The sequence below is a fragment of the Narcine bancroftii genome, chromosome 14, assembly GCF_036971445.1.
Source record: "Narcine bancroftii isolate sNarBan1 chromosome 14, sNarBan1.hap1, whole genome shotgun sequence".
In the NCBI taxonomy this organism is placed as follows: Eukaryota; Metazoa; Chordata; class Chondrichthyes; order Torpediniformes; family Narcinidae; genus Narcine; species Narcine bancroftii.
In genome coordinates, this window is record NC_091482.1 from 45,660,842 (window position 1) to 45,732,930 (window position 72,089).

A 72,089-nucleotide genomic window follows, 5' to 3' on the forward strand; every position below is an offset into this window, starting at 1 on the left:
ATTACTGCACTGTCTTCCTCATTAAACTTTGAAGCAGACGGAATAATAACAAGATTGAAAGTTTGGAACGCCCCCTTTTACCTCACTGCCCTCTTGGATCTTTTCACCGCCCACGGGAGGGGGGGTGGAGGGCAGCAGCACCCACTTTGGGAATCACTAGATTAATGCAATATAATTTCCTACACCAATTATATTTCACACCACAGAAGTTGCATAAATCAAAATCTGAAATATCGGAGATGTGTTTTAGGTGTGGGATAGAAATAGGAGCATTCTTACATGCTACATGGTCATGTGTGAAGGTAAGAGCTTTCTGGCAGGATATTACTGAAATACTAACAAAGATAATAGGGGTGGCCTTCATGGGCGACCGGGAGCTTTACCCTTTGAGCAACGACATTGAAATAAGTAATAAACTAACTAAATTCCAAATTTTATTTGTTAAAATAACCTTAGCAGTGGCTAAGAAATGTATTACGATTACTTGGAAATTCAACTCTCCTCTACATACAGTGCGATGGACTGCTGAGATGAATATCTATAGAAAAAATTACATACAACGTAAAGAACAAATATGACATATTTATTAAGATATTTGGATCATATAGGGCCCCAATTGTAGTTATACATACAATAATAAAAGCTGCTACAGTATAAATGCAAGTGACTTCCCCATATAGAATATTTGATGGTCAACATAATTGTGAGCCCTGATGGTGTGTGGATTTATACTGTGAAAGGCGGGGTGAGGGGAGGTTGGTTGTGGTTTTTAGTAAAGAAAAAGTTAGATATATAAATATATATTTATTATTGGAGACTTTTTCTATGTATATTTATGGAAAAAATATTTAAAGAAAACATGCTAAATTCAATAAAAGTTTATTTAATGTTTCTCCATCTTGCGACGTAATACATCAAATCTGAATTTATCTTTGTTCAGCTTGAAGTTGTCTATCATAATCCCCAATTTTTCTCAGAAAGCAAACCTTATGAAAAAAAAATTGTTGTCCAGTGTTATTTGCTTTTCAGCTCCAGCTCAAATTCTTCATCACCATTCTTATCAGTCTGCAGCAGTTGACGACGTACTTAATTAGTGGTATGGGGACTTCAATACCCCTGAGCGTCAAGCCCTGCAAAAGACAGTGGACACAGTCCAGGACATGACAGGCAAAACCCTCCCCACCATTGAGAACATCTACAGGGAACGCTGCTATCGGAGGGCAGCAGCAATCATCAAAGACCCAACCAGTACACACTCTATTCTCACTGCTGCCATCAGGAGAGAGGTATCGGTGCCACAAGACTCGCACCACCAGGTTCAGGAACAGCTGCTACCCCTCCACCGTCAGACTCCTCAATGACAAACTCATTTATGGATTCTTACTTGTGCACTTTATTGTTTTTTCCCCTCGCACAGTCATTTGTTTACAGTTCTTTATTTGTTTAAATGTGTATGTTGAGTCAGGGGTTTTTTTTTGCATTACCAATAAATGATAATTCTGCCTCACCTGCAGGAAAGAAATCTCAGGGTTGTATGTGATGTCATGTATGTACTCTACAATAAATTGGAAATCTGATCTGAAACACAAGAGACTGAAGATGCTGGAATTTGGAGCAAGGAAAAAAACTGGGCAGGGCACCGTCTTATTGGACAACTGTTGTTTCAGGATCAGACCCTTTACCTGGATGAAAAACATTGAGGGGTGATAGCCAATGCAAAGAGTTGATGGGGTGGGGGTTAGGAGATGAAGCAAGGCTGGTTCCAATTGAGGAGGGGCTGTTGGAAGGAAGGGTAGAGATGGCGACAAAGGCTGCAAAGTGACGAGGTACCAAACAAGGGCGGCCACGATAGCAAAGTAAAAAGTGGTGCAAGATAAGGGAGGGATTGTGGGTAGCTGGGAACAGTGGGGAAAGTTGGCCCAGCAGGAAAATAGATGGCTGAGGGAGCTGAACGAAACTGGCACCAGGGGTCTGGGGAAATCTACCAATTGAGATTAGTTATTAACCATTAGCTAATTTTTGTTTATAGTCTTTGTCTCTTTACCTCTGTAAATTATTTCAAGCTTCTTGTTTACCATTTAAAAAATATATCATATGTTTGCACCCATGGCAAAAGTCTGCATCTTCAATCTAAAAGACAGATTTGTTCAAATGATGGGCTTATTACCCTCTTCTCTCAAATTCTTCAGTACATGACTCGCACCACATCCATTTTTCATCCGTTTCTTGAATTGGACTAACTCAATAAATTCTCATCAGTGAATTAGACAGGATACAAATGAAGGGAGTGTTCTGTTCACAACAGAAGTATGGGAAACCTATCCAATTAAAGCATAAGTGCCCATTCCATTGGTTGCATTTAACATCTTTAGGATGCTCGTTAATTGCAAGAGGAAATCATTCTGTTTCCTTCCACTGCCTCTCTCTGCAGATGTCCGCTGTGGTGAATGAAAGAACTCTTAGCCTCAGCACCTCCTTCTTCGCTCTGCGCAGAAAGGGTGTGTGGGCCGTGCAGTTGGACAGGAGCCCAAGCGATTCTGATGCCATCTGGCAATTGCAATTGGTTGTAAAAATTCCTCCTCCTTGAGAGAAAGTCAGCGTGTTGAACATAACTTGTGTGAACAACAAGAGGCCCTTTCAAACTGCCATGTAAAATGGAGTTAACCGGGCAATTTGCATGGTTAGCACCCCAGCTACTCGGCAGTTTGAAAGGGTCTGACCCAGTCAACCCTGTCAGAATACAACCAAATCCCTGATCTACCTCAGAGGTAGTCAGGGAACCCCCTTTAACCCAGTTAAATGTCCACAGGCAATCTGAACAGGAAAATGGCTGACCCGCTTATTCCAGGAACGTCAGTGCTTGTATGCATGTGTCACTGGGCAGCCGCCATCTGAGCATCTGGCAGTACTTCCAATGAGTGCGTGGCACATCATTGTGGGGGTGGGATCCCCCTTAAATCGCCAGGTTGGTGATTTAATGGGTAGCTCCCCCTGCAATTTAAAAGGTGCTTCCAGCACCTTTGCCGCAGTAGTCGCACCCGGGACCCAGGATGGCCACCCAGGTGCTGTAGTTTTAAAGAGCTAATCAGTGAGTTAAAATAAGAACACAATGCCAGGAAATGCCAGGAAAACTCCGCATGTCTAACAGTACATTTATGTAACATAAAGTTACATAACCAATATTTCGGGCCTGAGCCCCTCATCAAGGTATGAGCAAAATGTAGACAGGCATCTGAATAAAAGGGTGGGGTAGAGGCGGGGGGTGGAGCACAGTCCTACAGGAGGGGGGCGCAGAATTGGTCACTGGGAAATCCCTGTCATTGATGCAGACAGAGTGAAGGTGATCAGCAAAGCGTTCTCCCAATCTGCGTCCAGTCTCTCCGATGTAGAGGAGGCCACAACGGGAGCACTGGATGCAGTAGATCACTCCTGCAAAGTCACAAGTGAAACGTTGTTTCACTTGGAAGGACTCTTTGGGGCCCCAAATGGTGGTGTGGAATGAGATGTGGGCACAAGTGTGGCATTTCATCCGGCTGCAGGGGAAAGTGCTAACTGGGTGATTAGAGAGAAAGGATGAGCGGATGAAAGAGTCATGGAGGGAGCGGTCTCTACAGAAGGCAGAAAGGAGAAGATATGTCTGGTAGTGGGATCATATCGTAGGTGATGGAAATTGCAGAGGATAATGTGTAGGATGCAAAGGCTGGTGGGATGGTAGGTGAGGACAAGGGGAATCCTGTTTATGTTATATCTAGGGGCAGAGGGGGCCAGGGCAGATGAGCAGGAAATGGAGATGTGGGTAAGGCCAGATCACGGGTGCATGAGGCAGCATCAATGCAGTTGTCAATGTAATGGAAGAAGAGTCTTGCTTGAGTAGGCTTGTTGGAAAAAAAATTCTGCGCCACACTCCCGTGCTAGCTGCTGAAGATCCAGCTGCGCTGGATGGGTCACGTCTCCAGAATGGAGGACCATCGCCTTCCCAAGATCGTGTTATATGGCGAGCTCTCCACTGGCCACCGTGACAGAGGTGCACCAAAGAAAAGGTACAAGGACTGCCTAAAGAAATCTCTTGGTGCCTGCCACATTGACCACCGCCAGTGGGCTGATAACGCCTCAAACCGTGCATCTTGGCGCCTCACAGTTTAGCAGGCAGCAACCTCCTTTGAAGAAGACCGCAGAGCCCACCTCACTGACAAAAGGCAAAGGAGGAAAAACCCAACACCCAACCCCAACCAACCAATTTTCCCCTGCAACCGCTGCAACCGTGTCTGCCTGTCCCGCATCGGACTTGTCAGCCACAAACGAGCCTGCAGCTGACGTGGACTTTTTACCCCCTCCATAAATCTTCGTCCGCGAAGCCAAGCCAAAGAAGAAACACGGCCAAGCCAAGGCCACCTGTAAATTGGAGGAGCAACACCTAATATCCTACCTAGGTCCTCTCCAACTGAATGGCTTTAACACTGACTTGTCCTAGACCACTCCCCATTCTCCCCCTCCTCACCATCCCTCTGTCTCCCTTCCTCCAGCTCTCCCCCCTCCCCATTTGCTGGTGTGCCCTCCCTCCCTTATCCACCTACAACCTCCTGCCCCTTCCCTATACCATTTTATTCAGGAGCTTGCCAACATTTGCTGCTGACCACCGAAAGCTCAACCGTTGAGGTCATCAAGTTCCTCGGAATGCACCTGCTGGAGAATCTCACCTGGTCCCTTCAAACCAGCTCCATAGCCAAGAAAGCCCAGAAATGCCTCTACTTCCTGAGAAGGCTGAGGAAAGTTCATCTCGCTCCCTCCATCTCGCTGCATTCGACAGAGGATTTATTGAGACCTTCCTGTGTAACTGCATCACTGCCTGGTTTAAAAGCTGTACCACCTCAGACCACAAGACCCTGCAGAGGATAGTGAAGGGAGTGAGTGACAGAGTATATAGATATGTTTTTTGGAAAAGGTTTGCTAGATCTTATTTAAAATACTGGAGCTCTGCCCCATGCTCGACATATTGGCTTCACTGCTTTTGCAAGAGCTTTGAAGAGTGCTCAAGAGACTTCACTAATGTATTGTTGTTTACAAAAGGCAACAGATGTAAGATCTTGTTGGAGCTGCAGATTGTCTGGAGATGTTCTAAGAGGGTCATTTGGTTTTGGAAGCAGACAGTCAAACAGGCTTTCTCTCTCACACACACACACACACACACACACACACACACACACACACACACCGCAAGTTTCGTCAGCAAGACACTGGAGTGACTGATTAAAAAGGAATCAGTTGTGGATGTCCTGGAACAGCAAATCTCTCTCTGAAAACTGACAAGAACCTTCCTGAGTGGAAACCATTTACCTTTCAAGCACCAAAGCCTGGTGAACTTCATAAATGTTAAATTCTGTGCACAGAATAAGAATTGACTGTAACTAGTAAACTTGGAGGAATGAAAAGTGAGATTGGACTGTGAATCAAAGAACTTCTCTGAACTTACACACACATTACATACACATGCGCTTAGAATTAGAAGGGTGTTAAGTTAGGTTAGTTAAGTTAAAGTGTTATTCTGTTTTCATGTTTACAGATAATTAAAAGCAACTTTTGTTTTAAGTAAGCATTTATCTTGGTGAATATCGATTGCTGCTGGGTTTATGGGTCCTTTGGGCTCGGTACAAGTGGAAACAAGTGGAAACAAGGCTCTCTTCTTAATATGAAGGGTATCTACAACATCGATGCAGATGAAAGGCAATAAACACTGTGAAGGATTCCACACACCCCTCATGTAAACTTTTTCTCCCATCTTGTAGCAGATACCTTAACACTCTGGCCCTTATGTCCAAATTGGGCAACAGTTCTTTCCCCCCTAAGCCATCAGGCTCCTGAACTCCCAGAATATTTGTGTATAGGTATTGAGGACTGTTACTGTATGTCTTAATATTTTAATGTGTTTAACTTTTATTCTATATTTATGTAAATATGCCTCTGTGGTCCTGGAGAAACGCTATGTCTTTACCGTGTGAGCATGGTATGAACGATAAACAAAGGTGATTTGACTTTGTTTAGACCTTGATGAAGGACTCAAACCGGAAATGTTTTTTTATGCATCTTTACCTTTCACTGTTTAACAATGTCCAGTGATGGAAATGTATGGATATGACACTAATGGTTGGAACAAGCTCTGAATGGGTTTTCTTTTTTTAAATAATTTATTGTGAATAAAATCTACTTTTGGTTAAAATTGCACCTTTATCTTTACCATATTTGACCTGCTGAGTTTCCCCAACATTGCGTTTTTATTTCAACCACAATGCCTGCAGATTTTTGTGGTTTTTCTTTTATTTAATTGCCTCTGAAAGGACACATATGCTTCATTCTCCCATTTAACTCTGGGCTGGGCGTGTTGACTGACCCTGGGTGGTGCTCCATGTGCCAGGGTAATGCCCCTCCTGTGACAGATATTATATATTGTATATAGATATGTTTTTGAAGGAGATAGATTGTGGGAATAGTGAAGGTCACAAATAAACACTTCACATAACAGATCTCATTTAAAATGTCAGAGCTCTTCTCAGCCAGACAGTCCAAGCTCCGAGTGCCTTTGCAAAAACTTTGAAGAATGCCTATAGAGACTCGAAAAGTATGTGTTAATTGGATACACTGTGATTTGTTTTGAAAGCAACAGATGCATGGACTCAGAAGATTGGGTCCAGTGCCGCATCTGTCTGAATCCAGCTCACTGTTCTAAGATGGTCATGTGGTTTTGCAAGCAGAGAGAGAGAGAGAGAGAGAGAGAGAGAGAGAGAGAGAGAGAGAGAGAGAGAGAGAGCGAGACCAAACAGGCTTTCTCTCAGAGAGAGAGTGAACTGGTTTCTGCAGCATGGCAAGCTGGCAGCTTGTTTAAAACCCTTGTGCGCCATACAAGAGGAAATGGCTGGCTAGAGTGTTTCACCTGAAACAAGGAATTCTGTGGTGACTTGCAGAAAAAGAGGTTGTCAATTGGAAAACCCTGATGGAGCAAGTATCTTCGGTAAATACTGAAGTGACTGATGGAAGTACATCAATTGGTGGGTGTCCCAATGAGCAAAACCAACAAGAACCTTCCTGAGCAGTAACCATTTAACTTTCAAGCACAAACACCTGGTGAACTTTATAAATGTTAAATACTGTGCACAGTCTAAGAATTGCCTGATAGGGGGGGCGTGGCAAGATGGCATAAGGAACAGACGTGCCTTCCAGTCCTCTCCTGACTCTGAGTTATTGTTTTGTTTATAAGTGCCCGTTAAAATTCTTTAAAATGTCTATAAATAGTAAGAGGTGCTGAATTAAAATCTAATGGTACATTTGCTAAAAAAAAGTAAAAGAAAACGCCAACAGATCGTTAAAAAATTACATTTCCCGAAATTATCTGAGCCTACCTGTTTACAAGAAGCCAGGACTCAGCATGGAATGGATCCAGGAGAAGAAGTGCAGGATTCGGCATTGGAACTTCGTTCTGTACCGGTAGGGCTCTTTAAAGATGACGCCCGGCAGCCTTTGGAACAAAGGGCTGGCTGGGTGCGTGTATTTCAAACAACGCCCGCTGTGAGCGCTGTCACTGAGAGTTTGACAGCTGAATCAGCTGGGACGTCACCAGCTGGAGAGTTAAAGAGCCGACCTCCGATTGAAATAGCGGTGGTGCTGCGAAATGCACCACCAGTTATGACGGTTTTCCCAGGTTTAGATATAATGAAGGCTTTTGATGAGATATGGCTTAAAGATAACCCTGACTATCAGCCTCCTGATATTGCTGAGGGGGCTGTGGCAAGGGTTTCTACACGGAGCCATACTGCAAGAAAAGCTGCAATAAGGGACAGAAGATCCTTTGGTCTCTCAGAAACAGCAGGATCCTACTATGTCTGAATCTACTTTTGCTGATATGCTTATCAAGAATCTTGAATTTAAGTTATATTCTTCAATGAAACAGCTAGGTAATTCTATGACCCAGGTCTATTCCAAGCTTAATACATTGGTGGATATTAACACTCAACAGATGGCTGACTATGGAGCTTTTAAACTTGAAACTAATGAAAGACCTGATATGTGTGATCAAAGTTTAGTCAACGTACAAGATCAATTGCAAGATGTAAACAAAACAATTGAAACATTGCAGATTCAGAATAAAAATTTAGCAAAAAAGGTTGATTATTTGGAGAATCAATCTAGACGGAACAACGTAAAAATTGTTGGTTTGCCAGAAGACATAGAAGGGCCAGATCCAAGAAAATATTTTACTGAATGGATTCCACAAGTGTTAGGACAAGACAAGTTCCCCGAAGGTTTAATATTGGAACTTGCTCATAGAGCTTTGAGAAGGAAACCTTTTTCAGGACAGAATCCAAGACCTGTTCTGGTCCGTTGTTTAAACTACTGTGATAGAGAGACAATTTTATGTGTGGCTATTAGAAACGCACAGCAAAATAGATCTCCTTTGATGGTTCAAAACAATCGTGTTTTTTTTTTATCCGGATCTGAGTCAAGAAATTATGTTTCAACGACGTGAATTTAATTCTGTGAAAGAGTTGTTGTGGAAAAAAGGATATAAGGCAACATTTAGGTATCCTGCGGTATTGAAGATTTTTCAGGATGGATATCAGCCAAAGTTTTTTGATAATCCTAAAGAAGCTATGGACTTTGCTCAATCTTTACCGATTATGCAATTTCAGGAACGACGTAGTCCTCCACGGTCTCCAAAGAGAGTGGAGATACAAGATGGGAATCAGATTTCAAGAAGAAATGGAAGCAACGGTGGTCGAAGTGGCAAAGTTGATTAAAAAAAAAACAAATCTTTTACTTTTTTTTTGAGAAGATTTCAGATAATGATGATAGTTTAATACGAAATGGGAGTTGGGAGAGGGAACTGGGTGGGCACTATTTTCCAGAAGTCATCAGCTCACACCCAGTACTCTGTGGGAGTTACCGCATTGTGCAGTTTAAACAGGAGGAGGTAGTTGACCTCTTGCCTGTTTTTTTTTCCTTAATTTTTGGGTTAAGGAGTGAAGGTTTTTTTTCTATTACTTTTTTTTAAATATTTTTTTCTTATATATAATATTGTTCACTTTATTAACTCTTCACTCTTTATTTTGGGGGGGGGTTAGACTAATTTTAAGTTAGGTTATTAATGTTGTGTAATAATTATTGGGGGGGGTTAGTTTATTTAGTTTACCGATGTGATACTGTAATTTTATTATCTTACTTTTATTCTTTTTAAATGTAATCTTTTATTTTATTCATGTTATAAAATCTTAAATAAAGTTTTAAAAAAAATAAGAATTGCCTGATACAGGTGAACTTGGAGGAGTGAGAAGTGAGATTGGACAGTGAATTAAAGAACTTTCCTGAACTGAGACATATTACATGCGCTAAGAGTTAACAGTAACGTTAAAGTTTGATCCTGTTTTTATGTTTAAAGATAATTAAAAGCAACTTTTGTTAAAGTAACCACTTGTCTTGGTGAATTCCTGTGGCTGCTGGGCTTTGGGGTCCTCTGGGCCCGTCACACTCCCCTCACTGCGCAGTCCCAGCCCGACCTACTCCTCCTGTCTCGCTCCGCGTCCTGGAGGCCGCCATTGCCGGGCCCCGCGCCCAGTGCGCAGCCGCGCTGCCCCTGGCCCTGGGACAATAAAGTTGGGTGTGTTGATGGCCGCGCGCTGCTCGGGGGCGCCCGGCTCGGCCTGATGTTGGGCTCGGGGAACGATGTCGAGTGGGCCGTGGGACCGGCAGGGCAGCGTCGGGGACTTGCACAGCAGGCCCAAGGCCGAGCTGCTGGAGCTGCTGAGGCGTCAGGTTAAAATGCAAACCAACTCGTAAGTTGTCGGGCCTGGAAAGGGAAGGAGCCCCCAGGGGAGGGGGTAGGAGGGAGGGGAGAGTGGAGAAGAGGGGGGACAGGGGAGAAGAGGGGAGGGGGGAGAAGGGGGGAGGGGAGGGGGGGAGAAGGGGGGAGGGGAGGGGGGGAGAAGGGGGGGAGAAGGGGGGAGGGGAGGGGGGGAGAAGGGGGGGAGGGGGGGGGAGAAGGGGGGGAGGGGAGGGGAAGAGGGGAGAAGGGGGGAGGGGAGGGGGGGAGAAGGGGGGGAGGGGGGGGGAGAAGGGGGGGAGGGGAGGGGAAGAGGGGAGAAGAGGGGAGGGGGGGAGAAGGGGGGAGGGGAGGGGGAGAAGGGGGGAGGGGAGGTGGGGAGAAGGGGGGAGGGGAGGGGGAGAAGGGGGGGAGGGGAGGGGGGAGAAGGGGGGGAGGGGAAGAGGGGAGAAGGGGAAGAGGGGAGGGGAGAAGAAGAGGGAGGGAAGATTGAAGTTGAGGGGAGAAATGAGGTGAATTGAAGAGTGAATGGGGATTGGATGAAGAGCTGGTGGGGAGGGGTGATAGGGTAATTTCTTGTATATTTTTGCTAGGGGAAGTTTCTGGAAGCTGAGCAATTCATGAAGGAGATTAGTGATATTTTGAACCTTAATGGTTTTACAAAAGAGGAGGTTTTCAAATACATAAAAATATGTATCCCTGGGGCCTGAACAAGTGTACCCAAGGGCATTGTGGGAAGCTGCGGAACTAGCTGGTGCCCTAGCAGAGATGTTTCAGAATCAGGATTTATTGTCCTGAACAAGTCATGAAATTCAGTGTTTTGCGGCAGCGTCATAGAGTAAACAGACACATTATAACCATCTTACGACATTACTATAAAAAATAAATTAATAATAATAATAATGCTTGAAAGGTAAGGCACTGTCTTTGGTTCATTGATTATTCAAGAATCTGATGGCAGCAGGGAAGAAGCTGTCCTTGTGCCGCTGAGTGCTCGTCTTTAGGCTCTTGTACCTTTTCCCCAATAGTAGCAGAGTGAAAAGTGCATGGCTTGGGAGGTTGGTCTTTGAGGATAGAGGCTTTTTTTTTTAAGACATCACCTCATGTAGATGTCCTTGATGGAGTGAAATCTGGTGCCTGTGATGTCACAAGCCTTTAACAACCCTCTGACATTTATTCTTGTCCTGAGAGTTGGTGTCTCCATGCCAGGCAGTGATGCAACCAGCCAGAATGCTCTCCACAGTACCCCTGTAGAAGTTTATGAGCTTCTTTGTGATTGCATCAACGTGGAGGCTCCAGGACAGATCTTCAGAGAAGTTGACACCCAGGAATTTGAAGTTCTTGACCCTCTCCACTACTGAGCCCTTGATGAGGATTAGGTCATGTTCCCCTGACTTCTTCCTGAAGTCCATTAGCTATGGGTGAGGTACTGGAAGGCAGGAGGGTGGCGAATGTTGTGCCTTCATTTAAGAAAGGCTGTAAGGATAAACCAGGGAACCTTGGGCCTATGAATTAACTATCAATGGTGAGAGAGTTACTGGAGGGGATTCTGAGAGTCAGGATCTCCTTGCATTTGGAAGAGTGATTAGAGAGAGTCAGCATGGTTTTGAGCATGAGAAATCATGCCTTATGAATTTGCCTGAGTGTTTTTGTGAGAGGTAGATGAGGGCAGGCAGGTGGATATTGTATACATGTACCTTTGGGAAGGTCTTTGCCAAGGTCACACGGCTGACTGATCTGCAAGGTCAGATCAAATGAGCTAGCCAATTGTATACAAAATTCTATTAGAATGACATAAATGTTAAAATTCCATAACATCCTAATAGAATTCAAATGTGTTAGGGGATTTTAAGATTAACCAAGGGAGATTGCTGGGCCTTTTGAAGTGATGGATGATTGGCTCGCTTCTGATAGGATGATTCCAAGTCATAAAAAGTAGCAAGTGAGGAGATTGCTGGAACCTTGACAAAGATCTTTTCTTTGTATGTAGCAGGTGAGGTTCTGGAGTACGCAGTGTTACCTTTGTCTAAGAACAGGAATGGGGAAAATCTAGGATTTTATAGGCCAGTAAGCCTCATATCAGTTGCATGGGAACTTTTGGGGAGGACTCTCAAGGATCTGGGCATACTTGGAAAAGCACGGTGTTTGGAGGAGGTGACAAAGGTAATGCTTAGAAAGGCATTTGGTAAGTTCCTCAAGGGTCCTTGCTCCAGAAGATATGGCTCCATCACGAACTGATAGTTTGGATTCCATATTGGCTCTCCCACAGAAGATAGAGAGTGGTGGAAGGGTGTTATTCTTGCTGGAGGCTTGTGACCAGTGGTGTTGCACAGGGGTCAGAATTGGGACCCCTGCTCTTTGCGATTAAGGGTAAATGACAGATGAAAAAGTAGGTTATAACTTTGTACGTGTCACTAAGATTGGTGGAGCTGTGGACAGTGAATACAGATCAATTTTAGATGTGAACAGGACAGATGGAATTTAATCCAGCCATGTGTGAGGTGTTGTACTTTGGGAGGTCAACTGTAAGGGGAATGCATAGTTAAGGGTGGGACGTTTATATATATATATATATATATATATATATATATATATATATTAAAAAAAATTTGATCTGGGAATTGATCATAAATCCTTGAATGTGACCTCCAAGTAGACAGGGTAAAGAAAGTTTTTTTGGTTGCTTGCCTTAATTGGTAAAAATAAGCAAGTTATGTTCCAGAAATATGAAACTTTGGGCTGCAGTTGGAATAATGTTGCCCTGTTGCAGGAAGGATGCCGAGGCTTTGGAAAGGACACAGAAGAGACTTAGCAGGATGTTGCCGAGAGTCTTAGTTATAAGGAGAGCTCCTCCTCCCTCCTAATCATCCCTCCCACCACCTTTTTATTCAGGCGCCTGCCTATTTTTGCTTGTACCTGATGAAGGGCCCAGGCCTGAAATATTGGTTACCCATTAACTTCTGTGGATACTGCATGACCTGCTGAGTTTCTCCAGCCCATTTGTACATTGGCTTCCTGAGATGTCTTCCTTTTTGCTTAACCGTGGCTTTCGTTCTCCCCATCACTGACTGAGCTCTCGACTACACCTCAACCCTTCTTTCTGAGGGACAAGGTTGGGGTTCCTTCTATTCAACCATCATTTTCACCTAACTCCACATCCAGCTAATTATTTGTGCTGCCTTTAACACCTTGGGGCAGCTCTTTCCCCCTCCTCCCATTTCAGGGTTCAGAAGTGGTCACTTCTTCCCTAGCACCCTGTTCACTCATCCATTCCCAACCGCCACTCGCATTCTCACTGCAATCTCCCGTGCTTTTGCCACGGATACAATGCACGTCTTTTTTGCTTTCACCCTGCCCAGCGACCAAGGATCTCATTTTGCCATTCCAGGTGAACTTTTTTGCACTAATTCCCATTTAATGCTCACAAGACATCACCTGCAAACTGGGAAACTTGGGAACAGAGTGTGTGCATCTGTAAGAATTTGGAGCAAAAAACAAACTGCTGCAAGAACTCAGTAGGTCAGCAGTGTCGATGTCAAAGCGAGTTTATTGACATGCACATATAAACCAAAATTCTTACCTGCTGCAGCCACACAGGTACGCAAGATGCTCTCATGGTGAAAACTGTGGAGACAGAGTTAATGTTTCCGGTTGAGGGTAGAGAGGAGAGAGCCAGTATAAGGAGGTGAGAGTTCACATTCCTCTTTTGCAGCCTCTTGTCTCCACATCACCTTCTAGTTTCTGTCTCCACTCTCCATTTCTGTGATCTGAGTCCATCTGTCGGTTTCTCTACATGTATCATCCACCAACTGCTGTCTCCAAAATCCACCCCTCTGCCTCATGTACTTGGTTCTATCTGCCCATCATCCATCTCCTCACCTGATTCCACCTATCCCCTGCCTTGCCCCTCACTCTTCACCTAGCCATCTCCCCTCTACACTATCATTCCTGCTGCAGGGTCTCGAGCCATTTCTTTGCCTCCACAGACACTGCCTGACTCATTGAGTTCCTCCAGTCGTTTGCCTTTTTACTCCACTTTGCGTGTTGTCGTGTGAAGACCCTCTTCATTCATCTGTCACTTTAATTCTCCATCCCACTTCTGCTTATCTACCTTTTGACATCCTACACTGCCAGTGGAATCCCAGGCCAGTCTGAAGAACAACACCCCATCTTGGCAGCCTTCAGACCCCCATACCGAATTCATCAAATTCAGATAAACAATAATGGCCTGCAAGGCCATACACCCATAATGATGCTCATATCAACTGGATATTCCAGTACAGATAGGCCCCGACTTACAGTGTTCTGTCAAAGTTCCGATGATCAGAATCCGTACTTTTGATTTTGAGTTCCGAAGTTTATCCGCACTTGAGATGTGCAGCACACTACTCTCGTTCGATTTTGGGTGATGGAAGCATTGCGTGAGAGTAACGTGCAGCGTATTATCTCGCGATACTGACTCAACCACTCTACTCTCATGCTCTTCACCTCGGCCGCCCGAGCATACAACGCTTAATGACAAAATATGGGTATTTTTTGGACATGATATTTTCCACTTGCGGTGAGAGTCCCGGAACCGAACCCCATTTTAAGTCGGGGTCTACCTGTATTGTCTATTACACTGGACAACAAATATTTTTCAAAAGGTTTGCTTCCTGAAAATAAATTGGAGATTATGATAGACAACTTCAAGCTGAACCCAAAGATAATTTCAGATTTGCTGCATCACGAAGCAAGATGGAGAAGCATTAAATTAACTTTTATTGAATTTAGTATGTTTAATTGCATCAAGATGCTAACATATTGCATTAGTTCAACTGAACTAAAAATGTTTTGCCACTGATTTTCAGCATCCGATGCCTCGTGTCAGTGTCCAACAATAGTCAGCTGGCATTGAGAGATTCCAATTGCCCTGATACCGCTTTCCACGGTCGCAATGTCGTGGTGAAACCTTTCACCGTGTTTGTCACTGACTGCACCAAGATCAGCAGGGTAGGAGTCCAAGAGCGAACGCAGAACATGAATTTTCATTGACATGCTGCATTTCTTGGTGTGATGTGATGTGCCTCAGGGATCTGTGTTGGGACCATTGTTATTTGTTGTATATATCAATGATCTGGATGATAATGTGGTGCATTGGATCAGGAAGTTTGCAGATGACACAAAGACAGGAAGCGCTGTAGACAACGAGGAAGATTTTTCAAAGCTTACAGAGGGATCTGAACCAATTGTGAGAATAGTACAAAAAATGGCAGATGGAATTTAATGCAGACAAGTGTAAGGTGATGCATTTTGGGAGGGCAAACCAAGGTAGGACATGTGCAGTAAATGGAAGGGCACTGAGGAGCAAAGAGATCTGGGAATACAAATACATTAATCCCTGAAGGTGGCATTGCACCTGGACAGGGTTGTAAAGAAAGTTTTTGGTATATAAATCAAAATATTGAGTATAGGAGTTGGAATGTTATGTTGAAGTTGTTTAAGTCATTGGTGAGACCAAATTTGGGATTATTTGTGTGCAGTTCTGGTCGGCAAACGACAAGAAGGATTGAAGGAGTGCAGAGAAGATGTACTAGGATGTTGCTGGGTCTTCAGAAGTTGAGTTACAGGAAAAGATTAAACAGGTTAGGAGTTTATTCCTTGGAACGAAGAAGAATGAGGGGAGTTTTGATGGATGTTTACAAGATTATGAGAGGCATAGACAGAGTAGATGTGAATAGGCTTTTCCCCACTTAGATTAGGAGAGATAAATACTAGAGGTCATAGTTTTAAGCTGAAGGGGGAAAGATTAGGGGAAGTCCTTCACTCAGAATGGCGGGAGTGATGAATGATCTGCCATCTGATGTGGTGAATGTGGGGTCGATTGTGTGTTTTAAGAATAAATTGGATAGGTACATGGATGCAAGAGGCCTGGAGGGTTCTGGAATGGGAGCAAGTCAGTAGGACTAAGGAGATGGTCAGCACAACTAGAGGGGCTGAGTGGCCTGTTTTCTCTGCTGTAGCATTCGATGGTTTTGAATGTTTGAAGTAGACTTAAAATAGGACAGGAAATCTTAAAAATAGGTTATATCTTAAAAGTGATAGGAAAATGTTAAGGTGATTTTTGTGACCAGCAGCCCAAAATCCATAAAATGCATCCAAAGAGTTCAGGAAGCAAAATCTTCATTGTCCAGTATTATTTTAGATTTCCATCATGCTTTCTCTTTTACTCCGCTCATTCATCTTCCTCCATTTAAATTCTTCCAGACAAATCAGCTGTAATTTATTTGTTTTCATTTCCCTCTCTCGGTCGGGAACTTTGATTTCTGTCTATCAAAGACACTCTGGTCTTCACATTCTGAATTTCACAAGCCAAATGTTGAAAATTCTTTTTATTCGACTTGAGTTCCACCAGATAACTGTCGGTGGATCCAAAGCAGGGAAATACGGAAATCTCGGATGGAAAGGATGGCTACTAATGCTTCAAGCTTGAGCCCTTTGGAAGTGAACAAGCTCATTGAAGTTGGGGGGGGGGTGTGGAATACAGGAATTACTTGCAAATTTTATGATCATCAATCCTGAGAACTTGAAATAAGATATTTACTGAAACTCAGATGAGTTTCTGCGGCAAGGATTGGCAAGATTTTGAGAAAATGAAAGCCATTGGCTAACCTGGGCAGCAAATTTGTAACTGCTGGATGAGAATCCAAGAGTCATCTACTTTAGTTTCTGCTGTCACATGTGTGATGAATACTGCAGGGTGAGATGTGTTAATCCCCTACCACAAATAAAACCAAATCCCAGTCAAGGCCAGGGATATTGGACACTAACTCTTACTTTGGGAAAAATCCCATTTGAAAGGATTGCTAATAACTGGCATTAAGCCATAAATGTTGTACATTGGATATCTTGGCACAAGAATGAGAGGGATTAGTGCAGCGGGTATGGATGCCTAGAGCGGGAAATTAATCAGATCTGATCGGTCTAGAGTTTAAATGGGGACAGGGGGGAAATACAGCATGCTCTTAAGGATGTTTCAGTCGTGGGAGAGGGATGCATGTATTCTCTTACAGGCCCACATCTTTTTCTGCTATGCATTCCAACGAACAAATCTAGAAACGTCTCAAATTTGCAAAGGGCTGAGCCTGTTGCCTTGCTGAAGTGTATGGGTTATAAAGCGGTACATCAACAGACAGTCATTGAAGCATGGAAAAGCATCCCCAAAAATATCAGCAGTCCTTATGGTGGACCCCACTCTGGGAAAGTTCCGTGACAAATCTACCGTATATGGTGGCGTACAAGTCGACTTGTGTATTTCCACCTAATGTGTAGGTTTTGAGCTAGACTCACTGTATAATACTCCCCTATGAGTGTCACTTATTGCTGGCCAGTGGAGTGATGTTACTAAGCACGTTTAATTTACTAATTCACAATATTTTAAAAGCAAATTACCCAGTAATAGTTTACATTTTATTAGCATATTTTAAATAAACCCCCATCAGCTCCTTTAACAGCCGTTTAAACCTGTACGGACTAGGCAGATGGACCCCGTGGCAGAGCGCTGAGACTTCACTCTCAGGATTCATATTTTATACCTGGTGTGTGTGTGTGGGGGGGCGGGGGGTGCGGGGTGCTGAGTCTTCGCTGTTAAGGTTCGGATTTTGTACTCGGCGTATAAGACGACCCTGGTTTTGAGGTGACATTTTTAACGATCAAGGACTGTATTATACAAAGGTATATATGGAAATGGAATATTGACAGTAAACCTGAGGGTGGTTCAGTCAGATTAATGAATATCTAGACATATCCTCATTAAAATGTGTCATGTTCCTGAGCAACAGGTTGATAATCTAACTCTCTTTTCGTTTAAGGAAATTGGTCCGGAGTTTGCCGGACAAGGGTAAACGAATCGATGAGTTTGTACAGAAACTCAAAGCTGCAATTGCTTACCAGGAGAAAGTGGAACAGACGGCAGAGTTGCTCTCAGGAGTTAAATTGGAGCTCCAAGCGAAGCAGGTGGAGATGACTTCTGACAAGGGAGACACCTTAACCAGAGAGGGTGTAACTTCAACTCCAACAGCAGGGCAGGTCGTAACAAACAGATTGCTTTGGAATGAAGCTGAGAAAGATCAGTACGCTCTGCCAAAGATTGATGAGGGGGATGCAAAGGAAGGGAATTCTAGGGAATGCATTGAGGATCAGGAATCAAATGGCGAGAGACCCACAGAAATGGAAATTGAGCAAATGACCGCACCAAGTCACACAGCTAAGGATTCCACGGTGGAAAACAGATGTATCGTGGGTGTAAAGCAGGAAGAAAACAATTGTCGCAATCTGCATAACACCACAAATGCGACAGAAACTGATTTTGACAGAACAGCTAATTTGCTCAATGATAAATTTTGCAAAGTCTCTTTGGCGGAAAATGAGCACAGGAAGGTGAATAAGAAAATGCCAAAGGATCCAATCGGCGATGTGAAATTCAATCCCTTTCAGACTTTGCACTGCCCGGTGAAGAAAGCACTTCATTATGTTGATGTCCTTCAGCATCGAGCAATGAATCCTGTGGTAAAAAAAGCACATTTTAAAACTAACCAGTAAGTATCACTTTGAGTTTGGAGAATGCCACATGGTTACCTTTGAATTTTAAATATTTAGTTCTTAAAATCTTAATACAGCATTTAATTTCAAAATATTCTATACAAAAAAAATTATGCAATTATGTGCCTGGGATGCAGACCTGAAAGAGGATGCCTACACTACCATTGTGCCTGTACTGGAAAAACAAGCAGTGCTTGTCCTCTTGTGTGGATGTGAGAGCAGATTTCATTCTGCAGAATTAGAAGTGGCAATGATGGTGGTCGGGAAGATCGTTCCCAGGTGGAGCCAGCGGTCGGAAAGATCATTCCCGAGCCTGCTCCAATTTTTGGGAATGCGAGAAGCTGCACAGTGCTTTACCTCATCGGTGATTCTTGGGAAGTCATCTGTTTCTCCCTCTTCCTTGGCAGTCTCCTCAAAGCTAACCATTTTGGAGTCTTGAAGTTGACTGCAATTTGGGTGATCCAATGAAAGTACCTGGTGTCTGGCACCTATGGGGATGTGTATTTTCTCGTTGCTTACAATACCTAACTAATATACCTCCATGAAGAATAAACAGTTTAAAAGTCAGAAATACGATACTGTACTTACACTGAACAAACTTCACTTGCATGAATATATAAATCTTAAAGGCATTTTACTTTATTTTCAGTCACACTCTTTGAAAACATTTAAACCATCGCTGCATCTGCAGAGGCTCTTTCCTCTGCACGGAGCCACTGGAAAGACGAACAATAGCATTAATTAGCCCCCCCCAACTTCCCCCGAGTTTACATCTAAAGCCTCTGACCAGAATGACTTAAGCAGGGATAAGGAGATACTTTAAGAGAGTCACATCAACCAGCTCTTCGTCCCGGGTGACGCCATTTTACTCAAATGGAACTTTATTCAAACAGCTGGTACGAGCAAATCCCGACCAAGGCCCTCTGCTGGCTGGGTATTTGCTCCCATCTTTACCAAAGTTTTATAATTTGCTTCAGAGAACATTTACAACTTTAAACTTGAGTATTTTTTACCTATTATTTTTAAATTTATTTTCCTTGATCTTTTTTGCTTGTGGCTGAATTCTGGATATGAGGTGTTTCACTGTATTTGTTTTCCATCTTAGTTTGAGCATAAATCTTTTAAAGTTACTTATAGCTGTCAGGAGTGATCGCATCCTATGGTTAGATGTTTCATAGGTTTTTAGCAGTCATTCAATGATTGGATATGTCCATTTTGATTACCTAAATCTTCACAGTGATATAGTTTACTTGATCACATGGTGCAGTAAATAATGACGTGGTTGCAGTTTCACTGCTTAGAATTAACAATGAATGTGAAATTCATGTTTATGTACTCCTCTGCCAGTGCTGTTCATGAGGTCATAGAGCTCATATGAATTACTCTGACATCTTTCGGCTGTGATCTGTAAAATGTTGTGCAAATGTTGATTTTTATGGGTTCGATGGACTTTCATTGTAAATGTTTACTTTGTTTTACATCAGGCCAATATCTGAATCCCCTGGTTCATCTCCAGATCAATCGCCTGGCAGATCTGAGCAGAAACTTTCTTTTGTGGAACGTAGACGGAGAAACCAGAAGCACCTCGATGAGATCACGGCTGCTAGACTTCCCCCACTTTACCATTCCCCTGCTCAACTACTGTCTGTGGAGGAATCTTCACAGTTACAAATTGGACAGAGGCAAAAGTATGAGGTGAGAGTTGTGAGCAGAATGTATAATAACCTTCAAGATATTTCTACAAATTATCGTCAACTTTTGTATAGTGTTTTTGTATCCCCAGTCTTAAGGTACTGGTTCTGAAATGATGTAAATATCTTTTGTGTGCTTAAAAAATGACTAGGGTAGAGGATAATCCTGCTCATGAAACACATGCAGCTTACATGGGACTAAATAATGAAAAGCTGAACTCTTACTTTCATTACTTCATTGAAGGCAGAACAAATTGTCTCTGATAGATCTCTTAATCTGCATTCATGGAAATAAAATTTGTTTTAATAATTCACAAATGTAATTCTTGTTCATGTTTTGAGACTGGATGTGTGGAATCTGTTTAGTTTCACACTCTAGTGGAGTGGCTCTCATCCTTCCCCTCCCCCTCATACCACCTGAAGTAATCCCTCGCTAACCACAAAGCATCTATGCCATAGGTGCTCAGTGGTTAGTAAGGGATTATCTAAGGTGGTATGAGGGGGGAGGGGAAGGATGAGAGCCACTGCACTAGTGAAAGGAATAGTGATCCGAACACTGAATGTTGTAATGGAACTTACTTCTACCAACTTCCAGTTACCAGTATTCAGTAGGCCTATGTTGCCATGTAAATATTTGCTTCACATGTAGTGCAACCTGCAAGAATTCCACTTCTGTAATTGACAGAAGCTGTGCAATGTTTTGCTTTGATCTTCAAATTAATACATATTTTGTTTTACAGTCCATACAGGCCAAGCTAGCTGCAGAGAAACTATCTGAAAAAATGAACATTAAAATGGTGAACTTGGATCTGGGACATGAAGTTGCTACAGCATATCAAGGATATAGAGATCAAGGACATAGCAGTTCTTCAGAAGATGATTATTAAACTTGACAGTAAGGGAAGACTGAGAGTTGTGTTTTGTTCCTAGCTTATTTCCTCTGTCAAGATAACAGCTCTATGCAAATGCTCATATTGTAGCATTAATTATTGTTATAATGCCTATTGTTACTGATGCAAGAACTGGCTCTTTATTTTAATATTTTAAATAAATTTCCAATTGTGTTCAATTTGGACATTAGCTTCTTGCATCATAAAGTAAAAGTTCCATTATTGTCACATAATGCTACATTTAGAATGTAACCTGCATGTAATTCCCTCAGGCAGACAGAGAGTCGCCACTTGGTCCAGCACCCTCCAAGTACTGACCAGGCCTGAGCCTGCTTAGCTTCCCAGATTTTCAGGCTATTAAGTGCTGGCATGCTCATCTTGGCAGAACTGTCAAAACCTTTTAGATTTTGCAATAGGCTAAAGTTATAAATACATTGACTTTAAAAAAAATTCTTTTAATATTAAAATGTGAAGGAAGTTGTGAAATTTGGGACAACTATTTCTATCACTGAACATTGATACTAAATTTTAACAGAAGTACTTTGAGATTTAATTTTGTAAGAAGGACCTAGTAGGTGGATTTACTAACAATTTTGAATTGATTTTACATTTATGTAATGTAGCCAAAATTGGCTACAAAAAATCTCAGACTTTAAACACCTTTATGTTCAGAGCTTGTACCCTTGATTATTTATGTTCATTTTAAGAACATCATGCAGAAAATAACCATTCTTTCCTTCCAAAACACTCGCACACAAACCCACTGTGAATTAATCTCGGAGAGTTTCTATTTAATTGTGGGTACAGGGGGAATAATTTTCACCTAAATCAGTAATTGCAGCCAATGCAGGAACTATCCAATTACCTTATGATAACAATTCAATCATTTATAGTTGTTTGCAGCTGCCACATTTATATTACTTCAGGAGTCAGTTGATGTCCTAGTCTGGACATTGTGTGATCACAGCAGCAGCATATTTTGTTTTTGTCATGTTTAGAACGACTCCGTTAAGAGGGTACTGCTGGGAGTGGAGAAAATCAGAGGAAGGAGCCCCTTTAAGTAGGAGACTGGTAATTTCTGTAACCTGTAGCAGGATTCGAACTGCCTCCACCAAAGGTCTGCAACTTTGCCATGTTGTCAACGTGCCACTCTGGAGGGAATGACGGTGCATTCAGGTGGTGGCTCCCTCAAAGTCCAGTATCACAATTTTCCATTCAATTTACTATCCACAGAAGGACCCATGAGCGGCATGGTTAGCACAACGTCTTTATGGCGCCAGCCATCAGGACTGAGGTTCGAATCCCGTGCTGACTGTAAGGAGTTTGTACGTTCTCCCTGTGTCTCCGGTTTCGTCCCACCCTTCAAAACTTACCAGGAGTGAAAGTTAATTGGGTGTAAATTGGGTGGCATGGACTTGTGGGCTGAAATGGCCTGTTACCGTGCTGTATGTCTGAATTTAAAATTTATGTTTTAAAATTGAAGTGCAATGAGTTACCATAATAGAGTTGGCTCTGTTCACCTTTATCTTTTCATTTCAAGATTATTCTGTACAGAATTCTTCTTTCCCTGTGCCATTAATTAGGAACAAGAAATTCAGTTGAATGGAATGGTTTATTATGATATAGCGTTGTCGTCAATGAAAATGGATGTGGGAGAAGGGAGAAGGCCATTCAGCCCATGCCATCATCAATGTAGTCATGGCTGATCACAGGTCCTCGGTACCTGTTCCTTTTGTTTCCAACTCACATCCAACTCCCTGTTCAATCCCTGTAATTAACTGGCCTCAACTGTGCACAGGAGTTCCTCAGAGTCACAAATTGCATAAGATTATCACAATCCAAACTATTAGATCCAAATGACACGGTTATTTTGTAGTGTTAAGATTAATGTTAACATTTATTATTGTAGTGCTCAGCTTGTTGATGTAAAGTGTCTCATACTTATTTTAGTGAGGCTGATGCATTTTTACAAGGCTGCAGAGGAAAATTATTCACTGAAAATATTGAACTAAAAGATATTCATTGTGAAGAAAGAGAACATCCCAACCAGTGAGTGCAAATTTAAAAATAAATGGTGTTGGGAATCTGAAGCAGAAAATGCTGGATACCCTCAGCAGGTCAGGTCTTATCTGTGGAAAGAGACCTGTTGATAGGATGAGAACTTGCTGCAATGTTCTGTTATTATATAATCCGAATTGGTTCCTTTTTCACCTTTGGAATTGTGTAAAGCATGCTGATTGGAAAGGACTTGGTCAAAAGGATCTGTTTTGAGAGGATAAAATCCCAGCAAGCTCATATACTATGTCAAGAATTTTTTATTTGCTTATTTGATACTAGGAAGGAAATGGAGACTTGGGTTCTTGAGGGAGGATTAAAAAGTGGAGACCTCAAATCCCTTTGGTTTTCCCCATGGAACACAGGATAGATGTTCCTTTCGTGGATGCATGTATATATTTCACAGCCAGCTACATAATGAGAAATATTGTGGTCCGTTTACGTTGGGATTTTGGGACTTTAAAGGTGAGAAGGTAATATGCATGTCGTGGATTTTATTTCTATGTTCTGGTGCCCATTAAGAGATATGTGACAAGCTGAGCCTTGAGTAGCCCTCACCCTTAGATGCTTGTAGCCTGGGATTTCTGAAGACTGTTCCTATGGGCTTCTTGATGCTTGCAAAGCTGAGAATGGAGTTGACACTGTGGAGGGCAGCAGTCCTTGCAGTTTGGAAGCGTTTCTTGGTTATGAAGAGAGAAATCCATGGGTTATTAGTCAGATCCAAATGAGAGCTCCCAGTGTGGTTCACTTGTTCCTTCCATTATTCTATACAGAGGTTGCTAAACTCTTTATATTCTATCTTGGAGACTCCAACCATTAGCATCAATCTCTAATTTCAGTTAACCCCCTTCCCTGGTCTCTCTCTCTGTTCCTCATCCTCTATCTCCTTCCTTCTAGCTCTCCATGCCCTTCCCTTCCTTCTCAGTGCTACTTGTTGACTTCTTCCTCCTATTTTAAAAAATTTTAGACATACAGCACAGTAACAGGCCATTTCATCGAACAAATCTGCGCCACCCTATTTACACCCAATTAACCTACAGACCCCAGAACATTTTGAAGAGTGGGAGGCAACCGGAGCCCCAGAGAAAACCGACGCAGACATGGGGAGAACGTCCTCCTTTCTACCTCCTCTCAATTCTACCTCCTCTCAATTCTACCTCCTCTCAATTCTACCTCCTCTCAATTCTACCTCCTCTCAATTCTACCTCCTCTCAATTCTGCCTCCCCTCAATTCTGCCTCCCCTCAATTCTGCCTCCCCTCAATTCTACCTCCCCTCAATTCTACCTCCCCTCAATTCTACCTCCCCTCCTTTCCTTTCCTCGTCAACCCCCCCCACCGTTTTAATTTTGACCCATTTTCCCAGATTCCTGATGGAGGGCTCAAGCCCAAAACGTTGATTGTTGCAAGGTACCAGGACACTGAAGGTGAGTTAATGTCTCTAATGTTCCTTTATTTAACCAGGGATAAGCCAGAGATTCTAGTGTCAATGATCAGGACATTATTGGAGCAAATTCTAAGGGATAGGATTTATTTTTATTTGAAAACATAAGGATTGATTCGGTTGGGTCGATGTGTGGGTAAATCCTGCTCACACATTTGATCGAATTTTGAGGAGGTAAGCCAAGAAGATTGAAATCAGGGTGGTGGACGTTGTCTACATGGACTTCACTAAGGTATGTGACAAAGTGGTAGGCAAAATGTTAAGGCATGGCATCCAAGGTGATCTGGCTAATTGGATCCAAATTTGGCTTGGCAGCAAGATTCAGAGGGTAGTGGTAGAAATCTTAGCTAACCACAGAAAATGCTGGAAATCCTTCTCTTATAGATGCTGCATGACCTGCTAGTTTCTCTAGCACGTTGTAATTGACAACAAATACTTGGTGCTGTTAGCATAGTTCTATTGACCTTTGATTTGCAACATGGTGAAAAATTGAGCAAAATTGAATTCTTACACATTTAAACCAGAGTTAAAACAGTAAATCTTAATTCTAATATTTTTAAGGTGATGTAATTTGAGTTCTCGCAGTCAATAATCATATTGTATTGCAGACTAAGTCCTATCGAGGGAGGTGCGTCACAAAGTCTGGGATGTGTTTCACTGCATCTTGGAAACCTTTCCCTTCTGTTTTCACCAAGATTCCAGGGAAAGTTTATACAGAATGTAACTTGCTTTGACAGATATATCCCTGATGCAATAATAGGAATTGTTTTGATGTTTCAAAAATGTTTTCATAAAATAGAAATTATTCTTTGCAATCTATGTTGGTTCGCCAACATGAAATCCCATCTGTGCATGCGCAGCCATTACATCCGTTGACTTGCAAAGAGCAGCACAGATTTTTGGTGTGGGAGGAAAAGCGTGGAATCCGTGGGGAATCGCAGTTGAGTGATCCCAAAAAAAGAGCTAAATTAGTGGCCCCGCAGGTGCACAGCCCTGAGGGAGATCGCAGTAGTGGTGTGATCCACAAAATGAAATCAAGCCCCCAAATGAGCCCTCTGGAGAAGGAGGGGAGCAGAAAAATTTCCGGGACTGCCGGTGGGAGGTTCCTGGATCCTGATGAGGGAAAGTCCCAATGTAGCCCTTTGGAGGCGGAGGTGTACCGGAAAAGGTCCGGGACAACTGGCGGGAGGTTCCTGGGTCCCGATGAGGGGCTGGGGCAGAGGCAGGGCGACAAGGGCCTGAGGAAGAAGAGCCCCTGTAGTGATTCGTTAGCGCCAAAAATCTAGCAGGCCTGTTGGGGTGCAGTGTCCCAGCTGAGGAGCAGCAAGGCTGTTCTACCTCCGTTAGAGGTGGGATCAGGCAGCAGTAGCCTACCTTTTTTGAAGGTGGAGCCCGAGGGTGGCTGCACTGACCTAGCTTTGTTTGAAGTTGGGGTTTGCAAATGATAGCAGCGATGCCGACCGACCTCTGCTGGGGGTGAGATCAGGCGACAGAGCTCTACCCTCGCTTAAGACGGGATCCAAGTCTGGCTGCATCAAACTGGCTTCCTGGAAGCCTGGCCCTCAAAAAAGCAAGCAGTGATGCCATTATTGCCACTGCATGAGGTGAGCTGCATGAGACGATAGAACCTCAGTATATCGAGTGGCAGCGAGGGGAAGTAACCTGCACAAGAGTAGGTAGGACCTGAGCCAAATTTAACGTGGCATGTAGCGAAGCCGCCTGTTCGACGGGCGAGAATAACCAGAAAAAGCCCGAGGCATCGGGCACCTGCCCGATTAGGACCTGAGAGCAAGGCCTGCCAGAGAGCAGAGGCCTCGACCAGTGACAAAATTGTAAGTCATCTGGACAAATTGGAGGAACTGGTGATGGCCATGGTGAATAAATTTCCAGCACCAATCAGAGCAGGGGGAAGGACGTTAATGATTGACGACGATGAAGGGCTGGTAATAGAGGCCGAGTCACCCAAATCCCCACACACTGCTCAGGACAGCCAGGAGGAGAATATACCGGTGATTACTGCAAAGTTTGCAGTCCCGAAGGGTATCGGCCAGCTACTGGAGGATGATATTGCAGGGTCTATAACATGTATGGTGATGAATGCTTTTTAGGAGAGGGTACTCGAAGAATCCGCCAAGAAGTACCCCTGCCCTGTTAACTGGCCTCTGTAAGGTAAACCCCACGATATGGGACAATTTGAAGGTCTCCTCAAGGCCAAAAGACATAAAGTTGCAAAGACTACAGGGGTCACTGGTTAAAGGTATCACTGCATTCGCACAAACGCTCTCACACAATTTGTCGGAGACCCAACAAGATGCTCCGGGGCTGTTACCCCATGCAAACTATGAACTGAATGCCTTCAGGAAGGAGCTGTGATCAAGCCCGACCTAAATGTAAGATGTGCTAATTTGTTCAGACCATCCTGTAACGATGGTCAGAGGTTTGAGACCACAGGCAAGAGAACCTGTGATGTTTCACCCTCATCGCAGGTATGGGGGGGAATTTAAGTGAGTTATCCGAGGCGTTTTCCCACTCCAAACGGCAACAGCTAGCAGGTCTTTTTTAGGGAACGCCCTCCGTGGAGACAGCAGCAGCAGAATTTTCCCACTCAAAGTGCTTCGCAGAGATGGGCCTATAATGGACGAGGTGGGTCGAGGAAGTGAATGCTGCGCATTTACAGTTGAGGACTCTTGATGGTTACAAGGCTTTAATGGTTGGCAATCAATTAATGCTATTCTATGATAGCTGGCATCATATTACCACTGATGCTTCTATTCGGCAGATGGTGAAGGGGTATAAAATCAAATTTGACCCACAGAAATCCCCTCTGATAAGGAGGAAGGGTCTGTATACATCTATGCACAGACCGCAACTGACAGAGGCTGTACATGCGAGATCATGGCATTAAATAGGAAATATTTTATTGAATGTTGTAACCGTGAAAAGCAAGAGTTTGTATCGAACATCTTCAGGCGACCCAAAAGAAGTGGTGGCAGTGGAGTGACACTGGATCTATCGGATCTTAACGAATGTCTTGTACGAGCATTTTAAAATGGATAACGTATATTTTATGATGCTGCTGTTACATAAGGGTTATTACATGGCCTCATTAGATTTGCAAGACATTATTCAGTCATGAGTTGTCCACAGCACAGGAAGTTCTTAAAATCTTCCTGAAAGGCAGAGCTATGGCGGCTTTGTCGAATGGGCTGAGCTCAGCTCCCAGGGCATTTATCAGGTTACTGAAGCCGCTGCTTGCCAAGCTCAGGAAAGTTGGGCACATGGTAATGGGTCACTTAGATGATACTCTTATCATGGGCAGATCGCTCGAAGAAACAAAAAGAGCAGTAGCAGCCACCTTGAGGTTATTAAGCCTTGTGGGGTTTCTTACACATCCCGAGAAATCAGTGTTGGTGCCTACCAAGAGGTTAAAATTCCTTGGCTTCATTATTAATACAGAAGACATGAGACTTGCCTTGCCAGAGGATAAAGTGGCAGAGATTAGGACAGCCTGCAGAGGGCTCATCCCTCCATAAGAAAGGTGGCCAGATTGATTGGGAAGCAAGTGGTGGCTTTTCCAGCGGTACAACATGAGCCGCTATATTATAGGTTCCTGGAAAGGGACAAAATATCTGCTCTTAAGGCAGCCAGGAGACACTTTGACAAGCCCATGAGGCTAACTAGTGAGGCCAGATCCAACCAGGTATGGTGGATCGACCATTTCTTGCTGGCTAAGGCGAGGATCGAGCTCAGAAAGGTGGACCTGGAGATCAGATCAGACGCTAGTGGTGAAGGTTGGTGATACACGAATCTAAAGGTCTCTACTGGGGGCGGATGGACGGACATTGAGCTCAAGGAGGCCTCTAAATCAGGCATTAATTATTTGGAAATGCTAGCGGGGTTTCTAGCACTAAAGTCTTTCTGTGCGAGAGAAGCTGATATTCATGTACTGCTGAGGTTAGATAACACTTCAGCTTTGGCCTACCTCAATAATATGGGAGGTCTCAAATCTGCCTCCTGTAACAAGTTAGCCATTGAGACTTGGCACTGGTGTATTCAGAGGAGCATTTGGGTTACTGCTGCCTGCCTGCCGGGTCGAATCAACGTTCAGGTGGACCTGATGACCAGGAAATTCAATGATAGCACTGAGTGGACTCTGGATAAGAAATACTTTAAATTGCTAGCAGACACCTTTGGCATGAAGAGGGATCGATTTGTTTGTATCCAGGCTTAATGCCCAGGTTCCGAGGTTCGTGTCCTGGCTGCCGGATCCCCAAGTGAAGGCCATTGACGCCTTTAATCTAGACTTTTATGCGTTTTTCCCCCTTTGGCCTTGGTGCCGAAGAACCTGAATAAGATACAGGAAGGAGGTGCCTCGGATTGCTGGTAGTGTCTAATTGGCTTTCCCATTGTTGGTTCCCTGTACTCAGGCTTATGGAGGGAACTCTATTAATATTCCTGAAAAGCAGAGGTCTGCTAATCCAACCAGTGTCAAAGATATCTATGATCTCCCTTAAGTCTGTTAGGTTGCATGATCGGAGAACAAGGATCAACTTAAATGCTCTGCAGCCTAGAACTGGACATCCTACAGGCATCTTAGAGAAATCTACTCAGAAAAAGAATGCCTCCTATGTGGGGAAATGGAAAAAGTACTGTGCACAAATCGGACTGAATGAACAGTCAGGCTCCATCGGAGACGTACTAAGTTTTATAATCGATATGTTCTATGTGCAGGGGGCCAGCTACAGCGTGGTGAATACAACAAAGAGGGTGTTGGCTGCTTTCCTAACGTTCCAGGACTCTGAGCATGAGATGATGAACCACCCCCTGATCAAACGATTTATGAAAGGAGTGTTCCACTTGCATTCTCTGCTACCCTGATATAAGGATATTTGGGATGTAAAGATTGTTTTGGACTATCTAAGGCTACTGTCACCAACTTCCAGTTTGGATTTACATAGCCTGTCCCATAAGCTGATAATGGTAGTGGCCTTAACATTGGCCCAGAGGGTACAAACTTTGTCTCACATTCATATGGACTCTATCTGTAGGTAGGAGGACTGTGTAAGCATTCAAGTTACAGATATTTGGAAACATAACAGGCAAGGGAGAATTAGGACAGGATTTTCATTGTATGCATACAGGGAAGATGAAAGATTGTGTGTTGGATTGTTTAAAAAGATACATTGCATGTACAAAACATATTAGACTAAATGAGAAATACCTCTTTATACGCTACAAGAAACCGCATCAGTGGGCTACCTCCCAGACGTTGGCCAGATGGCTGCGGGAGTTCATGAGAGTGACTGGAGTGGATATTTCTCATTTTGGGTCCCATTCAATTAGAGCGGCAGTGACTTCGGCAGGCAGTAAGACTGAGGTCCCTATGTGGGATATCCTCCAAAAGGCGGGATGGCGTAATAAGAGTACCTTTACTAGGTTCTACAATAAACCTTTAAACTCAAAGGGGCTGAGTTTCACGGCTTCCATCCTACACATGGCAGATTGAACAAGACTGTGGGAAGGGGACCCTTTGAAGTGATTACGGTCTGTTGGACCACCCGAAGGGGATAAGCCACTGAGCTACAAACTCTCATGTTGGCAAAGAATAATGAGTTAAACAAGCACTTAACTGTGCAAAGTTTGATGATTATTATCCAAGCAATGGGAGTCAACGTGCCCACCTCTCCCTCCCCTCTTCTTGTTTATGGATAAAGATGTTTTGGTTGCAATAAACATGGTCAGTCACAGGTTTGTGTTCTGGTTGGTTTGTCTAGTTTAACTCATTTAGGTTCAGTGGCTTCTCCCCTCCGGACTGTAAAGGAACGGCTGCACAGGCGCTGATGGGATCTCGCATTGACTCACAAACGCCCACTGCTCGAATAATAATCAAACTTCGCACAGGTAAGTGCTCGTTTAACTCCTCATCTTATTTTGCATTTCTTATTCTGTTTATTTTAATGTAACTTTCATTGAATTTGTAATATAGGGCAAATCAATAATTCTGACAATAAGGTGTTGAATTGAACCATTGTATAATATATATTTTTATATTTTATCAAATGAAAAGCATTGAAAGTAAAAGCTTGATTGGCAACTATAGAAGTTTACTTTGGCTGTTTAGTCGACATATAAACACGTACTTCAACAAGATACAACAAGCAAGCCTTATGTTTTCCATCTGTACAGTAAATATAAAGTCTTCATTAAATGAGAGGTATCAACCCCTAGTGACAACTAGATTTTGTTCTCTTATGCTGAATGCATTTCATGTCTTGAGATTTTATTTTGTGCATGGAAAGTAAATGCTTAACTGACACTGTTAAAACCATTTATCTTTGCTTAAAATACCTTAAAGATGTTGCCCAGCATCTGTTGTACAATGAAAAAATATGTGAGAATTGTTTGAGCAGTTGGGTGCACGATGACTTGATTTTGTGCTACTTGCCATGTGGTTGGTTACAAGTGAATCTTCGAGTCCTGTTGGACAAGACTCATGTTGACCATGAAAATAGCGCACAAAAGAAAGGGTTGTTTGTTGTCAGTAGTTGGTAAAATAAAACATTGTGTCTAAAATTTACTTGCTTGAAGTCACAGTTGAGCACCTCCTGGCCATAGTTAATTGACATTATAACACATGGTCACTCTAATGCAAGAATGTAGTTGCGGGTGCAGAGATTAAGCCAGGAACAAATGGCTGACCTCAAGCCACAAGAGTTTTTCTGCCCTTCAAATTGGTCATCAGAAAAGCAACTTTACTTTTTCGTTCAGTTAATATGCAAAAGTTCTGAAGATACTCAGCAGGTCAAGATGAATGGCTCAGGCCTGACACATTGGTCATGTATCTTTGCCTCCTCTGGACACTGCAGGACCTGCTGAGTTTTCCCAGCATTTCTGTGTATTAACTCCTTGGATGTAGCTGTATCTCTGGTGAAAGTTCACTAATACACAGAAATTCACCAGTTTCTAACAATTTGTAAGATTGAGAGCAGATCCTTTGTAAATGCTGCCTGGTACAGTTTCCCTGCTTTGGGAGTGTTCAATGTGACTGTGTGGAGCCATCTTGACATCAGGCTGTGCACAGTCTCATATCTCCTGTGCCTGTACGTACCTGTGTTGCAGCGACTGTTTCAGCTCTTTTCCTGGTGAACTTGATAACTTGTCTCTGGTTTTAGTATCAGGAGCTGTGAGGGGTCCTCTTCAAAAAAATTCTTGTGATGAAGAAAGCAAGTCAAGATAAAAGCAATTCATTGGTTAATGCTAATAACTGATTTCTGGTGTTTTTACATCTACAACTGTACTTCAATTTATTAGCCAGGTTATCCCTCACCCCAGTCATCGAAAACACAAGACAGGAGCAGAAGTTGACCACTAGGACCCTCCACTCAGTAAGGTCTATCCTAGGCCTCGTCTGCACCAGCTCCACAATGCCCTCAATTCCCCAGACTTTAGCTCTTGTTAAATGTTTTGGTGCAACTCACTTTTTGAACAAGACCACCATGTTTCTAGCACTTCAATATGCTGGAACTTTTCCAGTATGTTTAGAATGCTTGGATTCAGGCCACTGGGACCTTGTGACTTCAGCCTCATTAGTTTTCCCAAAACTTAATCCCTCGTAATTGGAAGTGCTACAAGCTGTTCCCTTTGACTGAAGCCAGTATATCTGTTATCTTTTGGGTATTTGCAGTGACTTCCTCTGTGAAGAATGATGCAATATATTGGTTTAAGTTTTATATATAACATTTAAATATGTGTACGTCCACAGAAATTACTGTTTTGTGGTGTGTCTCGAGGTTATAGCTCAGAAAATAAGACACACACAAGGAGTGCAGTTGGCATTAATTTAATGAACTGGCTGATCCTGGCTGCCACGTCACCGACAGGCGTGACCCATGTTCTTTCAGGCTCTGGTGCTTTCACGATCCTTTACCAGCGATTGGCTGGCTGAGCCCATGTTTTAGTGCCTGATGGCAACAAGCTGCTGATGCCTCATGCTGCCCACTCGATTGCAGTGTTCAAATGGCCCCCCCTGCACCCCAGAACCGGTGAACGGAGAGGTATTGTACCTTTGGAAGGCCTTTCTCCGTGCTGAGGGTCTGGGACTGTGATTGGTTGACTGCTGTCCAAATGTGGTGGTTTGAGCTGGTCATTTGTGAAAGTCACTTCCCTGCCAGCGAAGTCCAGAACACAGATGGACTCATTGTGTTGGAGGACGTGATGTGGCCCCTCATAAGGTCTTTGGAGGTGGTCAGTGAGCGCCTCACAAAAACATATTTACAGTTCTTGAAGTCTTTGGGGACTATAGATCGGGGATGGCCTTGTGCTTTGGGAAGTGTCGGGGCAAGCGTTCCCAAGCATTCGGGCAGTCTGGCTAGGGTGGCATCTGGTGGATCTTCCAGAGTACTAGCCAAGAATTAGCCCAGGATGACTAAGGGCACGCTGTACACCATCTTGGCTGCAGATGTATTGAAATCCTCCTTGGATGCAGTTTGAATGCCGAGCAGCTCATCTGTCCAGGACTCTGGAGATAGCTAATGTTCCTTTATTTAAGAAGGTCTTTGGAGATAAGGCAGGGAATCTTGTGTCAATGACAGGGAAATTATTGGAGAATATTATAAATGATAGTTTTTTTTTATATGTAAAGACATGGACTGATTATGGCTTTGTGTTGGGAAATCCTGTCTCCTTGAGGAGGTAACCTGAGGAGATGGATGAAGTCAAGGCTGGTAGACATTTTCAACATCACCAAAGCGTGTGACATGGACCCTCATGGTCAGTAGAATGTTGGGGCACATGCCATCAAGGTGAGTTGGCTGATTGGATCCAAAACTGGCTTGGCAGTAAGATTCAGAGGGCAGTGGTGGAATTCTCGGCTAGAATCGGAAAATGCTGGAAATACACAGGCTGTATCTGTGGGAAGGGAATTCAGGTCTTCATAATCATCCATGTGTTGGCTGAGTGTTTTTTTTGACCAATGGTGTACCAGACCTTGGTTGGTTATGGTGGAAATTTAAAGGTAGGATGACTCATAAGGTTTGTAGATGGCAGAAAAGGTGGTGCTGTGGAGAGCTTAAAAAAAAGTTGTTTAGGATTGCATCATGATGTAGATCGGAGGGGTACCATGAGGGGTTGAAGACTCTGGGGGAGCAGCAGACCAGTGCAGGTGGGGGATGAGACTGATGTTGCTTGGATTGGACATTTCAGGTATAGGGGGAGATGGGATATGCTGGGGTTGTTTTCCATGAAGTGAATGAGGCTGAATGATGGAAGTATACAAGAAAAGGGAGATGGTCCAAATATTTATCCCATGGTTGGGGCATCAAAGCAAGAGGATATGTTCAAAGTGAGAGGGTGGAGTTTTAAAGGGATGTTTGGCATGGTTTTTTATAGAGTGGTTGATGCTTGGGACTTGCTGCCAGAGGAGGTGATGGAATTAGATGCAATCATTCTGTTTAACAGGAATTTAAACAGGAATTGAATAGGATAGGTATAGGATACAAACCTAAGTTGGGCAAATAAGATGAGTGTAAATGGGCAAAATGGTTCAACTGGATGTGGAGGGCCTGTTTTTGTACTCTTCCACCTTGAAGATCAGGGTGCAGATTAAAATCACCCATCATAATGCTTTACCCTTGCATTTTTAATATTTCCCCATTTATGCTTTGGCTGTTGTGAAGCAGACGACGTAAAACAGCACTGTTAACGGCACTATTATAGCGCCAGTGATCTGAGTTCGAATCTAGTGCTGTCTGTAAGGAGTTTGTACGTTCTCCCTGTGTCAGTGTGGGTTTCCACCTGTTTCTCCAGTTTCTTCCCACCTTTCAAAACGTAAGGGGTGGGGGGAGGTTGGGTTGTTGTAGGTCAATTGGTTGTAATTGGATGGCACAGGTCTCAATGGCTGGAATTGGTTTCTACCGTATCGAAAATAAAATTTAAAAAATGAAAAATCTCAATTTTCCACACTGATACTGCTTCCTTGGTTGAAAACATTTCCCTGTCTCCTTTTTCCTGATTATTCTTTTGAAACCTAAAAATAACCTGGAACATTTGTTACAAACTGCGGGTAGCGAGCAGCAATGGAGAATGAACCAGACAGGGTTTAATTTTAAAACACTAATTTTATTTCTAACTCCTAAACTATAGTCTTAACTTTTAAACTATCCTTAACCCTAAATCTATTCCCAACTACGAGCGTGTGTCTTGTGTGTGTGTGTGTGTGTGTGTGTCTTGTGTGTGTGTGTGATATACCCAAATTATTACAGTCCAGGCCAAAACATAGAAAGTTGCTTTAAAGTTCAGTCTTCCAAATTCACTGTTGAAACGTAGGCCTTTGAAATTTGATGCCCGGAATTAATGTTGAACTGACGACTGGAGTTGTGTCTGCTACAGATTCACAAATTCTCCTTGTGTTGCCTTTGAAGAAATGTCCATCCACACGAGCTGTGGTCATAACACTCCTGATACTATTGTAGGCAAGACTCGAACTGGGCGGCCTCCACGAAGCTTCCAACACCCTGGCACCGGTCTCTCCAAGTAACTTCCCTGCCAGTTACTCTTAAAATGAAGCCGTCTCTCCAAGTGACCTTCATGGTTAGCCCACAATCAAAATGAACCTCTTTGCTTCCCAAAAGACACTCCTGGCACAGGCCAATCCATCAAAAAGGCCCAGTCATTCATAGGGCATGCTTTGCTCTGAATTCCACAGAAATGGCTGACCATGAGCTGCTTCACAGAGCTGTGAAATGTTAATTGTGACCATTCAGTCCCTCCTGTCTATACTATCACTTGCAGTGATAATCCCATTTTACTAAAGCGGGAGCTCGTAATGAATTGCGTTGTAAAACATGAAAGTCTGTAGACAGTGTGGTTGAAATAAAAACTCAATGCTGGATAAACTCTGCTGCTTTTACTGGAACATTGAGTTCCCAGCCCTGGTCACCCTGCATCCATATCTCCCTCACAGGTATTAAATTATAATCATTGGTTTTGCTGTCAGCTCTTCTACCTTCTTACCAGTGGAGAGAATAGCAGGAATGTGTGGCTACTGCCACCACCAGGGTCACTTCCTGGTCACGTACTAGACTGACATGCTTCTCTGCCTCTGTTCCTAGGTTTAAACCTGGATCTCCCTGCCAAACAGCACCATGGCATTCCCTTAACCTGCTCCACTTCCGGGAGGTCTGGGATCACCGTTGGATTCTAGGCTTGTAAACGAAGCACATACCTCATAAATATGTAAAAAAAACCCAAATAGAATAAATGCAAAGGAACCAAGAATAAGGTGAGATAAGATGTTATTTCCTCTCAAAATGCTGTGATCGGTTAGACTCAATTACAAGGGGGTCATGTAGGATCTGTTTCTTTGACAGAAGGTGCAATTACACCCACAAATGCGTGCACCATGAATGTCAAACCTCAATAAAGGTTCATCTCAAAGTGAGGTTTGTTGTAATGCATCTGAGCTGAATCTGTTCCTCTCTCATCTTCTGGTGAGGAGTAGCAACCTCTGGAACCAAATTAACTTGCTCCGTTATTTTGGTACCGAGTGAGTAAGTCAATTTTACTTCTCACTGAACTGGTAACGAATGTCTGCTTTGTAAATGCACAAACATAAAGTCGGCTGGAGCTGATATTTGGGCCCAGATAAAGAATGTCTAATTTCTTAGGAAAGATAAAATCATAACGAATTCTTTTCAGAAGTAAAAACAAAATCTCAAGGTTCAAAGCTCAGACTTATAATGATTTTTCTTTAATGTCTGGTTGAAAGAATCTCTCTGGATGTTGTCACTGGGGTTCTCCCTGCACAATGTCCAGATGCCTTTGAAACGACTCCCACACAATTTCAATGTAATTTATTAAAAGGTTATCAAGACCATCACTGTCGATCTTTCCTGAAGAATATTTGGGTTTCTTTTGATGTTTTTTTTCTTTGTTTGAAATGACACATCGCTTCCTGGAATAGAAGTGTGGCATTTCAAAATCCTTTTCCTCTTGTATTGATTAGTTTAAACTACATCTTTCCACAGTGATAGCATTAATCTTGACAGTAATTAAAACAAATCGGGCGTGGATGATGTGTATTTTCATTGCCTCTTGCGTTTAAAATCAAGAGGTGGATGGGGTTCTCGATGCAATTGGCCAAAATGAATGCGTGCTTTCAAACTTTCCTCAGCCCCTTCCGCTTCTGTAAACTAGATGATGAATTACTGATGTTTACCTCGGATAAGACCGGGACTGTGATTTACTGGCAGGTCTGCAAGTGATAATGCTGCAATCACCCCCAGGTGTCTCTTATGAGTGATTTAATAAAAATAATGTCCATCATCAGTAGAACAGTGCAAAACATTGCCCAGTTGTGAAGCAGCAGTGGGCAGGAACGACGCCAAATATCACACAGAGAGGGAAGGGGGCCAACTATCACACTGTTATGGAACAATTCTGAATTATGCACTGAAAAGGAGCAAAGCACATAATAATGGATCAGTGCCAAATGTCACACAGCAAAGGAACTGTTCCAACTATCTCAGCAAGAAAACTATGTGGAGTTTTACCTAGTAATATCATGTGCTATAAAATGGCATCTGCTTATGTGGGGCACTGAGGTAGCAGCGAGCAAGCACAAAACTCAAAAGACGGTACAACAGACTTTATTCCAGTAAAAGTCTGAACACCAGTTCAAGCCTTGGTGGCTCCCCGTGTGAATGGCTCAAGAGGGGCCAGCTCAGGTCTATATTCTGATTGACAGCCGGGCAGGTGGAGTCAGCCCCTTAGGTGGTCTTCCTGCAGGTACAGAGATTGTCCCCTGCAGTAGGCTGGTGGCCGTATCACCACATTTTATTGCTGCTGAGATTCTGTTTTTCCAGGCCCTTAGCTCAAGTCCTTATTACAGCCTTGGTCCAAATTTGGACAAAGCTGTTTTTTGAGGCAGATTGCAGAGCAAGCCAGACCACGGAGACTTTGAGCTCTGGGTGAGGATGGATCACCACCCTCCTGCTGAGAGGGAAATGCTTGGGAGAGGGCCCGACAGGGTGGGAGACCACACCAGTGAAACAGGTTGAAAGGATCGCACCAGACCACGGGATCCAGGTATCAGGACTGGGATCCGTGAGGGTGCCGATGGAGAGCAGGGGTTCAGAAGGGCCTCGGGTGCTGACGTATAGGTTGGGGGGGGAGGTGGGAACCAAGGGCTGAGGTGGGAAACTCAGACACCTGGAGCTCATGTTCACTGGATCACTGAACCAGGTGGGAGGCCGTACAGTTATGGAAGTGCAGAAGGTGGCAACTTCAGAGGTAGTGTCCACTGACACTCTCTGCCTCGAAGAGACTCTTCTTACTTCTCTTTTCTGTTCTTAGTAGGGGCACCAGACTAGTGGCTCCTCTTTATGTACCTTTACAGGCAAACAAAGGCCAACAAATGTGTATTATACACATGACAATAAAGGAACCTCCAAAAAATGAAGCTAAGGTAGAATTTGACCAAATGTGACAGGACGGCTCTGGAGTAAAACTGTTGGTGATTGGATTACGTGGCTGGGGATGAACCATAATTGATGGGACATGATTTTAGTTGGAGGCCAATCATCTTGACATGAGAATCTTGATTTTCTTAAGGCAGCTTCTATGCTCACCCATTACTGATAATGATAATGCGTGATGCATCTCTTAATGAAATCAGTAAATTGTTTACATATACCATATATGCTGGAGTAATTGTCAATACTGTGTAAAAGTTGACCCCCCCTCCCCCATTTCTGGCCCATCCAAGCTACTGACACCACGGCCGTTGACCTATCACCCGTCCTGGCCATTCGAACTCCTGATGCCTTGAACGATGCAGGTAATTACCGAGGTCAAAAGTTTGACCTGTGTAAAAGTCGCCCCCCTCCTTTTTTTGGGGCCCAAAATGTGGTCCAAACAAATTCGATATTCACATGAGTATATACGGTATTTAGTTTATGAATGCATGTGATTGTCACCTGCTTTGTGTGTGTGCACTTTGGTCTGGAGAAATTATTTTAGCTTCAGGATAGAAAATGTCCGTGGATCCCACCACCTCCTGCAATGTCATTGCCTTTCGAGGACGTGCAATCTCCGCAGCCGCACGGCATCCTGTCTGGTTGTACGTGTTCAGTTGGATGGTAATAGACTTGAACTTTACGGTCATACTCATTGCACAATGTACATTAGCACCAACAATCTTATTTGCTACAGCCAAAAAGATGTTTGTAAATAAAAACTAGAAAAACAACATAAAAATTGCAATCATATACTTAATTGAATTAAAAAGAAACAATGAATAAAAAGTCATAAAGACATAGATGCTGGTAACACCTAGAAGTTCGGCCACTGATGAGTGAAGCCTGTTTACTTTCTTTTAGTTGAAAATGATTTACATATCACATTATTCACACTGTTCCTTTGCGATTTAAAACAAAAAAAATGGTTTGATCTTGCAATTCAGGTTTATTGTCATATGTATCAAAAATACAATGTTTTGCGAGCAGACCAGTTGACATCCCATGCATAGTACAAGTACGATACCAAGTTATAGAGAGAGATCTGTTGGTCTTCACCTCTTCAGGGATGTAGCCATCAGCTCTGCCACTCTGCCTTGGTCTCACAAGCCCTTTTTGCACAGCCTCTTCAAGGTGGGAATATTACGTCTTTATTGCTCCACGCCGCTCTGTGTAAAAGGTACAAACACGGAATGAGGGGGGTGGGGTCATTGTAGTCCCACCGTGGTCGGCAGCAGAAGTAGTCAGCGCTGAATTGACATCTGTGTTTTAAAAAAAAAGGATGTGCCGGCAGGCCAGGACCAGGATGGGAAAGGATGTGTATGTAATACATCACACTAGATGCCGATGCTGTTGTGTTACATGTCACGCCTCTCTTGCTTCCGGAATGCCGGCATGCTTTGTAAAATGATACAGTGGGGCAGCGTTGTTTGGGTTCAGTGTAAAAAAAAAAAGCAAAGTTGGCTTAATGATGAGTCTTCTTTACAGCAGTGTTGCAGGATCCCTGTGTAAAAAGGGCTATAAATAAGAAAGTAGTTTTCACTGCTGGAGTTGTTTTTCAAACACTGGCCTGTTTGTTGTACTCTTTCTATCTTTATATTGCTCCTTTTATTTTTTTTTGGACCACTTATTCCCACCTTGTCTCTCCTCAAGTGGCCTCGTATTTGTGGATTGTGGAGGGTCATGTGACCTCACCTGCCAATCAACATCAATCCCTGCCCACAGGTCAGCGCACACTGGGTCATTGGCCCCTTTAATTACCGCTTCAATACCTGGGCTGGACCCTCCAGCCGATATAAAGTCCACCATGTGTCTGTTCCTTTCTCTTTGGGGACGAACCTTAGTTCCGCACCAGGTTGTGAACTGTGGGGTGATGTTGGAGAGTCGTTGGCAAGGTGTGTGCAAAGGGTTGGGAGCTGTGTTTAGAAATCCCTGTCCCTAATTTAGAGTAGTGAACCCTGTGTCTGCACTATATCAAGGGGTGTGGTGCATCATATGCTGTAATTTGATTGTAAAGCTTTCTATCTCTGAGTGATTGCAAGTCTGTCGTACAATGCGGTGAGTGTATGTATGTGTGCATCTTTTATCCCTATTCTGACTCCCCGATGCATGTCCTCTGGCTCTCCATCCCTTAGGATGATGTTGGTTTCTTTCAGTCAGTTTGTGGGGGTTGATATGAGGATACCCCATTTCTCAGAAAGGAGCAGCGAGTGTGTGAATGGATTTAGGTGAGTAGGGGGTGCACAGGTCCACACCCATTTTCTTTGAATATTTTATTTAAATCAACACATGTATGATAATTATAACAGTTAATATCAAATCACAATATTAGTGTTTACAAATATATGTTGATAATATATCGTTAAAAAAGGAAAAAAAACTAATAGATCTACTAAAAAAGTTAACCAGATTACTAAAAAAACTACAGAAACTTAAAAAAAACTACCCTCTCCCACCATAATTAAAACCTAAATCTAAAATGTCCCCTCCCGGTTCCAGTGGCTGGATCCAAGACGGCTGGGGGAAGTTTTGTTGCAGTGAACGGCCAGACCAAGCTTTGATTCAAGGGATGCACTTTCTGCGCTTGACGGCACATGTTTGCTTGGTGGGCATTAACCCTGCGAGAGGGTTTGCCCGCCCTTTTCCAGGTCTTGTTTTTCATCCTGCAGGCTGCCTAGCCCACCCTCCGCCCCAAGCAAGCCTGGTGAGGCAGCCAGTTTAGTCAACGACCATGCAACAGGTAGTATTGGGTTGCATGGCACCAGTAGCACTCAGACGAGAGACGCATGTACCCTGTAAATAAAAAAAAAACCATTGTTCAGCCAGCCTGTGTTCAGAGTAATTGCTCTTAGACCTGGTGAAGTTGTTTCTTCACACACACACACCACTTCTCTTCTGTCAGCCAAAGTGAGCCTGAAGACCGAGTTAATGATGAGAATGGTGCTGATTGTGTGTGATCTGCTGACCTCTTGCATAGAGCACACTTTCTCACTGACGTTTTTCTCCTGGTCAATTTGTTATCACGTGGGCCTCTTTTGTACAAGAAACACTTGAAGCCCAGGAATGGGTTACAGCATTCCACCTCCATGCTCGATATTCCTGAGCTCCACGGTTGCACTGAAAGGTTGACCAAGCTCAGATTTTTCCCTTTGGAGCAAAGGAGGTTGAGAGGCAACTTGACAGAGGAGTATAAGGTGGAACCTTCTTCCCAGGGGAACAGCAGCAAATACTAGAGGACGTCTGTTTGTGAGCAGAGGAAAGTGTAGGGCAAACGTCGGAGTGAAATTTTTTATGCAGAGAGTGGTGGGTGCCTGGAAAACATTGCTGGTGGTGATGGTACAACAGGGACATTTAAACAGGCACATGGATGTAAGGAAAATTGAGGGATATGGATGTGAGGTTTGGAAGGGTTACTTTGATGCTGGAATATGTTTGTAGGTCGGCCCGACCTTGTGGGCTGAAGGACCTGCACTGTGGTGTATTGTTCAATGTTCTACCACATTTCCAGACAACATGGCCCAATTTTAATACCTGCTGCATGATGCCTGCAGATTTGGAAAGGGCTGACACGGTGAGTTAGAAACCGAAGCTGTTAATCACAGCATTCAGAGTTTTGTTTATTTGGGATAGAATTTGTGCTGCTCATCTGTGCATTAAAATCATGAAAGCCCAATCCAATTTACAATTCCAATTGAGATAAGGCATCAATTTAATTCCATGTTCCATGTTCACAAAACGTCTGATGCCCTTGCTCCGTTGCAACAGCCTTGATTTATTTTAGTGTGACCAGTCTCGCGAGTACGGCACTATCTCTTTCCTACCTTGTATTATTTGTCTGCGTGAAAGTGCATCATTCACAAGTCGTATCCAAAGAGGACTATTTACATCTACCCCAAAGAGCTGGCCAGTCCTAAAGCCGAGGGTAATATTTTGTGGTTAGCCCCGTGCCAAGGTGCCTCCTTTGTTGCCCGACTGGGATGTCCCAGCATTTGTTTCACAGGGATGGAACAGTTAATAATATCAGCAATTTACAAGTATCTGGAGAAATTCAAACATTGTTATTCTTGGATTCAGTACAAGAATGTTACTCTGAGCCAGACCAGGAATGATAAAACAAATCACCACCCGGTTCAGGAAAGACCGATGACAGCCAGTTTGTGTTGAAATCTTTTGTCTGATTGTTGATATTTGGCCTAATCTCCAATAATAACTCACTTAACTTCAGCTTGAATTGTTTTGATTCCTGAGAAACCCCTTTTTGGAAGATTTAACCTCTGCCCCATGAAGTTCAAAATTGCAACTTAATGTTCACCAGGTAGTGGAGAACTGTTACAGGGCGGCATGGTTGGCGTGCGGTTAGCACAAGCCATTTCAGCGCCAGCGATCAAGACCGGGGTTCAAATCCCGTGCTGTTTGTATGTTCTCCCTGTGTCTGCCTGGGTTTTCCCTGGGGGCTCTGGTTTCCTCCCACCCTTCAAAACATACCGGAGGTTGTAGGTTAATTGGGTGTAATTGGGCAGTACGGGCTTGTGGGCCGAAAGGGCCCGTTACTGTTCTGTATGTCTACATTAAAAAAATTTATAGAACAGCAGAATCGTATCCCAACACTCTGACCCCACCTTTGCCTCTTGTATTTAATGTATGTATCTGTAACGGTCAGAAACTAAAACCTCAAGATGTAATGGCTTGTTTTATCCCTTATCACAAGTACAACCCAACAAAATCCGGTCCTCACACGGAAAACACCCAACACCCACGCAGACAAATAATACATATGCACAATATTGTCAATACCAAGCTCAGATTTTTCCCTTTGGGGTGAAGGAGGTTGAGAGGAGCAGTACAAGGTGCATAGGTAGGGTGGACAGCCAGCACCACCTTCCAGCAGTTACCACAAGGTGGACAACACACTCTGTTACTTCAGATGCACTTGGTTGGCTGTTCCATCTACTACTGCCCCTCTGCCTTCTGCAGACAAGCCAATTCTGAATCCACACAGCCAGAGTCTCATGACTTTCGAGTTACTGATCCCCCTGCTCTGGGCAAAGGACTCTCTGTGTTCACCCAATCTATTCCCCTCATGATTTTGGACACTCCAGAGATCACCCTCTCATCCTCCTGCGCTCCAAGGAACAAAGCCTCAACCTGCCCAACCTCTCCCTGTAGCTCAGGCCAGTGATCTATTTATTTACATTTCATTATTCAACCTGGCTGTGAGATTAATCAGCGAGGTTCATCCGCAGAACCTGTTCATTTTCCAAGCCACTGGAAAGGAAATGATGCACTGATCTTCTCTGTGAAAAGATGTGAGAACAGGAGGAATAGCACTGATTTCCAGTTGTATTGAGCCCTGGAAGGACTGCATCTAAAAATGTTTTGGATGCGTTTTGCCTCTGTGAAGAGATATACTTGAAATAGAGGGACTGCAGTGATAGTGTGTCTGACTGGTTCCTGGGGTAGTGGAACCCCACTCCTTAGGGGAAGCGATCTCATTGAAATACGCACATTCACAAGGTGAATTCTTGAGCTAATTTTCTCCTCGACTGAGAGCAAAGACCAACCTGCTGGAGGAACTCAGGATCAAAGCTTGCAACCCAAAGCGCCAACTGCTCTCTTCCTCCCGCGGATGCTGCTCAACCTGCTGTCTTCCTTCAGCAAGTTGTTTCTTTCCACTCTGAATTCCAGCATCTGCAACATTTTTCGATGCCCTTTCCAACATTTAGGCAGCAATGATTTCCCTGCTGCTTCTGGCAACAAAGATAAGAAGCAAAAGGGTTATTTCGTCCATTTAAATATGTTTTCTTTGTCACATACAGTGGGAACTAGATACTTAACCCCTCCACGAAATCCGTCAACATAATCATAACACGGAAAATGGAAATCCAAAAGAAAAATGGCAAACTCTGGAAGGATCTGATTGAAGACTAGGGATAAATCACAAAAATCTGTAGACTCCGTGGCTGAAGTAAAAACACAAAATGCCAGAGAAGCTCAGCATCGTTTATTTATGTAGGAAAGGCAGAGTCTCTCTTTGGAGGGCAAAACCAGAGGTGTCCAACTCAGTAATCACTGGGGGAAAACAGAGGCAGAGAGGTTCAGCAAATTTAAATTCCTGGGGTGTCACTATCTTGGGTGAGCCATCATGTAAGTGTTTCTGTGAAGAAACCATGACAGCTCCTACTTCTGGAGTCTCCTGAGGTTTGGTATGCCATTGGAAAGCTAGGCAAATTTCCACAGAGGTGTGATGGGACATGTGCTGAACGGCTGTGTCACAGCCTGGGTATAAAGCCTTGCAAAAGGTAGTGGACACAGTTCAGGCAAAACTCTCCCCAACATCTATATGGAACATTGATTGTCATCAGAGAGCAGCAGCAATAATCATTCTGCACCTAACCACCCTGCATGCTCTGTTCTCATTGCTGCCATCAGGAAAGAAGTATAGGTACCACAAGACTCGGTACAGTTCCTCTGGCTCAGTGATCAGACTCTTGAACAATAGGGGATAACTATACTCAGAGCTTCATTTAAAGAGACATATTTAATTTTTTTAATATTAAATTTAGATTTAAAAAATTAAAAATTTTATTTTAGACATACACCACGGTAACAGGCCATTTCAGCCCATATGTCCCTGCTGCACCAATCACATCCAGTTGACTTCATCCCCAGTACATTTCGAACAGTGGGTAGAAACTGGATGTCCCAGGAAAAACCCACATAGGCATGAGGGAAACGTACAAACAGACAGCCCCAGATTTGAACCCCGGTCCCGATCGCTGGTGCTGTCACAGCGTTGCGTTAACTGCTATGCTAACTGTCTCGCCCGTTTAAACAGAAAATGCTGGAAACACCCAACAGGTCAGTCAGAAAGAGAAAGAGTGAATGCTATGGGTCAAAGACGCTTCAACAGAACAGGGAAGGAGGTGTTTCTCTTATGGGGTAAATTCAGAGTGGCCATGGGGATAATCTGTGAATGGATTACCTGGTCAACACAAGAACGTCGGGCCCATCAAAGAACATTCGGCCCATCAAATCTGCCCCACTATTCAGTGATCTGGCCGAGGACTCTGCTCCACTTACCTGCCTTTTCTCCATAATCCTTAATTCTCCTACGATGCAACTGTTAAACATATCCTGGTGAGAAAACCTCTGCTGCTTCCTTGGGCAGCGAATTCCACAGATTCCACTCTCTGGGAAAAACAGTTCCTCCTCATCTCTGTTCTAAAGCTACTCCCACGAATCTTGAGGATCTGTCCCGTAGTTCTGGTCTTATCTACCAGTGGAAACAATGCCTCTACCTTACCTATCCTTTTCATAATCATGTATGATTCTATAATATCCCCTCTCATTTTTCTGAATTCCAGTGAGTACAGTCCTAGCTGACTCAATCGGCTAACCCCCTAATCTCTGAAATTGATCTGGTGAATCTCTGCACTTGCCCCAAAGCCAGTAAACCCTTTCTCTTTTGTAAGGAGACCAGAACTGCATGCAGTACTCCAGGTGTGGCCTCACCAGTACCCTGTTCAGTTGCAACAGAACTCCCCCCCCACTCTGAAATTCAACCCTACCAACAACGACGACCAACATTCTATTTGTCTTCTTGATTACCTGTTGAACCTGCAAGCCAACCTTTTGCAATTCTTGCACAAGCTCTCCCAGACTCCTCTGCAGAACAGTACACTGCAATCTTTCACCATTTAAATAATCACCTGATTGACTTTTTTTCTTGCAAAGTAGATAACCTCGCATTTGCCAACATTGTCCTCCATCTTGCCCATTCACTTATCTATCATCTGCCTGCAGACTTTCCACATTCTCTGCACAATTTGCTTTTAGTCTTATTAGCACATATGCTACACCTGGCCCTCTGTTCTAAATCTTCAATGTTTATCATAACAGTTGAGGGCCTCGCACTGACCCCCGTGGCACTCCACTTACCACTGACTTCCAACCAGACGAATGCCCATTTATCCCAACTCCTCATTCTATTGGTTAATCAATCTTCTATCCATGCAAATACACTTTCCCCAACACCATGTATCCTTGTCTTTTGTGTGGCACCTAATCAAATGCCTTCTGCACCCCATCTCCTCACAGTGCTGAGTGGTTCTGCACTCCCATTGTACTGTCAGTACTCTTATAATTGTTTGCTTGCTGAATGCGCTTGTTTTTATTCGCAGGAGTTATTTGTATAGAGTATGGCGGCCCGCCCACGCACAGGCGAGCTGGCTCAGAGTCGCGGGCAAGTCCGCGGCATATCTGACTGTGAGAGCTCTGGGTGCAGGGCAAGCCCATAGTCTGGCGGCTGATGCCATAAAGGTCCTGGGAGTCGCAAGCATCATTGGGTTCCGAGGGATTTAAACGTGTGCGAGAGTTCTATTAAAGTCAACTCATTTTTGACTCTGTGTGGTTCTTTCGCTCACTGTGGGCCTCGTGTAACTACAATAGCACTATTTTTTAACTTCTGGTTGGATGCTCATTTTTATTTAATTGGTAACAATGACAATGGAGTTGAATCTAATCGAATCTTGTCTATCCACCAGCTCATTATATCCTCGAATGGCTCCAGGAAGTTTGTCAAAAACAACTTGCTCTTCCTGAATCCATGCTGCATCTGCTTGATGGAACAATTTCTATCCAAACATCTTCCTTACTGATAGTTTCAAGCATCTTCCCAGCTGCTGTGAGGAACACAGCTCGCTGAATAAATGATTTCACAGAGTGAAGTGATATAAGCTTTTTATTCAACGTTCTTGCAAGGGTGGGTGTCCTTCAGAAAGGCACCTTTTTTTATACATTTCTTTGTGTTAAATAACCACTCTTCTGTTAATTTTATTGGTTAGTTAACTGAGTCATTGATATGTTAGTTTAACCTATCAACAGCTGCTCCCCTCCTCGTCTTAAAACCCACTCTTGTTTACTTCTCCCATTACTCTCATTTTTACTCCCCCTACCCATATTTATTCTTATCCTTATTTGGTATGATGCTTTGTCACATGTTCCCGTTCTTTCTCAGATTTTTAATATATAGGGTATCAAGTTGGCCTTGCCTGCAATCTCTTAAATTGACCTTCCTTTGCAGACACCCCCCCCCCCCCCCCCCACCACACCTTTTTATTCTCTCAAGTCTCATATCTGCTTTCTCTGGACAGCCATTGTTCACACTCCTTATTACATTCTACTGAAACAGCACTTTGGATACTCTTCACACTACCAATATCAAATCAACCTGTGTGGAACAGGAAAGTGTGTCGATGCTGTGATCGTGGTGCAATACACAGAGCTGGAGAAACTCAGTCGGTCACGTATCAATAGGAAGGAACTAAAGTTTCGGGCCTGAGCCCTTCATCAAGGTATGAGCAATAAGCAGGAAGACAATCGAATAAAAAGCAGGGGATGTTGTGGTGGGGGGGGGGGGTGGGGTGGGGGGAGGAAGGAGTGGAGTGACATTTATTGGCTTTGAATCTGCTGGGACCTATGCAGAGTCCAGAGAATTTTGGTGAATTACAACAAATGCATCCACTATAACTTCTGCCATTTCTTTCAGTGCTCTGGGACATATTCCATCTGGGTCAGGGCACTTATCTATGTTTAGACCCACTAGCTTGTTTAGCACCACCTCTTCAATGGTAGTGACTGCAGTAAGGCCCTTGCCTCCTATCACATCCATAACATCTCCCTTTGACATGTTAGGTTCACCCTCCATCATGAAAACTGACAGAAAATATTTATTCAAAGCCTGGCCATTTCCATATTGCCTAATATTTATTCTCCTTCTCACCTTCCAAGGGGCCTACGTTTACTTTAGCCACCATTCTCCACTTTATAATATTATAAAAACCTGCCTTCATAACTCATTCTTTATTTTTTTCCTTAGTTGTGTCTTTGCTGCTTTTTAATGTTTCCCACCACTCCTGGTGACAAGTTTTAAATTTGATGCCTTTCTTTATTTCCTTGGCTCTCCTGACCCCCTCTGTCCTTGCTTTTAACTGGAATATACTTCTGTTGAGTTTTGTGAAACGTCTCTGAAATTCTTCTGCTGTTCCCCAACTGTCCCACCAGGTGGCTTGTGCTCCTAATTTATGTTTCCTGATCCTATTCTAGTCTCGGACCAAATGGGTGTAGGAAGAGGGTAAGAACACAGTCAGTGCAACACTGCTACATCATCAGCGATCATGGTTTGAATCTGGCGCAGTCTGTAATGAATTTATCTCCCCCATGTGTGTGTGGTTTCCGTCAGCGGTTTCCCTCCACCCTTCGAAAAGTGTATGGGTGGGGGGGGTCAATTGGGTAGCATGAGCTTGTGGGCTGAAAGGGCCTGTTACTGTGCTGCGTGTCCAAATTAAATTAGAAATGAAATGAAAAGAGTGCAGGGATTACAAACTCAGAGTAGGAAATGTGGTTCATCCATCTCCGATCAGCTTGGCTTCGTTTTCCCATTCCCTTTTCCCTCTGGAAATGGAGGATAGGGCCCACCACCAACCTGGACATGTGAGCTCTTCTCTCTTTGTTGCCCTGGCATCCTTTCTTATTCTCTCCATTCCACTTGATTGAATTGGCTCCTTCCCTCTTCCTTCCCTGTGTTTTCAATTACATTGGAGGGGAAAGGTGTGACCCATCCAGTGGAACTGGTCCAGTCAGCAGCAAGCAGAGCTGGACGACTGGAGTGGTGACTTGTGACTTGGGTGGTGTCTGAGAGCATGGTTGGGAGGGGCTGTGCCCTTGATGCAACCCAGCTAGCATTCAGCTCCATTACATAGAGCAGAAAAAAATCTTCAAAAATTATAGAAATCATTGAACAAGGTCTTATAATAAAACAAAGCAATTAACGTAGCCTACCCCCACCCTGCTGCTCCTTGCTGTCCTCTGTTCATAGAAGGACACCCCCTTGCCATGTTCTCCTCTGGGAGGGGAAACTGCTCTGCTCTCACGCTCATGAGGGGTGCGGCACCAGAGTGCAGGCAAATGTTGGCCCCTGGCAAACATCTGGTGACATTTTTGTAACTGCTCCTGTGCAAATCCTAAACTGTTGCCTTAAGCTGTTTTTTTCTCTCTCTGTGTTGACTAAATCCTTTATAATTTTCTTGTGGACTGCTTGCTCTTTACTCATTCCTTGGTCATCTTTAGCGTTGCATTTTAGTCCACAATATTTAATTTCCAAAATGTATCTGCAATCACTTTTTCCTTCGACTTCTTACAGCTGTTTCTGTGTTTAGGGAAACCCCATCGTGAGCAGAATTTGTGTGTAGAAACATTAATTACTTCAGATTTATTATCCTCAGAGATTTCCATTGGTGGCCAAATTGAATCCAACTCTGCTCTTTTGATGTTACCACCCAGTGCCTGGAATGTTTTCTGTCACCCTGACACACAATGTGTGACTGGAACAAAGGGACAAGTGTTATATCTCTAAGTGTTTGGGCAGTAACTGCTTCTTCCAAATCACCATAATCTGCATTTAACTCAGGCCGTAAAAATAACAGATTGGGCAGTACAGCAGTCAGCTCGAGCATCTCGCCAAAAAATAAGTGACAATATTTAAGCACACAAAGCCCAGGTGGAGAGTTAATGAATGGAAGTGTGAACATTGAGGAGCTGGAGGATCTCAGCGGGTCAGGCAGCATCCATGGAGAGAGATGGTCAGTCAATGTGTTGGGTCAGGACCCCTTGTGAGATCTATGTGAGAAGCTCATCTCCCTTTCCCTCATCTTTCCCTCTTCAGCCTCGACAAGGGGTCTCCACCCTGACACATTGACTGACCATCTCTCCCCATGGTCTCTGAGACCCTCCATCTTCTCATTGTCCACTTGAGATTCCAGTACCCGCAAGTCTTGTGTTTCTGTAAGAAAGAGATGTGAGGTGGAAAATGTGCTGACCGGCTACATCATGGTCTGGTATGGGGACACCAATACCCCTGAGTTTAAAGCCCTCCAAAAGGTAGTGGACACAGCCCAGTTCATCACAAGCAACACCCTCCCATCATCGAGAACATATACGGGGAACATTGCCATCAGTTAGAGAGCAGGAACAATCATCAGTGATACGCACCACCCAGCACATGCTCTGTTCTTGCTGCTACCATCAGGAAAGGGGTATAGGTGACACAAGACTTGCACCACCAGGTTCAGGAACAGCTGCTACCCCTCCACCATGAAGGTGAAAGCAAGTGGCAGTCAGCCAGCACCCCGCAGGCATTTGGTCACAAGTGGACCATCCGCAGCTTATGTCAATAGACAATAGACAATAGGAGCTGGAGTAGGCCCTTCGGCCCGTCGAGCCAGCACCGCCATTTTACAGATCATGGCTGATCACTACTATCAGTACCCCTTTCCAGCCTTATCCCCATAACCCTTAACTCCTTTGCCCACAAGAGTCTTATCTAACTCTCTTTTGAACATAATCAGCAAATCTGCCTCTACCACCCTCTGTGGCAGAGCATTCCACAGATTCACACTTCTCTGGGTAAAAAAATGTTTTCTTATCTCCGTCCTAAAGGGCCTACCCAGTATTCTTAAACTATGCCCTCTAGTCCTCGTCTCCCCCATCATTGGGAACACGTAATCCGACTTCACCCTGTCTATCCCCCTGATGATTTTGTATACCTCAATCATGTTCCCCCTCATCCTTCTAAACTCCATCGGATACAAGTCCAGTTTTTCTAGCCTTTCAGCATATGTCAACCCGGCCATCCCTGGAACTAACCTTGTAAATCTGCGCTGCACACCCTCTATAGCTAGTATGTCCTTCCTCAAAATTGGAGACCAGAACTGGACGCAATACTCCAGGTGGGGTCTCACCAGGTCCCTGTACAACTGCAGAAGGGCGTCTCTGTTCCTATACTCCAATCCCCTCTTTATGAAAGCCAACATGACATTTTCCTTCTTCACACCTTTCTGAACCTGCATGTTAGCCTTCAGTGACCGGTGAACAAGTACACCCAGATCCATTTGCACCTCCCCACCCCCTAGCTTGTCTCCATTTAAATAATACTCAGCTTTCCTATTATTGCCCCCAAAATGGATAACCTCACTTCTCTGCAGAGGAGCCCAGTGGCAGAAACGTCATCAGCGCCAGACGACTGATCTCCTTCCGTCACAGGCAGGTCTCCCTGCTGGAACCAACGTTGCCGAGGGCAGTACTTTCACCATTGAGGTGGACCGTCCCCGTACCTGCCTCTCTCCAGTTTTGAGAGCAATTTAAGGATTGTAATTTGACTCTGTAAAGACGATGTTTGCGAAGTTTATCGAAATCTTGGCTCAAGGTGAGAGTAATAGATGAAAAGGCCCCTCACCACCATTTAATCAGACCTGCTCATTGGCTCCTTCATTGCCTTTCCTCTCCATCCCCCCTTTTTTAATCTCCCTTGTCCCAACTAGAAATCTCGACCCGAAATGTGGATTGCCCATATCTTTCCATGGATGCTGCCTGGTCTGCTGAGACCCACCACTTGCTTGTTCTCTGATTTAATATTCTACACCTCCGAGCAGGGTGGTTGATGGAAGTCTCCGTTGAGCCCCACCGTACCTGCACCTGCTGTGCGGAAGAAAGTGCTTCACTGCATCTGTGCAATGTACGCATGACAATAAACTCCTGGAACTCACGGGGAGACATCCTGTCACAGTGTGGCGACATGGTTACCGTAGTGGTGGGTACAATGCTCTTACAGCACCAGCGACCAGGGTTCAAATCCGGCGCTGTCCGTAAGGAGTTCGTATGTTCTCCCCATGACCTGCTTGGGTTTCCTCTGGATGGTCTGGTTTCCTCCCATATCCCAAACACATACAGAGTTCGTAGGTTAATTGGTCACATGGTGTATTTGGGCGACATGGCCTGTTACTGTGTTGTATCTCTAAATTTTTAAAAAATGAATTAGAAGCAGCTCCAGGAATAGCTGCTCACCACTTCCACTGGAGTTTCTCTTCCAGAGAACAACAAAGACTTTGCTTCCAGAACACATTTGGGTGGATTTTGTGCCACCGATCATGAAAATCACTTTAAAATTTTCCTATCATCTACCATTTTTTTAGATATAACCTGTGCTTCAAGCATAAATACTTCATGCTTCAAGCATACAAAAGCATGAAATTCATTCTCTGCATTCGCACTTGGACTCCTTCCCTATTGATCTGGGTGCCAGTCAGTGACAAACGTGGTGAAAGGTTTCACCAGGACATTGTGACCATGGAAAAGCGGTATCAGGACAAATGGAATCCATCAACACCGGTTGACTATTGTTGGGCACCGACTCGAGAGGCATCAGATGCTGAGTACAAATGAAAATCAGCAGCGAAACATTTTTTAGTTCATTTTTGAATTTCATTTTTAATGTAATGTGTCAGCATTAAACATGTTAAATTCAATAAAAGTTCATATTTCTCCAACTGCCTACATGATGCAGTAAATCTGAAATGATCTTCGAGTAAATCTGAAATGATCTTCGTGTTCGGTTTGGAGTTACCATGCTGTATGTCTGTATTCCATCTGGGCACCCTCCAACTGAATGGCTGGATTGACTTCTCTAGTTTCCATTCACAGCCCCCCTTCTCTCCCTTTCCCCAACCCTCTGTCTCCTTTCTGCTCTGCATTCACAGAACTACCCTGATCAATTCTCAGCCTTTCTCTCCCACCCTCCTATCAATGTCCATGGCCTCTTTGCTGAGGGCCTGTATTCCTCCCCCTGCCCCTTCTTCCCTCCTTTCCCCATCCTTTTTATTCAGGCGCCTACCTGGCTTTTGCTCATACCTTGACAAAGGGCTCAGGCCCGAAACATTGGTGATATGTCTTTGCCTCCTGTGGATGCCGTGTGGCCGGCTGACTTTCTCCAGCGCTTTTGTGTATAACTACAGCAACATGACTCCTCCAATCCAGCAGGTGGCAATACAACATAATCTATTGCAGTCAGAAAATTGCTGGAACAACACAGCAGGTCAGACAGCATCCATGTGTCAAAATGGTCAGTCAATGTTCCAGGTTGGGATCCTTGTCTGGACCCTCTAGAAAGACTGGCGGAAGCAGGAGAGGTTATTTTTTTTTAGATATCATCATCGTCATTCTGGTGCCTTGCCATTCGGCGTGGACGATCATGTCTCTCCATTTGTCGTGATCTCTGACCCTCCGAATTGTGGCCTTCCCGTCCTCCTTCGGTGAAGGCTCCATCTTTGAGCTGAGACCGTAGTCGATGTCGAGTTCATGATTACACAAGGGAAAAATACTGAAGCGGTTCCCCGTCGCCTTCTTCAGCTGCAGTGTCCACACTGGACGGGTAACCCTGGCCATTGATCAGCAGAATCATCTGCCCAGCGTTGTTAGTTTTACAACCATAAATTCCAATTTGTAGAATCTACTTGTAAAAACCATCCACTATCTTCAATCCCTGGCTCCACAGGACCCTGATTGGGAGGCTAAACAGGTACCACACCTTGCCCAAGCGTGACCTGAAGGCTATTGGACAGAAGGAGCACCTCACACTTCCTTTTGGTGAGCAATTATGCAGCACCAACATCACATTTTTAGACATACAAAAGGCCCTTCCAGCCCATAACCACCCAAATACCCCAATTAACCTACAACCCCCTGGATATTTTGAACAGTGGGAGGAAACTGGACCACCTGGAGGAAACCCACGCAGACACGGGGAGGACATTCAACTCCTTACAGAGTGCGGCAGATTCAAACCCCAGGTGCTGTAACAGGGTTGAACTATCACGCTGTATGACTTGCATAAAGGGGGAGAGGAGCTGGTGGAAGGGTCAAAAGATAATGGGGTATAGGACAGAAGGTGTGAAAGGTGGAGAGGCAGGTAGAGGGAGAACAACTGGGTTGGGGCAAGTTAGAAGAGAAAGGAGAAGCTGAAAAAAAAATCAGGAACAGGTAAAGGGCTGGAAACAGTGAAATCAGATGGGGGTTGGGGTTACCTAAAGCTGGGAAACAATGCTCATGTCCTTAGGTTTAAGGCTATTCAGGAGGATGCTTATATGTTGTTCCTCAAGTTTACATTTAGACTCACCCAACAGTGGATGAGGCTGAGGGCAGATGTCACAGTCAGAATAGTTGGGGGGGAATTGAAATGGTTGTTTACAGGAAGCTCAAGATTGGACCCACACACAGAGCGTAGGTTTTCGGCGAAGATTCTTCTCCAATTTAATCTACTGCTTAAAGCATTTACATAAGTGCCAATAAATAGAGGTAATTTTAGAGGCTTGTCTTTAACAGCAGGATGTAGATTCAAGTAGCTAGGCTGAGTAAAAGATGCAAACATGGAACACCACAGGGGACTGCCAGCATTGCGAAATCTGGCATGAAGGAAGCAATGGTAACATAGTGCTGAAGTGAAGGAAGAATGCTTTGACCAAAGATCTCATTGAAAAAGACAGGGTTGGAGGGGGGGTGAAAGCTGAACATAAGTGGCCCCTTGAGGAAGACCTCGGGTGATCAGCGGGGCCAGCATATAAATCTGAAACTTGTCCATAGTGTTCACCCAGGAACCCAGCTACATTCAGTTCCAACTTCCCTCCCGTCCCGTTCCCATCCTTGGCCATAAACCAGAGGAATTCTGCCCAGGCAGTATCTGGTATGAATGTAAAAGTTCCCCCTCTCCTCCCAGCCACTTCATTCTTCCCCCTTATCCTCCCACCCCTCCTCTCTTTGGGGCCCATCTGTCCTTCCCCAACAGATCTTCCCCAAAGGTCTCATTACACCTCTATTGTCACCTTCAGGTTCCAGAACCAGCCTTCGTCTCTACAGTTCACTCTGATTTCATCTTCCATCCAACCCATTTACTTCTCTTGCTTCTTTTTCTTTGGTGACAATACCTCCTCCACGATAATCCCACTCACTAGGGTCCCTTCCTGGACTCTTTCTGCACTCGTGCACGTTTGGCCAGATTTTCCGTATACAAGTGTGCAGATGTCACCATGATGTAGGTGGGAACTCCCACCATGATGTGACCATGAAGGAGATAACGAGCCCCATAGCTCCTTGTCAGGATAACAACCTTCCCTCAGTGTCAACAACATCAAGGGGGTGTGCTCACTAAGTGTGGAGCAAACACCCTTGTGTGTATAAGTGACTGAAATGGAGAAGGTGGATGGGTTGGTACAAATATCACCACCAATCAGCCCTGATCCAACCATTTTGATGATACAGCCAAGGAGGGCATCATCATCTCTACTTCCTCAGAGGCTGAAGAAATTCAGTATATTCCCAGAGCGTCTTACCAATCTTTACAGATGTCCCAAAGAGAGTATCCTCCCTCCGATGCACCAGTGTGTGCTGGCCTGAGCTGTGTTCACAACTCTCTGCCCATGACCCCAAGAAGCCACAGGAAGTTGTGATCAGACCACCACACAAAGAAACCATCCCTCCATCAACTCCATCTTCACCTCTCACTGTTTCGGGAAAGAACCCCACATCCCACCACTGTCACCCTTTCCTCCCCCCCACCCTTTGGGCAGAAGATTCATGAGTTTGAAAGCATACCTTGATGAAGAGCTCAACCCTGAAACTTTGGTTATATATCTTTATCTTTGCTCTATAAAGTCCACTGTTTGACCTGTGGAGTTTCTCCAGCATTGTGTTTGCACATTTTAATGTTTTGCACCCAGATTCAAGGTCATTTTCTTTCCCATTGTTATCAAATTTTTATATCGACTTCCAATACATAAAAGATGATCTCCTACCTCGATGCAGATCATGCACCATTTTTATGGAACCCTTTCTCTGCAACACTATACTCTGGATTTCTGTTTTACTTTGCACAATGTGTTGTAGTTAAGTGTGGACTGACTTGCCTGGATAGCACATAAAATAAAGTTTGTCATTGTATCTCGGTGTACTCCACAAAAATAAACAATTAACTTCTATCCAATCCAACTAATTCCAAATGCTCCAAGGCAGGAAGCTAGATGTTGGAAAATACATCCTCATCCAGGGTTCAGAGAAGCAGATGGTTCCTATGCTAAACCCCCTTGTGGTTTCCCCACAAAGCCGTCAGTTCATGACCACATCGTGAGCTGCTGGGCATCACGGATCTGTGATCGATGCACGCTCAGGTTTGAGAGACATTTAATAGGAACCTGAGGGGTGACTCCTTCACACAGAGGGCTGGAAGGGCCTGTTGTATGTGGTTGGGTAAAATCGGCTGCCAGAGGAGGTTGCTGAGGCAGGGACTGACACAAATCCTCGCAACCAAATCTTTGTTCCCGTTATAAACCCAACTGCAGCCACTGGGTGGTGATGAAGAGCAGAAAATCGCCTGATTTAATTTGTTACAGGAGATTTGAGAGAGAAGGCAGTTGTAAAATTGCTGCTTCTGGGCAAATGTCCTCCTGTCACCTGCAAGTTCCCTGCAAAACTGCATCCATTTGAAAAATAAATGTAATAGTTTAAGTTCCCCTTTGGACCAATCGGCAACATCAGGACAGTGAAATTGTCTAGTCATTGTGTATTTGAAATGAAATTCTGGTTTAAGATTTGGAATTAAATATCCCTGTGGTATTATAAACTATGATATCTTAATAACAAAACCAAAAATGATATGAGCATTCTCAAAAGATTGTCCATTCTTTCACCAGCGCTGAAAATAAGATTAAAATCAATGCAGAATCATTTATTAGTTTTAATGGTATACAAAGACTATTATCTCCCTTTAACATTTAAAACTTTTAACACCTGTTTATTAGTACTTTTGGTCCATGATTAAATACCTGCACAGAGGTGATGTGACCCCAGATTGCTGAGATTTGCTGTGGTAATTGATTTGAAGGTTGTCATAGTGGTGGTTACTGGCCACCGACCGGTCTCAACCTTCTGCAGGAACCCTATCAAGAGCGTCCTGGCCGGCTGTATCACAGTGTGGAACGTTTGCTGCAAAGAATGGATTGGAGGTCAATCCACAGGACCATAAGAGGGGCAGAGAGGATCACTGGAATCTCCCTCCACACCCCCATTGGGATCATTGGGATCTGAAGTGCGCAAAATCATTGAGGACCCCTTCCACCCTGCATACATTTTTCAGCTGCTTCTGTTGGGGAAGAGATACAAGAGGATCAGAGCCAGCACCACCAGACTGAGGAATAGCTTCTTCCCACGGGCAGTGAGAATGCTGAACGACCAAAGGAACTGCTCACGATAACTATCTGGGACTCTCATATTCATGAATCAACATTTCCTTATTTATTTTATAGATGAAATACTTGTCCTACTTATGTATTGTTTGTCTGCATGTGTGTTGTGTCTGGTTGTGTGTCTACATGTTTTGCACCGAGGACCAGAGAACACTGTTTCGTCGAGTTGTACTTGTACAATCAGATGCCATAGACTTGACTTGGTGTGGAGGTGTAGTTAGTTTCCCAGGCAGAACCTATCAGGACATCTGATGTGCGCTCAATGTAACTGAGTAAGCCAGTGGCTCCTTACGACGCGTGACCTTGTACAGACGTTGCTGATTGGTGGGAGGTCCAGTGGGAGGGGTGGAAGCCGACTCTGGGCGCCGCTGCCAAATGCTGGGTTACCTGATTTAGTAGGAATTGAATGCTGGTACCTGAAGGTTGAAGGTTCCGTCTATGGTAGGGCAGCAGCAATCATCAAGGACCCTCATCACCCAGCGCACACTCTGTTCTCGCTGCTGCCATCAGGAAAGAGGTATAGGTGCCACAAGACTCGCACCATCAGGTTCAGGAACAGCTGCTCCCCCTCCACCATCAGACTCCTCAACGACAAACTCAATCAGGGACTTATTTAAAGACTCTGACTTGTGCACTTGACTGTTTGTTTTCTCTCCTCTCTTTATTGTGCAGTCAGTTGTTGACATTTGTTTATTTGTGTACTCGTGAACGTTGTATACAGTTCTTTTTGCACTACCAACAAGTGGTAATTCTGCCTCGCCCGCAGGAAAAAGAATCTCAGGGTTGTATGTGACGTCATGCATGTACTCTGACAACAAATCTGAAATATTGTCATGGAAAAATACATTAAAAATGTAACATACACGATATACTTTAACATTTGTCTGTCCTAAAGCGAACAAGGAGTCGCTATGAGCATTGTCTGGGGCCCTAACCTGTCACAGAACATGGGAAGTGGGATTGGGTCCTTGAGCTTCCCACCACTGCCCTCCCCCTCCGCAATGACAGTCAATACCCTCAGTCCTGCACCCCCTCCTCTTTCCCACCAACTCCTCACTCCCTTTGACTGGTAGTGAGAGCTTTGTTTCAACAACGTCCAACACAAACTTCCTGTTTGAACCTGCTGGTTAAATTGCAGTGTCTCATGAATCGAGATTTTTCTGGTTCCTTTACTGAACAAAAATAGACCCATCCCAACCTTCAACATCAGGCCAGGAATTCCAAAGAAGTTTCCTCTCACTTGAACCCCCTTTCTCTGAGGCACTGTGTCCTGGATCACCTCTCACCAGACACAGGGAACAAGGTCCCACCATCTCATTAAACCCCTTCAGAATCACCTGAACCCCATCTTACTCCACACTCCTTCATCAGAATAGTCTCATCTCCACCCCCAACGCTCATTAACCCTGCATTCAATCTAGTCCAAGATGTGATCTGCCAGGCGAATATTTTCCTCCTTGGGAAAGGAGACCCAAACCTTACACATGGCGATTTCACCAAAGATCTACAATTACAGCAAGAATTCCCTACACTTGTACCCTGGCTCTGTTTCAACAACGTCCAGCATATTAATTCTCTTCCTGTTTGAACCTGCTGGTTAAATTGCTGTGTTTCATGAATTGAGATTTTTCTGCCAAATCTGTTTACTGGTTTCTTACCGTTCCAAAATATCCTTCCTGCAAGAACAATGAACATTTCATTTCCCCACATGATATCCTCCAGCAACTCGACACTTGCCCTCTCCCTGAATCTGATTACATTTTTTCTCGGCATACAGCACGGAAAACAGGTCCTTTTAGCCCATGAGCCCGTGCTACTCAAATACCCCAATCGGCCTACAATCCCCGTACATTTTTGAAAGGTGGGGGGTAGAGAAACCGGAGCTCCTGGAGGAAACCAACACAGGTCACGGGGAGAATGTACAAACTCCTTACAGACAGCACTGGAATCAAACCCAGGTCAATGGCACTAAACGCTACACAAACTGTGCCACCTACCAGATTATGTCAGTTGTATCATGCTAATATACCCTAGAAGCAGAAGGAATGGTACAAGGAACACTTCTGTTAAAGCTAATACGGTAGCTCTCATTATTCTACTGTCGAATGGATTTTCCATTTTTTTCATGGTTATGTACTAATAATTGAAAATTTGGCTGAGCACCGATGACTAACACCTGAAATGTACCTCAAGGAAAGCTCGACTCCATGAAGTGTGAGAGGGGACTCAATTGAAGAGACTTGACAGGCTAGGTGTGGTGAGGAAGTCTCCTCTCGTGGGAAAACCCAATGATTGGGCCCACTGATTAAAGCTGAGGGCTGCCTATTTAAGGCAGATGTACAAGACATTGTCTTACCTCAGGAAGCTGCAAATCTTTGTACCTTTTGAACTCTTTTCCTCAAGCAGAATCCTTTGAGGGGAGTGACGAGTTGGTCCTCATTAGGCAAAAGGGTACCTGGATAAGACGGGGTTAGAGTTATAGTTGCAGTTATGACTGTGTTAAAGGGACAGGCAACCTTAAGGGGCTGAGTCTCTTTACTTTGGTTGTTTGAATGCAGGTAAATAGTTCTGGATGGTGCAAACTGGAGTCATGGCTAATCTACATTGGATTATGTATTTCATACTCAGATATCATTTGTTTCTTCTTTGACGCCACAGGAAAATTGGGCGGATATATGGATGGGATGGGTTTAGAGGGATATGAGCCCAACACAGGCAGGTCAGATTAGTGTGGGTGGGAGATTTTGATCAGTCTGCGCAGGTTGGGCTGAAGCATCTATTCCCATATGGTGTGACTCTTGGTGGAGATTCGATATGTCATCAAAGACTCCTGCAAATTTCTACAAGTGTACCACGTGGAGAATTCTGGTTGTTTGCATCACTGTCTGGTATGGAGGTTCCAATGCACAGGACAGGAAAAGGTTCCAAGGGTTGTTAACTCGGCCTGTGCCATTATGGGCACCAGTCCTCTCTCCATCGAGGACATCTACAAGAGGTGGTGCCTATCCTCAAGGACCCCCACCAACCTCTTCACCCTGCTACCATCGGGAAGGAGGTACAGGAGCTTGAAGACAAGCACTCAGCGGCACAGGGACAGCTTCTTATCAGATTTCAGATTCAGATTTACTGCCAAAAGACATACACGACATCACGTACAACCTTGAGATTCTCCTTACTGCAGGTGAGGCAGAATTACCACTTATTAGTAGTGCAAAAAAAAAACTGGACTCAACGTACTCATTTAAACAAATAAAGAAATGTAAGCAAACAGAGAGAAAAAAAATCAAGAAACTGCAAAACTAAAAGTCCTTCAAATGAGTCCCTGATTGAGTTTGTCGTTGAGGAGTCTGATGGTGGAGGGGCAGCAGCTGTTCCTGAACCTGGTGGCACCGAGACCTCGTTCCTTTTCTGAATGGACAATGCATCACAGACACTGCCTCACTTTATCCTATTTCCTTGCAATGTTTTATTTTATTTTTGAAATGTAATTTATAGCAATATTCACAGCTGTGATGGTGCCACAAAACAACACATTTCATGACAATAAATTCTGATTCTGACTCTAAATATATTAAACGCATAACGAGAGAGAAGAGAAAGACTTTAACTTGTGGGGGCTGAAATTATTCCTGTGGAACTGGCTGGGCTGAGGCAGAGCCATGAAATGATGACATGCACATGGCTCATTCGGTTGTGGACTGATAGATGACGTGACAGCAAGGAACATAAATCATTATTATTGCTCGCAATTAATAAAAGGCTGGCACAGTTTTACTGCAGGGATGGTTCCACAGTTACAATATAATTAATAGCAACGCGGGAAGATTCATGGGTCAGCTCCCAGTACCTATCAAGGGTCTGGGAACACCTGTATCGTGGTCATGCGACTTGAATCTGGCAGATGTGAGTCCTTAGCCAGCTGCAACGTGACGTAGATTGTCCGGAGCTGCTTGACAAGCACACATCTATGTGTGGATCTTTTACAAGTTGGAAGAGAAGAGATATTGGCAAGAGTGAAGTTGCTTGTCTCATTAGATTAAATTGAGTTAAAAATAAAAGTGTTTAATGACTCTGGACCTGTTCTCTCAGAGTTTAGAAGGATGGGAGTGGGGGATCCCATTGAAATATTCCAAATATTGAAAGGAAACGGGTTGATAGAGTGGATGTGGAGATGCTTTCGTAGTGAGAGTCTAGGACAGTGGTTTTCAAACTTTTTCTTTCCACTCGCATTCCATTTTAAGTGCTCTGTGATGAGTAAGGGATTGCTTAAGGTGGGATATGAATGGGGAAAAAAGGTTGAGAATCACTGCTCTGGACCCAATTGTTACTTAAATATTTTGCTTGAGAAAAATTGCCATTGGCCCATTTCCTTTTGGAGTTCTGAAACCACACACATAACGAGTCAATCAGGGACAATTCAAACAGTGGGTTTCAAACTTTTTCTTTCCATTCACATCTCACCTTAAGCAATCCCTTACACATCACAGAGCACCAATGGCATAGGGCCCAACACAGGCAGGTCGGATTAGTGTGGGATGCTGTAGGTGCTCTGTGGTTAGTCGGAGATTTCTTAAGATGGTATGTGATTGGGTGAGAATCATTGGTTTGATGGGGGGGGGGGGAGATTTAACAGGAATCAGAGAGATAACTTTTTCACACAGAGGGTGCTGGGTTTGTCGAATGGGCTGCTGGAAGAGGTGGTCGAGGCACGAACTATTGAAAAATTGGACGGATCCATGGATAGGATTGGGTTCGAGCAGCAGTTCTCAACGTTTGTTCTCCACTCACATACTACATTAAGTAATCCCTTACTAACCTCAGATCACCTATAGCATAAGATGCCATCTGTAGTTAGTAAGGGATTACTTAAGGTGGTATGCGAGTGGAATAAAAGGTTGAGGCCTGCTGGTTTAAGACCAGAAGGCACAGCCTCAGGATGCAGGCCTTTTGTCGTCCACTTTCCTCACGTTGACTGATCCAGTCATCGGCATGTGATGAATCACTGAGGAACAGCTCAGTGGTGTTTCCATTCAGTTCTGTAAACGTCGCCACCAAACAGGTTCACTACAGTCGCCTCCTGACAAGTGAGGATGTGTTGTGTGTCCACGACAGGTCACTAGTTGAGGAACTTGGTGCTCTCCACTACAGACAGCACAGCCTCGAAATAAACGAATGGCCCTTTAGATCCGAGATGGGAAGAGGTTCCTCAACCAGAGGGTGGTGAATCTGTGGGATTCATTGCCACAGACAGCTGTGGACGTCCGGTCATTAGGTCGTTTTAAAGTTCTTGATGAGTAAGGATGTCAGAAGTTGTTGGGAGAAAGCAGAAGAAGAATGAGGTTGAAAGGAAAAATACCTCAACCATGATTTGAATGGTGGAGCAGACTCATCAAGTCAAGTTTATTGTCATCTGATTGTACAAGTCTTCTTTCTTTGGCTTGGCTTCGCGGACGAAGATTTATGGAGGGGGTAAAAAGTCCACGTCAGCTGCAGGCTCGTTTGTGGCTGACCAGTCCGATGCGGGACAGGCAGACACGATTGCAGCGGTTGCAAGGGAAAATTGGTTGGTTGGGGTTGGGTGTTGGGTTTTTCCTCCTTTGCCTTTTGTCAGTGAGGTGGGCTCTGCGGTCTTCTTCAAAGGAGGCTGCTGCCCGCCAAACTGTGAGGCGCCAAGATGCACGGTTTGAGGCGTTATCAGCCCACTGGCGGTGGTCAATGTGGCAGGCACCAAGAGATTTCTTTAGGCAGTCCTTGTACCTTTTCTTTGGTGCACCTCTGTCACGGTGGCCAGTGGAGAGCTCGCCATATAATACGATCTTGGGAAGGCGATGGTCCTCCATTCTGGAGACGTGACCCATCCAGCGCAGCTGGATCTTCAGCAGCGTGGACTCGATGCTGTCGACCTCTGCCATCTCGAGTACCTCGACGTTAGGGGTGTGAGCGCTCCAATGGATGTTGAGGATGGAGCGGAGACAACGCTGGTGGAAGTGTTCTAGGAGCCGTAGGTGGTGCCGGTAGAGGACCCATGATTCGGAGCCGAACAGGAGTGTGGGTATGACAACGGCTCTGTATACGCTTATCTTTGTGAGGTTTTTCAGTTGGTTGTTTTTCCAGACTCTTTTGTGTAGTCTTCCAAAGGCGCTATTTGCCTTGGCGAGTCTGTTGTCTATCTCATTGTCGATCCTTGCATCTGATGAAATGGTGCAGCCGAGATAGGTAAACTGGTTGACCGTTTTGAGTTTTGTGTGCCCGATGGAGATGTGGGGGGGCTGGTAGTCATGGTGGGGAGCTGGCTGATGGAGGACCTCAGTTTTCTTCAGGCTGACTTCCAGGCCAAACATTTTGGCAGTTTCCGCAAAGCAGGACGTCAAGCGCTGAAGAGCTGGCTCTGAATGGGCAACTAAAGCGGCATCATCTGCAAAGAGTAGTTCACGGACAAGTTTCTCTTGTGTCTTGGTGTGAGCTTGCAGGCGCCTCAGATTGAAGAGACTGCCATCCGTGCGGTACCGGATGTAAACAGCGTCTTCATTGTTGGGGTCTTTCATGGCTTGGTTCAGCATCATGCTGAAGAAGATTGAAAAGAGGGTTGGTGCGAGAACACAGCCTTGCTTCACGCCATTGTTAATGGAGAAGGGTTCAGAGAGCTCATTGCTGTATCTGACCCGACCTTGTTGGTTTTCGTGCAGTTGGATAATCATGTTGTACAAGTACAACCTGACGAAACACCGTTCTCCGTTCCTCGGTGCAAAACACAAACGCACACAAGCAGACATAACACACAGACACACAATATACATGCAGGACAAATATGTCATCCATACACACAAATAAATAATATCATTTGTTACATTTGAGAGGCTCATATAGTCAGTATGAGCAGTTCCTTTGGTCATTCTGCATTCTCACTGCCCATGGGATGAAGCTGTTCCTCAGCCTGGTGGTGCTGGCTCTGATCCTCCTGTATCTCTTTCTTGATGGGAGCTGCTGAAAGATGCTGTGTGCAGGGTGGAAGGGGTCCTCATTGATTGTACCCACCCTCTTCAGACAATGATCCCGGTAGATCATGTCAATGGTGATCCTCTCTGCCAATCCTGTGGATTGACCTCCGATCCATTTCTCTGCAGCAAACCATTCCACACTGTGATGCATCTGGCCAGGATGCTCTGGATAGAGTTCCTGTAGATGAGGTGGACATGATGGTGACCAGTAGCCTTGCCCACTTTGGACTTCTCAGGAAATCCAGTCACTGTTGTGCCTTCTTGCCATGTGAGGAGATGCTGAGTGTCCACGATAGGTCACTAGTTAAGTGAACTCCAAGGTACTTGGTGCTTTCCACTCTTTACTACAGAGTGTTGGTGTGAAATGAAGGGTGGTCGTTCCTGGTCCTCCTGAAGTCCAGGATCTTCTCCTTTGTCTTGTCCATGTTGAGACTCAGGTTGTTAATCTTGCTCCATTTCACGAGATTTTCCACCTCTTCTCTGTAGAGCGATTCATCCTTGTTGATGAGACCAATGACTGTTGTGTCATCTGCAAACTTGATGATACTGTTGGAGCTGGATCTGGTGATGCAGTCGTGGGTCAGTGGTGTGAACATGAGCTGGCTGAGCACACAGCCCTGAGGTGCACCAGTGCTCTGCAGGATGGTGCTCGATATTCTACTACCAACCCAGGCAGACATGGTGTTTCTGTTAGGGAGTCCAGGATCCAGTTACAGAGAGGGGTGTTGCGTTCCAGTTAGGACAGCTTCTCCACCAGCCTCTAGGGAATTATTGTATTAAACGCTGAGCTGAAGTCAATGAACGGCAGCCTGAGATATGAGGTGTCGTTGGGCCAGGACCAAGTGAATCGACAAGACTGTAGCATCCTCTGTGGAATGGTTTCTTCTAGAGGCACATTGAAATGGGTCCAGCGACTCTTGATGCTTGGTGTTTTGATGCATTCCATCATCAGACATTCTAAACTTTTCATAATGGCGGAGGTCAGTGCCACAGGGTGGTAGTCACTGAGGCCTGTTATTGTCACCTTCTTGGGTACCAGGTGGCTGTCTTGAACCCTACAGGAACAAAGGACTGCTGAAGAGAGGTGTTGAAGATGTCCGTGAGGAACTCTGTCAATTTGTCTGTGCAGTCTTTCAGTATTCGACCAGGTATATTGTCTGGTCCCACCACCTTGTCTGTTTAGCCCTGGTTGTGAAGCATTTGATTTTGGTGACATCCTCGATGGGTTGAATGGCTCAATTCTGCTACTAAGTCTTATAACCCTTTAAAAAAACTGACTCTCCAATGGGGAGCAGGTTTTCCCAGTGGGCTGTTCTTCCATTTCACCCATACGCAGCTCAGTTTGTGCAGGTTACCCATGAATAGATGGTCTTGACAGAGCTGCTCAGTGGTTAGAAAGATGTAGGGGTTCAACCATTCCTTACCTGTGCCTGCTTGATTTCCAATGCATTTCACAAACCGAAGAGGCATCAGTTGACAAGTTATAGCAGTGAATCATGAACAAGACCTTTCCCCAAACATCTGGAACAAACTTGACCACACTGCCTGCGTTAACAACAACCTCCATTTACGTAACAGCTGTAACAGAACAAAATGCCTCTGAGAAGGTTTCCACTGAGCCACGGGAGGCACATCTCAACCAAAAGGCAATGGTTTGCAGTTGGGAAGATGTTCCTGGAATAGGATAATAATGTGGCCCAGTGATGTGTCATTGCCCCTGCCAGATAGTGCAACCATTTGCCCCCAGGGCATTACACAGGAATGCAGAGTATCTAGAGCAGCTGAACATTGGGTGTGGATGAGTCACATTACAAACACCCACGTTAATCTCCTGATCCTTGGGATCCGGACACTGCTGTCAGCCTGGCTGTGGAGTGGACGGTGGCTTGGTGTGGCAAGGAGAAAGGGTGATTGGTGGTCATCCCCACTCCTCCTGTGACTGGCCTGGACGTCTCCCCATCAGAGTGGTCAGTGGGTATCTCCAGCTCTCTTCTGTATGGCCCAGAAGTCCCCCCCCAATCAGAGTCGTCAGTGCCCATCCCCACTCACTCCTGTTGCTCACTCTCTCCTGTCAACCGAGTGGCAGTACAGACAGGCCAGGGGATGAACCACCTTTCCTCAGGCCTGATTGCCATCCTTGGTACTCTGGGCCAAGGGTCACCTCCCCCCCATGCTGAGGTGGATGTGGATGTCAGTGGGATTGGTGGGGAGGTTATGGGGTGCTGTGGGAAGCCTGTATCAGTGTCATGGACCTGTAACGGTCTGAAACTTCATAAAATATTGGGGAGTAGGAAGACTTTTTACTTTACCAAGTGGCCACTTAAAGTCCCAGCTGGTTAACAGTAACTAGTCATTGACCTAGATACAGGTCTCAGCTGGTTAGCAGTAACCAATCATTGATTTAGACATAGGTCACTGTTGGCTAGCAGTTACCAGTCATTGACCTAGATACAGGTGTCCACTGGTTAGCATTAACCAGTTATTGATCTAGATACAGGTCGTGGTTGGTTATCCGTAATCAGTCATTGACCTTGATACAGATCTCTGTGGGTTAGCAGTAACCATTGACCTAGTACAGGTTTCCGCTGGTTATCAGTGACCAGTCATTGACCTAGTACAGGTTTTTGCTGGTTAGTAGTAACCAGTCATTGACCTAGATACAGGTCTCTGCTGGGTAGCAGTAACCAGTCATTGACCTAGTACAGGTTTCCGCTGAATATTTTTGGTCAGACTCTTTTGTCCTCAGATCTGATGATGGGTCTTTGACCCAAAATGTTGACTGATATTTCCACAGATGCTGCTTTCCTCTTGCTGCGTTCCACCGGCTTTTCTGTCTGTGTTTTTATTTCAGTGATGTGTGTACAAAAATACTCAGGTCTCCTCACACATTGTTAATTTAGCTGATAGATGCAGCACGCTAACAGGCCCTTCCAACCCACGAGCCCACGATGCCCAAATACACACACATGTCCAATGAACCTACAAACCCTGAATGTTTTTAGAAGGTGGGTGGAATCCAGAGCACCCGAGGAAAACCCACAGAGGACAGGGGGAGAATGTGCAAATTCCTCCTGGGTAGAGGCAGATTTGAACCCTGTGTCACTGGTACACTAACCGCCCTGGCGCAACTTAAATAACTGGCTCCCTCTATGTGTTTCTAACAAAAGTGGGCACCATAACATGTATCCACATCTGGCCTCACCAAATGTTCTGGCCCACTTGCTCAATTCACCTGTCACCCTGTACCCTGTACACTGAGATTTTACATTCCGCTATGAAACCACAGAAATGCTGGAGGAACTTAGTAGGTCTCACAGCGTCACAGGAGGTAAAGATATGGAACCGACATTTCAGTCCTTTTTGAAAGTATTCTTCATCTTGATTGCTGATCTAGGTCATAAATGGGTGAAACCCCAGCACTACCCCCTGTGAGACTGGCAACCAGCTGCCACCCCAAGAACAATGCATTTAGTCTGACTCGTTTCCTGGTCATCAACCAATCTTCAGTCTCTGCCTGCTGTGATGGAATATTTGGTAATGTTTTTGGGAGATAAATTGGTAAAATTAGAGTAGGTTACATACATACACTTTAAAAGGGATCTTATTTGAAATACTGAAGAATTAATATTCAGTGACTTTACAGAAACTATGGTGAATGCTATGCACATTTCACAAATAGGTGCTAATTGAAATGATGTCATGAAATGAATGGACTATTGTCTTGGAAGAACAACCAGAGCCAGGGTGCCTGTTTTGGACCTTTCTGCAAGGCTTTTGACCTCTCTGCAAAGTGTTCACTCAAAGGTCATTGAGAGGTTCTTGTTTACCTAAAACAACAGATTGACCAAAAAGATGAACTCCTATTGTTTGCTGGAGAAGAAGGGGTTTTTGCAAGTGAGTGAGAGAGAGAAGGACATGCTGCTGGCAGTTTGAATCTCAGATAGAGAGAAAGAGACACAGAAGGGAGTCTTTGACCGTGTGTGTGACACAGAAAGCAGTTACAAGCCAGGAGAAGCTTGTTGGAACTGAAACAGAAGCTCCAGAGTGGTGGATGACTGGAAGTGCTATCTGTTTGAAGTTTCTCTTGGAACTCTGTAGTAGCCTGTAGTTATCATCTGGAGAACCCTGATGGGGCAAATTTCATCATCAAGACATTGAGGTGACCTCAGTTGTGGAAATCCTGGATCTACACATCTCACTCTGCAAACCTACAAGAACCTTCCTGAGCGGTAACCAATTAACTTTCGAACACCAAAGTCTGGTGAACTTTATACATGTTAAATTCTGTGCACAGTATAAGAATTGCTTGCAACCAGTGAACTTGGAAGAATGAGAAGTGAGATTGAACTGTGAACCAAAGAACTTTTCTTAAATTTACACACATTACATACGCATGCGCTTAGAATTAGAAGGGAGTTAAGTTGGGTTAGTTAAGTTAATAGTATTAAGTTAAAGTTTGATTCTGTTTTCATGTTTAAGTAACTACTTGTCGTGGTGAATATCTATTGCTGCTGGGTTTTGGGGTCCTTTCAGATTGTAACACTGCGTGCTTCAGTGTCGCACACCAGCCTTTTAAACCATCTGCTATTGGCTCCAAAACAGAGCTGAGGTCTGTATTCCAAGCTTTCAGCTTTCCTGACTGTTGTAATTCCAAAGGGTGTTGTTGGCCAAGCTTTGCATCAACATCCCTCTACCCGAGTGAGAGAGATGTGCTGCGGTTTGGGATATGTATTTAATGAAAAGAAAACAGACGCAAATAGATTAAATGGCTTTGGGTTCTATCAATCTGAAACTCCCACTCATCTCCGAGGCATCACAATAAAATTCTCTAAGTGTTACTAACCTATACTGTTTGTTAATGGCCCACAACCTTCAGAGTTTGTGAGAATAATGACTTTCACAATCTGCATGTTAATTGTTTAAAGTTTTCAAATCTGGAAAATACAGAAATGAGTGTGGAGACAATAATGTCTTAACATCCCAGGGAAGAAGGTGAACTGATGAAATTCATTGTGCAGTAACATTTAAAATGGACAGACAGCTATCACTGGGTCATTATGTGAGACACGCTTCTGTGCTCGGGAAGGTCTGCCAGTGGAGATGAAACTCACGGAATGTCAGGCCAGATCACCAAATGAAGGACCCCTCTGTTACTGTAAAACACACACAGTAAGTGCTGGAGGAACTCAGTCGATCTCGCAGTGTCCTTAGGAGGTAAAGATTTATGACCAGCGTTTCAGGCCTGAGCCCTTTTTCAAGGTATAAGCTAAAAGCAGACAGGCATCTGAGAGAGAAAGGGGGAAGAATAGAAGGGGAGGAGTTCAGGCCAACAGACAAAAAGTGTTAATAAGAGGAAAAGTGAGAATCGATTTTGACTCTGTGAAAGGAGACAGAGGGAAAAGGGAAGAGAGAGAACTAGAGGAAAGGAGACAGGGGACGAAGATGGAGGGGGTGGGGGGTTTAATGGAAACCGAGAAGTCGATGCTAATGCCATCCAGTTGGAGGGTTCCCAGACAGTAGATGAGATGTTGTTCCTCCAATTTGTGGGTGGTCTCAGTCTGGCGATGCATGAGACTATGGACAGACACGTCAGCAAGGGAATGGGATGGGGAACTGAAATGGGCAGTGACTGGAAGATCCATGCTATTGAGACAGACAGAGCCAAGGAATTCAACAATGCGATCTCTCCTCTGTTACTGACCAGGTAGAGGCTCCTATTTTGTGACTTTCATCATCACACACCATCGCCTTCATGTGGCTGCAGTCTGCGTTCTTTTCTGTTCAGCTTGCCACCACTGAGCTCCCCTTCCCCCCCCCCCCCGAAGAGTTAAGGTGTGGCCACCGGTGGTCCGGTAGAAAGGTGCGTCCTTCTATGTTGACTAAGGCTGATCAACCACATCAGCATCACACAAAGACCACTCCAGATCTTGGGCTCAGTAGCCACCACAAAGAAGGAGTACTCAACGGAGGGCGGAAACCCACCCTAAATCTGCACAGACCCTCTCAGTTTAGCTGAGTAGTTTTGGACCGTTCGGTCTCAGACGGTTCCTGCTGGTTCTCCATTCTCTATCGAACTGAGGTGGCTGCCACATCCACCCCACTGAATTATTTTGCAATATTCCAAGAGAAACTCTTCTGTAACTTGGTCAATGACTTGTTACTGCTAACCAGCCGAGACCTGTATCTAGGTCAATGACTTGTTACTGCTAACCAGCTGAGACCTGTATCTAGGACAATAACTTGTTACTGCTAACCAGCTGAGACCTGTATCTAGGTCAATGACTGGTTACTGCTAAGCAGATGCTGATTAATAAGTTTCATTTTTCTGGCATTTTCCGATTTTCTTTCAGATTCCAACATCTGCGGTTTAATTTGTAAAGCAAACTTGCAGGTAGAGCAAGGAGTTAGATTATTGGGATTAAATAGTGAGAGCATGTTGTCCAGAGGTCACATAAAATCATTGAGGACCCCTTCCACCCTGCATCTTTCAGCTGCTCTCATCAGGGATGACATAGAGGAGTTTCACCACCACCAGGTTGGGGAGCAGCTTCTTCCCACGGTCAGTGAGAATGCTGAACGACCAAAGGAACTCCTCACACTGACCATCCGAGACTCTCATATGTACAGAACAAAATCTATTTATTTATTTAGTTGTATAGATGAATATTTGTCCTGTATATGTATTGTTTGTCTGTATCCATAAATCTTCGTCTGCGAAGCCAAGCCAAAGAAGATGTGTGTTATATCTGGTTGTATGTCTGCATGTTTTGCATCGAGGACCAGAGAATATTGTTTCGTCAGGTGGTACTTGTACAATCAGATGACAATAAACCTGACAACTTGAAAGGAAGACGAATATTAAGAAAAACAAATAGAAAACTGAGAGATAAAAGCAAGCTTAAATTGCCAAGAATTAAAATAAAATGGAGCAGGGATGAAGATTTAGAGGCAAGAAGGGTTCCTCAAATGGGATGGCTGAAGATCAAGGAAGGTAAAACAGAATGTACTGTACGTTGTCCTTTGTAACCAGATTGATTAGAGTGCAGGAGCTCAAAAGTCTTGCTACAATCGTACAGGATATCGGGGGAACCAGACTGCAAGTGTGCTGTGTGTGATTTTGGTCCTTGTACCTAAGAAAGGATGTGTTTGTCTCAGAGGGAGTTCAACAAAGGTTCACCAGATTGATTCCTGGGACGGTGGAACTGCTTCCACTGTTGGTGAATCTCTAGAATGCAAAACGTAGAAAGTTTTTAATTGAAAATAAAATGTAAACATAAAGCCATTTCGGCCCACGAGCCTGTGCCACCCATTTTAACCTACACCCCGGTACGTTTCGAACCGTGGGAGGAAACCATAGACAGGGAGAACATACAAAATCCTTACGGACAGTGGTAAAAGACAAAAATCTGCGGATACCGCGTGGAAGTGAAAACACACAAAGCTGGAGAAACTCACCAGGTAAAACAATGTCTTTCCACAGCAAAGGTAAAAATACATAACCAATGTTTTGGGCATGAGGAATCTCTCTGTCCCCTCCTTCACCTCCTCCTATGCCATGTAATCATCCCTCTTTTGTTCAGATCCCTGCTGACATTTTTTCAGACCTTAATGAAGGGCTCAAGCCCAAAACGTTGGTTATGTATCTTTATCTTTGCTATATAAGGACACTGATTGACCTGCTGAGTTTCCCCTGCATTGTGTGTTTTTATATAGACAGCGCAAGATTCGAACCCCGGACCCGATCACTTGTACTGTAAAGCTGTTGTGCGAACTGCTATGCCAACCTTGCCGCCCCTTGTAGAACACAAGGCTCAGAACACATTTTAGTTTTAATGGTAGAAGGCCCTCGTCCCATGAAGCCTGTGCCACCCAATTACACCCAAATAATTCTACTGAGTACCGACTGTGTGTGCTTTAGAAGGTGGGGGGTGGGGGGGTGGAAACCTGAGTACCTGGGGAAACCCATGCAGACGGGGGGGAGACAGTCCAAACT

The 72,089-nt window shown here is 44.3% G+C and overlaps 1 protein-coding gene and 1 long non-coding RNA gene across 3 annotated transcripts; one reads left to right on the forward strand and one right to left on the reverse strand.

Moving 5' to 3' along the window:
• Positions 1 to 863: 863 nt before the first annotated feature.
• LOC138749684 (uncharacterized) lies at positions 864 to 9,598 on the reverse strand. The gene is made up of 3 exons (XR_011348822.1): positions 7,392 to 9,598; positions 4,698 to 4,883; positions 864 to 1,130 (listed from the first exon to the last, which is right to left on the reverse strand). It is a non-coding gene; the product is annotated as an uncharacterized lncRNA (long non-coding RNA).
• On the forward strand, positions 9,553 to 21,637 carry polr2m (RNA polymerase II subunit M). Of its 2 annotated transcripts, XM_069911417.1 has the most exons (5): positions 9,553 to 9,818; positions 13,395 to 13,490; positions 17,656 to 18,381; positions 19,870 to 20,080; positions 20,817 to 21,637. In XM_069911417.1, the coding sequence occupies exons 1-5, from the start codon at positions 9,709 to 9,711 to the stop codon at positions 20,961 to 20,963; spliced, it is 1,290 nt and encodes a 429-aa protein (XP_069767518.1). In that variant the 5' UTR covers positions 9,553 to 9,708; the 3' UTR covers positions 20,964 to 21,637. The 2 variants fall into 2 exon arrangements, with proteins under 2 accessions (XP_069767518.1, XP_069767519.1); XM_069911418.1 differs by lacking the exon at positions 13,395 to 13,490 and having other exon boundaries at positions 9,556 to 9,818.
• The last annotated feature ends 50,452 nt before the right edge of the window (positions 21,638 to 72,089 follow it).

Coding starts and splice junctions, on each gene's coding strand:
- polr2m (XM_069911417.1), top strand. CDS start 9,709: ATGTCGAGTGGGCCGTGGGACCGGCAGGGCAGCGTCGGGGACTTGCAC. Junction 13,491..17,655: donor GAGAGAGCCAGTATAAGGAG/GTGAGAGTTCAC, acceptor TTTTCGTTTAAG/GAAATTGGTCCGGAGTTTGC. Junction 18,382..19,869: donor GCACATTTTAAAACTAACCA/GTAAGTATCACT, acceptor GTTTTACATCAG/GCCAATATCTGAATCCCCTG.